Source organism: Pelecanus crispus, chromosome 3 (genome assembly GCF_030463565.1).
Source record: "Pelecanus crispus isolate bPelCri1 chromosome 3, bPelCri1.pri, whole genome shotgun sequence".
Lineage (NCBI taxonomy): Eukaryota > Metazoa > Chordata > Aves > Pelecaniformes > Pelecanidae > Pelecanus > Pelecanus crispus.
In genome coordinates, this window is record NC_134645.1 from 117,383,074 (window position 1) to 117,455,162 (window position 72,089).

A 72,089-nucleotide genomic window follows, 5' to 3' on the forward strand; every position below is an offset into this window, starting at 1 on the left:
GTTCCTATGATTCTATGAAGTTCAAACTCTTTGCTACCTGTCCTCCCTTCCTACTTCCAGTAAAGCTGTCACTTGCATTACACAGGACCATCACTTTGCTGCTAATAAAACATTTACTGTGGACTGCATCTTAACCTTAGCCTGCATATTTATCATGTTAATTCCTACACTTGGAATCTGAAATTAAGGTATTATCCTGACCAAAATAAATAGCAGTTAGAAAGCCATTGACATTTTTTCTTCCTTCTGCAGGCATATTCCTCATCTAATTTGGGGCATGTACAGTAGAAATTATTAACCATTCAAGTTAGTATCAACTACTCCCATAAATAATATAGATGTTTTCCATCCTTACACTCTACTGTATAGTGAAAAACATTTGTCTGTGGTGCACTAGGACACGGTATGTGAATATGAATGTGAAATCTACAGCCACTTCAGTAAAATGCATAATGAAGATAGAAAAAAATAATCCAGGCTCTGCATACACTTAAACTTAGCCTCAAGTAATTGGCAGCTAATATCTTCAAAGATTTCATCTCTACTGAAGATGCTTCTGGCCCTCACAGATTATTAAAAAAGAAAAGAAATAATTATGTCTCAATCTTTGTCTCCTTAGTTCTTTATCTATAAAATGGGAATAACACTGTCACCTAATCTTAAGTTGATACTTTAAAAATAAGAGTAGAAACGTATCTATGAAGACCCACACTTAAGGACAAGGTCATATCCAGGATATAATTAATAAATTTGTCTATATTGCAGACTTTGGATTAGCTATGCTAAAAAAAACCTAAGCAAAGAATAACTAAGTACCAAGAATTAGTGGATATCTCATCATGCAGTGCATAGGGCAAAAATAGGATTTTGCAGTGTGATAGTATTATGATACATTTCACCATAAAGATTAACACTGATTGCCAAGCTAGGCTCACAGTTTATATTTCATGAGTTCTTGCTTTGTATTCTTAAAATCCTTTTAACTTCATGTGGGGTTGCCCAATTAGTAGATCGAAGAGAGGCCCTCAGGAGATGTCACCTTGCCTGTTCCTTGGCGCCCTGCTCCTGCAGGTTCCTGGGGGAGGGTGGGAGCTGGCCATGCCTGGGACACACCATCCTGGCAGCGGACACCCTCACTCCCCAGGGCTCTGCAGGCAAACACGTGCCCATGGTGGTTGCCAGGTCTTTTCCTGTGCATGCATTCAATGGCTTTCTTGCATCAGGGCATAAAACCAGAAACTTTGGGCATTACAGATTGAAAATAATGCCAATATTTACTGGATTTCTTTTTTAAATGAATATACCTTAGTCCATTCTCCTAAAAGATAATATAAACTTGTAAATTCATATATTAGCATTGAAATGAAATAAGGAAGATACAGGTGTTAAAAACTATATATGGGATGTATGCGTATGTCTAAAGTATTATAGTACCCTTAACTGTGAATTTCAGTGATATCTGTGCAGTGCCAAAGTATAAAACTTCAGTATATAAAATACTAAAACTGTAAGAAGATGGGCCTCCATCTTTCTCCATATAAGTTATCTTTATCACCATAAATTCATATTAGCATGTTTTGTTAGCCTTTTTCATGAGAATAAGATTTGTGTTGTCTAATTTATTATGTTGATTACACAATGATGAACTGCTTTGGCCTTTTCAATATGCTGTTATGGGATTGGTTATCCATTCCAGTTCATTACTGAAAACTACTTTGGTTTAAACACGAAAGAAGTGGAAAAGCCAGCCAATAAAATGACATAGCTGTAGAAAGGTTAAAGAAGTATGCAGCATTCAACTAAAGCTGACAAGCATTGAAGTTTGGATATCTCATTCTTATGACAAAGATGGTAATGGAAAGAGAAAACTGCAGTATCTAATCCATTTTCATGACAGTGATTGTAATTAAATTGGAAAGGCTATAAAAGCAACCTGTTCTTATTATAATTTATATATATCCTTATCTCATGGCACTTCCTTGATTCTTCTAATTTAGAGTTAGTATACCAGTGTAACCTTTGGACAGTGATTCTTTGGGAAACATGCAAGAGGATATGTACAGAGCACTGTGTTATAAAGTGGCTTATATATTTCTAAAGAGATTCATATCTACTGATATTAATATTCTAGACTAGAAAAGGAGTGGTTTAAAGTATAGATAACAATTTTACTGCTTGATGTTCCCCAAAGTGAACACATATGTCATATGAATCTTTTGTGAATCATTATTCACAGCATTTAATAGGATTGATCTTTACTTTGGAGTGGCCAGTGATTCTAGATTCAGAGGTTTCTGTATTCCATTAACTCAGACGTTAACTTTTCTTAAGAAAATGGATGATAAAAATGAAATTAAATGATAGGAATCAATCATTTTTATCAGTATGGTAATATATAAAGGAACCCACTTCCTACAGAACTGAATGAGAATGTAGGACTGACTAAATATTTCACTATGAAAAATTAAATTTTGATTTTTTTTTTAAAAAAAAGGCTGTCTTACATAGAAAACGTAAGGTTTTAATTAAATTTATCATTATGGTCTATACATTGGCATAAAGTTTCTTTTTCAGAGACTAAATAAAGGTCATGTTTGGCAAAGTAATTTCTTGTAGCCCCTACACAGAGACTTCTAAAAAATTCCTGAGAATTAATTACTGACTGGTTACCATTTAAAGCCCCAGTCATACAAAAATATTTACCATATGTTAACTTGTAAATGTAGGTACAGAAGATTATCCATGCTGACTTAGCTCAGCATCTTGCAGCAACCAGAAGTGGAAGCTTATGGCAGAGCACAGGGAATAAGATGTCTATACAAGTATAAGAAATGTCTGTGGCATGAAATGCCAAACACAGATGACATTTGAGAATGGCCTTAGATATTGATACAGCTGAATTTATGGAGTTCCTACTGTTCCTAGACATATAGTATAGCACTATAGCTTTTCCCCTCTCACAGATGTGTGGATCATGCCGTCCAGGCCTCAGCCTAATGTTGCTGCTGTTGCCTTTGCCCTCAGAGTTTATAACAGCTCAGTACCTTACTGTATGAGGACCTACCAGGTTAACTGGAAACATTCTAGGAGAAAAGCAGTTTCATTTTTGTCTGGTGTTTAACGTACTTATCTTGTATTTAGTCTTGCAGATCACAGTGTTTAGGTTGCAAGCAGAGATATACAATAATTTCTCTGTTTTTTCATTTAAAAAAGGATAGTTCCCTTTAAAAGTTTCCTATTAGTAAATATTTGTCATGATAAAAAGCATGCACGTCTGTGTATTATTAAAAAAGTAAACAGATTTCTGATTAATTTTCAAGTTCTGGTCAAAGCTTTTTTCATCCCAGCTGGGGTCATCGCTTTGTTTCTGATACTGTGACAACACTGTATGCATTTGAAAGGTTAGCACAAACAGTTTTAGTTTGTGGGGTGTGATGGACAATAACCATTTTATCAACAGTTTGTCTATTTTTTTTCCTTTATAAAGGTGGGGGGGCCTCTGAGAAGATGACTGTTGTTTGCTTTGTCTGGTACAAATGGAGCCTTTTGAGGCAAGATGTGCTCCTTGAAAGCCATTGCACACATGAAGGATGCGGGACAGAAAGAAGGGGATACATGAAAATACAATGAGCAGGGAGATGGAGCACACCAGAGTCTGAGGCTTTGGAGAGGATCATGAAGCATGTCTGCACGTGGCCAGGCTTCTGACAGGATGGAAAGAGGGTTTCTAGGGCCTTTAAAGAGACTGTATAGAGTTTGTTGCAACACAAAAAGCTGTTGAGGTGCTGATCTCAGGTCTAGCCTAGTGGAAGAGCTCAAGAAAGCGGTGGGTGGGGAAGGTCCATCTAAGAGCCCTTGTGGTTGTTTTGGGGTAACACAATATTGAAAAATCCCCCTCAAAACTCTGGCCTGACCTGGGGCTTTATCAAGCTTTTTCAGCTGAACTAGTGTAAGCTTGTGCTTTGGCATCCTGAGATCTAAATGTCTGCAGGTACTGGCTCATCAAAAGAATTAATGATGCAAGTGTGATCCCCAGGGGCATGTGGTTCAAACAACACTGTGAACTTGGTATGGGCTTTTGCAGGGGGAAATGGAAGACTACAATTCCTGTGCATGCATTTTGGTGCTGTGGAGTCTGAGGCAGTTTTGGATACAAGACCTGACTTTCAGCTGTGGTAACAGAAGGCCAGTTTAACTTGAATTTCCAGGTTCAGTTCCTGCAGGTGATGACTTACTCAACTAATAATGAGGCCAGAGATATAGTGCTGTTGGGATATACTTGCTAAATGCACCATTACTATGATGATTTGTAATTAGACACTAATCACCATATAAAATGCTAATGGAATAAATGTTCTTGATATTTTTTCATGCTCCTGGCAAAAGTCCTCTAGGCATGCCATTTTCTCAAGGACATGCTGAGGAAAACCAGACTGAATAAAAGAGCTGGGGCATGGCACTCACTGTCTGCTATTGTTTCTCTTTTGAAAGAGAATTATTGGTGATTTGAGGATCATTTTAAACTGATGAAAGCATTAGGTGTTATTCTATTCCCAGTCTCTGCCCTTGTGTCCTACTGTCTTCCTTGGGTCTGCAGTAGCAATTAGCTATGGGGCTACTGCTCTGCTTGTCAAGAAAAAGATCCAGGTGGAAATTAATATTATTTTGTTATTGTCAGATTACATTTTAGTCTGTTTGGTCTTCCCTTGTGGCAGGAACAAGCATTTAGCATGAGGATTTGGGGAAAGAGGCAGGGAAAAGGGCAAAATACTTCTTTTGGCAATAGTCTTTCCTTATGTCATCTTAAGTTAATTTTCAATAGTAACGTGATTTAGAAGGCAATAGCAGAGCAACTGAAAACCTTCTGCTTCTCCTCGTGCACATGCACCAGACTTGGTCACTGTTGTTTTGTGTAGGATACAGGGCTCCTTCCACCTGTTCCTGTAATCTGGGGAAAAAGTGGATGTATAGGTCCCTATGGCCTTTCTCCACGCTGCCTGTATGCATGCACCCATATGCTGCTACGTGCACCTGTGTATGCTCTCTTCCCTTGCTTCACTTCTGAATACTTGCAAGCTCAATATACTCAGGGCTGGGTTCCCACACAAACTCTCTCTCTCTAAATAAGCCATATTCAGTTTCTTATCCCACATTTTGATTTTTTCCTTTTGTAAATATGCAGGTCAGCAATCTCTGGGTGTAGAGAAGGTTTCCATAGCTTTGGCTGGTTTCCATGTCAGTTAGCAGCAGTGTCATGTGTCTGCCTGGTGAGAAGAAGGAGGACTCTGCACCTGATCTAGACACCTTTTACCATCTGTGGTTGATGTGATGACTAACTGGCTTATTCAGTTCTTACTCTAACAGCAGAGAAGCTAAAAGCAACAATATTTATAGGGAAAAGTAATGTCCTTTATTTAATCAGCTGTGCTATTTAGATTGACTTATCTTTTCTTCATGTTATGTAGTCTTCATTTCAAATAGAAAATTTAGTTACTTCTAGTTAGAAATGGTGTCATAACTGGCACATTTTTTATGGATATGGGAAGAAAGGTAGGAAAAGATAAGCCACATGTTAGCATTTTTCCTTTCTATTCCATGGCTAAACTACCACAGCTGGTGTTACACCTGGGATGTATGGAGGGGTGAAAAATCAGTGTCAAATCTGCTACTCTTGTGATAGCGGATATTATAATCTTTCTGAATTTTTGTCATTAGATTATTAATTCATTCTTCCATAGCTCTGGAAATATGCAAGGAGGAAAGCTTTGCTGTATGTCCTCTGCACTGCTTTGCTGAATCTCAAGACACTTAAATCTCTATAAATGATTCAAAAGGGATAAAACTGCATACTGGTCTGAATATTATGAATGGTTTGGTTATATTCAGTGTAAGATCGAATATTTTTTAGTACTCCCAGATCTGTAGCAACTCAGGAAAAGATTTTCTCAGACACACTAGCAATAACATGCCACTAGCATAACTTGTTATGTAGAGACATCACTTTTTTGCTTATGTGAATGCTAAGGTTACCATAAATCATGTATACAAAAAAATGTGAAAATTAGATTAAGTAGTAGAGATAAGAGAAGGTCAGTGTTTGTTAATACTTTTGCTTCTCTGTATTACTAATAGCTAGTGATTTGCATGATGCGTATGTCACTAATATCTATTATTGGCTTGTGGGAGTTCCGCTTATTGGTTTTAGGGGTAACAGCAGATGCTATGGTGCATTACAGGTGGAATGAGGTTTTAAATAGGTAGCATTCACAGGCATATAGAGACTTCTCAGCTCTAATTATTTTCCCTTGTATAACTTGGGATAGATGCAGACTCAGATTTTCAAGTGTTTGTGCCTGCAACTCTTAACATCCATGCAGCTGGCCCTCATTTGAAATCCATATTTCTACACTGTGCCCCTGCACAAGAAAGCTGGGCTCCTAAAATGGATGTCCAAATACCAGCAAGATGAGTAAGACTTAAATTTGACAGGTGATTTTTTTACTTCTGTCAGGGAGTGGAAAGGTCTGAAACATGCTCTCCTGCTTCCTGCATGAGTGCTCAAGCTGTTGGTGAACTACTCTGTTAAAGGGGGACTGTAGCTTTTGCCAATACCAACATCATTTCAAATAAAGTGTTTGCTAATGTGTTTTGCACGCAGCCTGATTCAACTAGATCAAGGTGAGACATTGCAATGACATCAGTGCTTGGGAGGCTCTGAACAAGTGTAGAAAAACCCCTTTATCTTCCTTAGGTGTATGTGGACTTTGGACATCTTCAGATTTAGGCACAAGAGATAATGAAGTTCAGTTCTGGATGGGTTTGCATCTATCCTTTCTTATTCCTTCTTTTTTAATTTTTTTTTTTTAAATCTGGTCCTACATCTCAGTTTTCAGTTGGAATCATAGCAGTAATAATAACTGTTTGAAAAATATATTGTTCTGTGACCATTTTTTTTTTTTTTGTGGAAACAACAAACAACAAAAATAAAGCTGCTACCCCTGCCTGGTTTAAAAAAAAAAAAAAAAAAAAAATTTGAATCATTTTGACAAATCCACAAAGTAGCAGTGTATCCCACAGAGTTATTCTGATGGTTAATTGCTATATTTGAAATATCTGCAATTATGAGGTTTTCAGATACATGATGGGCAATACACAAATTGCTACAGGTTCAAACTACAGCAAGCTATATAAGAGCCAAATATTTGTTGCAAGATTCAATCTGCTAAAGAGATTGATGAGCTTGAACTACTATAGTAAAAATAGATACAGTTAAACACAAGTTATAGCTGATATTGCCCTCTAATGTGGAGTTAACAAATATTCAGGTAAATAAAAAGAATCTAAATACTAAATATTCTTTCTGTTACCTTTTTACTTCAGCTGCATGAATTTGCAGAGAGTTTTTGGAGTTATATTTAACGCCCACAGAAGACAAAGTCAGACTTTCCATTCACTTTAAAGGTAGGTAGACTTGTTTATTAGTCATTTTAGCAAACCCCAGTGATTTTCCTGTCAGCTTTGGGGTGCTAGTGATCCTATACTGTTCTAAGAGACATTCTGAAAAATGTAAAATGTTAGAAGGTGTTTGAAAGATGTAAAATATATTTTGCAAAATCTTTAAATGCTTTTTATGAAATGATGACTTTTTATAAATAGGCAAGAACCTACAGGGTTACTTTTACAGAGAAAATTATATAATCATAGAATTCATAGAATCATAGAATGCTTTGGGTTGGAAGGGACCTTTAGAGGTCATCCAGCCCAACCCCCCTGCAGTGAGCAGGGACAGCTTTAACCACATCAGGTTGCTCAGAGCCCCATCCAACCTGACCTTGAATGTTGCCAGGGATGGGGCATCTACCACCTCTCTGGGCAACCTGTTCCAGTGCTTCACCACCCTCAGTGTAAAAAATGTCTTCCTTATATCCAGTCTAAATCTATTCTTCTTTAGTTTAAATCCATTATTCCTTGTCCTGTCACAACAGGCCTTGCTAAAAAGATTCTCCCCATCTTTCCTGTAGGTCCCCTTTAAGTACTGGAAGGCTGCAATAAGGTCTCCTCGCAGCCTTCTCTTCTCCAGGCTGAACAACCCCAACTCTCTCAGCCTGGCCTCACAGGAGAGGTGCTCCAGCCCTCGGATCATCTTTGTGGCCCTCCTCTGGACCCGTTCCAACAGGTCCATGTCCTTCTTGTGCTGAGGGCCCCAGAGCTGGACGCAGTATTCCAGGTGAGGTCTTACCAGAGCAGAGCAGAGCAGAGGGGCAGAATCCCCTCCCTCAACCTGCTGGCCACGCTTCTTTTGATGCAGCCCAGGATACGGTTGGCTTTCTGGGCTGCAAGCGCACATTGCCAGCTCATGTCCAGCTTTTCATCTACCAGTACCTCCAAGTCCTTCTCCGCAGGGCTGCTCTCAATCCCTTCATCCCCCAGCCTGTATTGATACCAGGGGTTGCCCCATCCCAGGTGCAGGACCTTGCCCTTGGCCTTGTTGAACCTCATGAGGTTTGGAAATTATATAATTTCCAAACCACTGTTTTCATTGCCAATGAAGCAGACCAGTAAGATAATAGATTTAGAAGTGACAGTAACATCTAGCAGTAAAACAGATTTCAGAAATCTGTAGCCTTCAGATGATTCACATGTGTTATAAACTTCTTGGAGGAGAGACCACTGTTCTGATGTGTTTCTGGAGTGCCTCAGCACAAGGCACTCACTGAAGCTTTATACAGTTTTGCAGTATAAATACTAACAGTAATGCCTACTAATTATTCTTCTAAAATAAAAATCATGAGCAGAACAAAAATTCTCCATTCAATCTGAAATGGATTAATGCAGCATGGAGACTTCTATACCTGCATGGTTATATACCCAATAAAAAAGAAAAGGAGAAACTGCTACTGGTGTTTTGCTTGTTGTGACATCAGATGATCTGTCAGCATGTTTTTCCTTTAAATATGTTTTCTAACATATGTAAATATGTGATGGGTTGTGCCCACTGAGGTTAGATTCTTCTTGAAGCTTTGGAATGAATCAAATGTGGTTTGCAAAGTTATAATTTTACAGACTGAGATATGACATCCAGCTGTCTATAGGGCTTCACTTTGTTCAGCCAAGTCAGGAAACATGGATTAACACAATGTAAAAAAAAAAAAAAAAAAAAAAAAAATCCGGATGATTTAAATGTACTGATGTAATGTTTTTTCTAATGTGCGGTTAAAGGAGGGGTTATGTCATGATGTACTAGCCACTGACATTATCACATGGAAAATTAACTTCTGATCAAATGCTTCCAGATCAGATATTGTAGGATTACATTAACTTGTGGATTGTCTCAGTGGCGTCTCTTTCAGATGTAGATCTTTGGATGTCTTAATTTCAGTCAGTATTTTTACTGGGTACAACAGTTCAACAGAGTTACAGTCAGGATTAATTTGTTTGGTTGCTTTAAATGGCTTTCTTACTCCATCAGAAAGCATCTGATCATTCTAGTTCTTGTTATTAGGGGTAAACCAATATGGCATGGCCATGTTTGCTAAAATTAGATCTAAAGGAGGGCTAATTAACTTATCTTGAGCTTGGTTATACTGCTACTGATCCTCAACTGAGCTTGAATATCAAGCATTAAGAAGTATCTTGAGAGAAGTTTATTAACCCAAACTTTGATTTGGTACTGCAAATCTTTGTATGATACACCATTGTCCAAATTTTTCATTTTATCATCTAGCAGGTATGTTGTAGTAGCCAGGAAGATGTGACAATATAGGCTGAGCCAATCTGTAGTGAGGAAGTAATATCTTTTATTAGACAGAGGCAGAAGAAAGAGAAAATATCATCAACACAATAAGAATAGCAGTCAGGGTTTTGTTTTCTGAGTCCTGACTATAAAATAATCAGTGTAAACAGGGACAGAACAAGCTTTCTTAAACCTTGCTTATATTGAGATTTTTGGCACCACACTTGCACCTAATTCTCAGCCAGCAGCCAGACCATCTTTTTGCTAGCCCTACCTTATTTTGTACATGCAACACTGGTTGGACTGGATACCTTGAGCTAGGTACCCGCACCATAGTTCAGACTATCTTGCTCTGAGGAAGGATGTGAGGGAAGCTTTATTTTTTTTTTTTTTTTTAATAATAGCCGAAAGGGTAAACTCTTACTCAGGAAAGGGAAGGGATTCCCCTGCCCCCTGCATTTTGGCAAGGATGATCTTGCACCCCCAGAGTGTTATAATCATTAATATTGGGCATTCTGCTCTGTCTGCCTGCGATATTTGGTCCAGTGTGCAGACAGCAATGCAGGAGTCACAGGTCTGATTGTAGCCTAGGCTAAGTCCAGATTCTAGCAGTCAGGGTACACATTCAATGAACAGTGCTCTCACATTTAGATTCATATTCCCAGGACTGTACAAAAAAGGAACCATTTATGGTCTAACACTCAATGTCGATATATATTGCAAGGAGTGGGATCTGAAACACTACCTGTAGCAGACTTTTCCCTGGTCTGCCTCAGGACCCCCTCTTATATCCTGAATATATGGTATCCCCTCTTCAACAGCAAGGGTAGCCACAGATGAGAACTGGGGTTAGGGCACTCTTCTGCAATTCTTCTTAGGCTGGGTAGAGAAGATCAACGAGCCCAAATCCTCTGTTTCTTGGTCAAAATGCACAAAACTAAGGCAATTATACAAGATAGTGACTAACATGAGGGGACAGAAATCCCCACCACACACACCTTTCTCCTCCTAAAGGGCCATCTGTGCTCTCTGAGTTACCTGTGTGTGGGGGCCTGGGTTCTGGCAGGGTGGAGATGCTCCGCGTTGCCTGTTGGTTCCTTAGACATTCACCAGAGAAAGACAGAGCGTCATTTTGGTGTCCTTACAGTGCCCTCCGGAGGTCTTCAGGGCCACCTACAAGTTGCCTTTGCAGGGAACTTGTGCCTACATAGTTGTCCTCGAGTTAGTGGAGCTGGATTTGATCTCTCATGCTCACTACAAAACATAGCAACTGAGGACTTTTGTTAAAGACATACAGAGTCAGGAACATTCAGAGCAAAAAGGAGAAGGATTGCCCAAAAAAAGCAAAGAGAAAGCTCTTCTCTGAAGTCTAAGCTTTGGGAGAAGAGGGGTCAGAGTGATGGGGAGTGTGGAGATAAGTGAAACTTGGAGTGGAGGGAGATGAAAGATGAGGAATGAATGATACAGAGGTGCATGTTAGAAGGTGAAGAATGAGCAGTGGGAAGCAGGGATAGGAAGAGAGAGTCCTCATCATTCATATTTAACTGGGTCATTAATGTGCTACTGTCCTACAGGTATAATAATAGGACACTTGCTGATGAATGCTTTCTGTATAGATCAGTAGCTTGATTTACTCTACAGATGTATTTTCCAATCTGCTAGTGTTTGGCTATATTAAATAGTTCACTGTCCTCTTTTGTAAGGTAAAACTAACTCTTAATGAGAGCAACAGGTCTAATTAAATGGTCTGTCTTAGGATTTACCATTGTTGTGATTATTTTCTCCAAAGTGATCAATCTTAGTAGCCAACTCAAAAAAACAAGAAAAAATAGTAAGTCTTAGGTTGAAATTACTTGGAATTTAATCTATGCCTAATGGTTCCCAGATGAGACTTGTATACTTTCTCATACAAGTCTGCAGTTTGTTTGTTAACCACAGCACAGTTCACCCATCTTTCTCTAAGTGAAAGGATAGCATTTTTCATGCGGGAAAAAGCATTTCACAAAAGCAACTGAAAAGCCACTCAGCCTACCCAGACCAGGACAGAGATCTGATTGTTTCCTCACTCTAATCGGGTTTGTATCAGACTTGTTGCAGGGGAAATGAATAACTAAGAAATAATTTAGTGTGAAAAGAAAGTCTAAGTGGATTGGTGATTCCCAAGAACATAAATGGAAGCTATGGACACAATGCGCACAGAAGATGGTAAGATTTAGACGCCTACATCTTTTTTGTGTTTTTGAAAGTCTTTTGTCCAAACCCTTGTTCTTCTGTTGGCTTTCCAACAGAAGCTTTATCAAACAATCTGACAAAGCAGTTGCATTGTAAAGTAGTCAAGTTGGTGCAGCTCTGTAGATGACAAAAGAGCTATGACAATTTTTGCATCTGTAACGATCTTGAGCTTTTCCAGTTGCACTTCTGCTAGCAGTAGTGGGATGTATGTGTGGGTGTGGGGTTTTTTTTGTTGTTTGGTGGTTGTGACTTTTTTTTTTTTTGCATTAGGAAGCCTGTTGTATGCTTCATATATTTAACAGCTGCCTTAAAAACAATGGACTGATTTTGTTCTTAGCTCCACTAGTCTAAATCTAGAGTAATAGCTAAAATGATTGATTCACTTAAATTGTAAATTCAGAACATTTGGTAATCTACTTAGCTGAGAGAAGCACTAACATTGTCATTTTTCCTGATGCATATAAACCTTCTACAAGTTCCTCCACCACAGCGCACAGTTGCCTGTGATTTCCCTTATTTTGGCATCACTTCATACTTCTTAAGCGAAATGAGTTTCAGCTTACACCAGAAGGAAGAAAAAGAAGGCCCCTTCCAGTATCCTTAGGGAAGGCAAAGTATATTTGCACAGAAAATACATGGAGTAACAGGAAAAATAATGTGTTTACTTTGCTGTCTTCATACAAACACTTTCATAGATATAATTGAAGAGGAAGACATTGCTGTTGGCAAACAAACTTCTACCAAGTTCAAGTGTCTGGAAAAGTTTATGTTTTTTCCTTGATCTATCTGGTTTTTAAGCTTTCATGGTACAGACCAGAGCAAACATGAGTTTCAAGGTGTTAAGAAGAGAGACACATAAGAGCGCAGACTTTCATAGAGAAATTAATTGGAAACGCCTGCCCCTAGCTACCTTTCAGAGAGAAGGGAAATGTTGCTTAGACTTACACTTGTGCTCCTAGGGGAAAGAAGTCATTGCAGGAAACCAGAGTTCAATGACAGATGAACTCATCCAAAATGAAGGAAATCACAGTCTTCTGCCTCCCTGCCTATTCCTGCTAAGGGAAAACATAAATTTCTCAAATGAGAGCTCTTGAGCTTTTTCTACATCTTGATAAAGAAGTTGCCCATCTTCTTCCAATTAGCAGTTTCTTGGACCTTTCTCTTTGTCAGACCATCCTGAGACTGAGAAAACTATCTCTGTGGCAGCTGCTGGCATTGTTTGGATTGAAAAGTAATATCCTGAATAATAGTCATGTATTTTTAGCTGCCTTTTAATATGATGTAGCAGGTGGAACCAGGAAAGTTATATCACCATGTGAACCACACATGCTGTGGAGGTGTCGTGGTTTAGCCCCAGCCAGCAACTCAGTACCACGCAGCCGCTCGCTCACTCCCCCTACCCTGATGGGATGGGGGAGAGAATCGGAGGAGTAAGAGTGAGAAACACTCCTGGGTTGAGATAAGAACAGTTTAATAATTGAAATAAAGTAAAATAGTAATGATAATAGTAACAGTATAATAATGGTAATAATAATAATGATACACGAAGCAAGTGATGCACAATGCAATTGCTCACCACCCGCCGACCGATACCCAGACAGTTCCCGAGCAGCGATCGCTGCTCCCCGGCCAACCCCCCCCCCCAGTTTATATACTGAGCATGACGTCATATGGTATGGAATAGCCCTTTGGTCAGTTTGGATCAACTATTCTGGCTGTGCCCCCTCCCAGTTTCTTGTGCGCCTGGCAGAGCATGGGAAGCTGAAAAAGTCCTTGACTAGCATAAGCAGTACTCAGCAACAACTAAAAACATCAGCATGTTATCAACCTTCTTCTCCTACTAAATCCAAACCACAGCACTATGCCTGCTGCTAGGAAGAAAATTAACTCTATCCCAGCCGAAACCAGGACAGGAGGCCAGGGACATCCTTTAGATCACAGCATGTGACCTTTTTACCTGAAAGGCTTTCACTGGGGTTTCACAAAAACAGTGAGCAAAGGGCGATAGGGCCATTTTGGCACAGCCTGTAACATGGCTTGCAGACAGGTGTATACCTCAAGGAGAAGCACAGAAGCACTCTTTCTCTATGAGTTGCTAGGAATGCAGTAGCTATGTCTTCTAAAGGCAATTTTTGGAAGATGTAGCCCAGCTGGTGATGTAGAAGTGAGGGTGGAGAAAGCTGAGTCATGGCCGCCTCTCTTCCCTGCTTTCACAGGGGGACAGAGCTGTAATTTTGCCTGATCCCTATGCAGGCCCCACTGAAAGAGGGAAAAGTATTTTCTACCTTTGTCACCACTTCTGTATAACAGCATGCTGAAAAAGGCACAAATGTAAACCAGAGAGAAAAGGCCATGATTTACTTTCTAACTTGCTCTGTATATTGAATTAAGCAATGGTCCTCTGGAAACACGCCCCCCTCAATCAAATAATATACATCACAGAACTAGGGAAAGAACAGGAATTTTTTTTTCACCACAATGTCAAAGCTTATTTTCATTTCAGTTTCAAACAAAATCCAAAATATTATTCCTGAAATAGACATCTAATAAATTTGTTGCAGATGTACATGGCATTTCAATTCTGCAAGACTGAAATGTTCCTACTTTTAGTTCGAGAAAAAAGCTATATATTGGAGTTAGAATTTGGTTTTAAATTGAATAATTAGATGCTTTGACATTGATGAGCTCTTTTTCCTTGGGCATGAAGTGTAGACCAAAATGATTGAATTTTGAAGTGTTTTGATTTCAGAATTGTATTTTGTGTTAGAGAACTGCTTAGCTGAAGTTATTCTGACAGCCTGGAATCATGTCACTTCAGTAAATAGAGTTCATAAATAAACTACTTGAGTAAACAGACTAACTATTTGCATTAGTAGGTAGTTCTTCCCTCTAGAGGAGAAAATCCTTATGCTTTCAGTGTTCCAGCTATTTTATGATAGCAGAAGGATAAGAATGTTCAGAGGACCAAGATTCAGAGAAAAATGTGTCTTGTAGAGATTTGTAGACAGTTTTGTTCTTATTCATCCAGTTTCCTGTTCTTCTGCTCTGCTCCAACCCAGTCAGGCTTATCATCCTTATTTGCGTCTATCCATCCCTGTTCCCTCCTGCAACCTTCCTGCTCAGACATAATGTCACCTATACTCACTCTTCAGAGCTCTGCATTTCTAATTAAGCAATGATTTACTGGAAAACAGTGGTATCCATAGCTGCAGTTCCCTTGACGAGTTGCACAGTAGAAAGAAGAACAAGCAGCTCATCTGGCCACCAAAGTGAAATGTGTCTTTTACAGAGAAAAAAAAAAAAATCATTCCCATTTGCTGTTAAATGAACATTCTATGTTTCTTCCAGTATCTGCAAACTGAAACTTTCAAGGAATTGTGGTCCTACCATGTTTTGATGACTTTTCCCAAAGGATAACAAAAGATATGTTGTTGCCCACTTACTTTTCTCTGTCAGCTGGAAAGCATATTGATAAAACAGGGTTTGCTTCTTTTCTAAAAGCACGGCCAACAGCTCAGTTTTTCCTGTCCTCCTTCTGAGGGGAGGAGAAAGCTCTCAGTATGAGACAAATAACCATTTTGGAAAAGTCTAAATTTAAGGACAGAAACTAAAAAGCAACCAGAAACTGAGGCATTAAATAAAAAGTATGAGCATACATTTGCTACCTACATCACTACTCAGTAACACAAAGCTTTTATAGTCTCAGTTTACGAAGACCACTTGTAGAAAATCTGCAGCTTCCCCCACATTCTGCACCACTGTTGGGCAATTTACTCCCTTGGATGACATCATTCAGGTCACAATTAGCCCCTAACAAAATAAGGCTGGACAAATTATCCTTTACATTCAGCAAAATGCAGATGGGGGAAATAATTAGTCATGTATTTCCCCTTTTGTGAACAGCTTCCTTGTGCTCCAGGAAGGGATGTCACCCTGTAAATTAGTCACTTGCAATCTGTCATTTCTGATCCATAATGGTAAAATGACCGTCCAGCTAAACAATTTGCAGAATGCTTGAAAACCCTTGTGCTACTATTAACTGCACATGAGTCAGATTTGCAACTGATTGCTTAATCAATCTGCACTTTGGATCCTGTATGCCGCTCCTACTCCGCTTGGATGAAGCACCTAGGTAGCTAAGCCTGACACGCATGGCCTTCTGCACTAAATGGATTCTTGAGGTTTCTAACCTCTAATCACCCTCTCCGATACAGGAAAGCCAAATGACCTAGCTGCCTGTTTTGTGATCTTCTCCTGTACTTGTACTGGAATCTTGTTCCACTTAAATGCAACTAAGTCCTTTCCTGGATAATGTGTCTCACCAGAAAAGGGCTTAGTTCACCAAAAGAAGATATTCATAAAGGATAATTGTGGAAGTTCAAACTGTGATATCACTTGGAGAGATATTAAATAATGTTAAATTATTCTGCCTTCGTAACTAACTGTGCCTGTCCTTTGTTTGTACAACACCTAAACTTGATTCTTCTCTAGAAATAATTCAGCAAAAATCAAATTCTATATATGATCTATAAATAAATAATAAAAAAAGGATGTCTCTTGCACTGAGAGCAGATCACTGGGTGTGCATTGGTGACAGACCACAATAGGTCAGATAAAAGAAATCAACAATCTTGGAATGATGATCTTCTGCAGTGAAAATTTGCAGCAGGAAATTCCCTTTTGGGCAATGCTGTAAATGAAGGAATTCTGTCATTCAGAGGGGACTCCCACTGAGCCCTTCCCAAGGGGGAGAGTTGGGAAGCTGACCATAGACAGCTTTAGACAGTCCATCTGTTCCCCATGACAAGGTTATTTTGCCATCCTAGTCTTACATTGCAGCAATGTTGTGTGATCAAAGAATATTTACTACCAAGGTTATCACATTGTAACAAAGCATATGGGTATTTTAAAACCCTGAGAAAACAGCTGTGTCTGCTCTGTTGGAGGAAAGCATGCAGGTGTAGAGTATTAGTTGATGTTTTAAATAGATTCAGCCCAGTAGGAGTAGAGATGGACTCTGCTGGAAGAAATTGAAGTGTAGGAAACAGGATTATTTTTCTGGAAACTAGTACCTTCTAACCTGCGGTCTGTTAATTTTGGTGATGAGAGACATGTACATTACTTTAAGGTGAACTTACGAAATGTCAATTAAAAACTAGGCTTTGTTCTACTAGTCCTGTAGCTCTCTGACCCACATGTCCCCTGCAAATCTTGTATTAAATTTCTTCACGACTTGGAAAAAATACGAGCACCCGCTAGCCTGATAATGAAAGAGAAACAAGGGGGAGACTCTGTGCGCCCCGGAGCTGAAGACCAGATAGGTGCTTTAAGTGCTTGGCTGCTTTTTTCCGCCTCCCGTCGCTAATGAAGCTGCTTGCAGAGGCGGCCAAGCCGGGCAGCCGGGGCCGGGGCCGGCTGCGCTCCCCGCCCGGCGCCGCAGCCCCGAGAGTGGTTTTGCCCTGCCACCTCGTGGTGCGCAGCGAACCGGGCAGGGACTGCTGCTGCCTGCGGCTTTGCTGCAGAGACAGCCGGGTGGGGGAGGCAGCGGTGGGTGGGTCATAGAATCATAGAATCATAGAATCGTTTAGGTTGGAAAAGACCTTTAAGATCATCCAGTCCAACCATTAACCTACACTACCAAGTCTACTCTAAACCAGTCAAGGGTAGACTAGACTAAACCATGTCCCCAAGTGCCACATCTACCCGTTTTTTGAACACTTCCAGGGATGGTGACTCCACCACCTCTCTGGGAAGCCTGTTCCAATGTTTGACAACCCTTTCCATAAAGAATTTTTCCCAATTTCCAGCCTAAACCTCCTCTGACGCAGCTTGAGCCCATTTCCTCTCGTCCTATCGCTAGCTACTTGGGAGAAGAGACCAACACCCACCTCACTAAAACCTCCTTTCAGGGAGTTGTAGAGAGTGATAAGGTCTCCCCTCAGCCTCCTCTTCTCCAGACTAAACCCCAGTTCCCTCAGCTGCTCCTCATAAGGCCTGTTCTCTAGACCCTTCACCAGCTTCATTGCCCTTCTCTGAACATGCTCCATCACCTCAATGTCTTTCTTGTAGTGACGGGCCCAAAACTGGACACAGTAATCCAGGTGCAGCCTCACCAGTGCCGAGTACAGCGGGACAATCACCTCGCTGCTCCCCAGTTTAAGTAAGGGCTCTCTGCTAGGGTTTGGGTCAAGCTGTTTGTCTTCTTAAGTCTTTAGCTTTAGTGCAGCCACTGGGATTGCTAAGTTGCCAGTCAGGATAAATCTCTAGTCCAGTCTGCTAGAGTACACCTATTTCTCCACAGGAAAGCAGGAACTGAAGTAGGTAACTGATAGTTTGATAAGAAAGGGAAGTGCAAAGACCAAAACAACTGAAACTCTGTCTATAAATCTCTGTCTATAAATATATCTCTGTTTATAAAACTCTGTCAGAGGTGGTAGAGGCCCCATCCCTGGCAACATTCAAGGTCAGGTTGGACGGGGCTCTGAGCAACCTGATCTGGTTAAAGCTGTCCTTGCTCACTTCAGGGGGGTTGGGCTAGATGACTTCTAAAGGTCCCTTCCAACCCAAAGCATTCTATGATTCTATGATAAATCAAACAGGTTTTGGGCAGGACAAGAAGGGAGGGATGCTGCAATGTTCAGCAGTGCCTATGCTGAATCCCTGGCAGAGGCCAGTGGCAGACGCAGGAAACAATGAGGAGGAAGGCAGGGGTTGTAATTTTCATCGGTCCTTTGGTTTACGTCAGACAAGTTCATTGGCTGCTGTTTGCTGCCACTTTGCAAACCTGTGATACAAAAACTACTACCATCTGGGTTCATGAGACTGAATTAAGAAATGGGATAAATGAGGTAAACAAGATCCAATTAAAAAAAAAAAAAGAGATCTATTAGCAGGAGAAGAAATTACTTCTTTGGCAGAGTGGTACTGGCTTTGTTCTTCTGTGTTTCTTGGACTGAACCTAATTGGAAAGAGGCTAGGAATGCCTGTTAGAAATATCTTGGCAGGTTCTAAATACCTTCTTAGTCCTTACCGCATTAATAAGACAGGGGATACCACAAAATTTAGAAATATATTACAATGGATAAATGCATGAATGCACATTGTAAGAGGAGGCACCTCTGCAAAATTATAAGGATATAACATTGCTTGGTTATTATCTTCAGGTCACACACATTCAACTCCAATTGTTTTATGGCATTTTGAAGTTATGGTTGCTGTTATATATAACCTCTGTACGAACTGGGGATAGTTTCATGTAGGACAGAAATGGATGCATAGTCACTTGACATTGGTGCCTAGAACTCCTAGTTCTGATTGGAGAAGGTAGAGAAGACAATCCTCTTTGTTTCCCCTTTCATTTTCTGAATGTGGTATGTGGAAAGGGAAAGTAGTGATGTTGATTTTGCCACTCCTAAAAAACGGGAAAAGAGGGATAAGGGAGCGTGCTAAGAGGATCCATGACAAATATAACAAGGGAACAGTGGGAAAGCCGCTATTGCTCAGCCTAGTCTTCCCTTATTACTGGGCAGAGTTTTCTGTTGCCTTGAATCTATCATTCGGGAATTATCTGAGCTGGGAATGTTGCAATCACTTTCATAAGTTTTTTGAGAAGTGGGATGAACATTGATATTTCATTGGGAAAATTGTTCCAGCAAAACAATCTTTCTGCCTTCTGTCAGTTGTACCTGCCAGGGCTAATCTGGAAGACATTGGCTGAGACTTTCAAGAGGTGTAAGAAAATTAGAAGCAACATTTTTAGACTCCATTCATAACGATGGCCAACAGTAGTTACAGTAACATATGCTGTTGTCAGAGGTAATCACTGATACAAAACTGAGGCAACTCCATTCCAGTTTGCACTAAGAAAGGGTAGCACAATTTCAGTGAAGTTGGGGTGCATCCTGGAAAGACAGAAGGACACAAAGTTGTGTATCAATCAAACAAACAAAACCAACACCCAAGTCCTAGCACTTTTCAGGTTTATGTATTGTCCTTATTAATGTCCTAAATAACAGACACTAGTGATTATATGACTATGGAAGGAATGGACTTGCTTCCAAATATATCTTCACTGGTGCTCAACTTGCCCTCTTCTGAGAATTGCCTGTGTCTCAGTCTCCTCTCCTTATGGGACACATGCATTTCGATCATGCTTGTCCTTGTTACTGATCTTTACAATAAACCTGCTTTCTTTCCTTTTCTATTTTCCTGCTTTACCCTTCCTGAGAAAATTGTTATCCATACACAGACAAACAGGGCAGTGCTCTAAGTGTCATCAAGACAAAAATAATTAGTCCTGTAAGAGGCAGAAAATGGTTGGGGAACATGAAGAAAGAGATCTAGTTTGCTGAAACTCAGAGTAAAGGTCAAAAGGAATAAGAAAATAGGAATACTCAGGTGTATAATTTGGAAATTATTGTGTAAGAAAGGATAGGAGATACAGGAATGACAGGAATGTCAGAGGAGTGACTAAGCATTTGTGGAAGACAAATTGTAGGTAAGATGAGTATCCTATGGAGTTGTGAGGAAGTCAGTTGATAATTAAAGTTAATGTGAAAGCAGCCTTTAGCTGATAAAACCAAAATACATACCACTCCTTCTAGTTGTTGCTAATCACTATTCTAAGCTTACATCAGGAACTCCAAAAATCAAGATTTGACATAATAAAGACTTCATGCAATCACAGCTCTGACCTTTTTGATGTGATTTATTGCAATATTCTGGAAACAAATATATTCTATCTCCTAACATGCATTCCCACGTGAACATAAACCTTTCAGAGACAAGGGATGTCCTAGCTTGGCTTCCAATGCTCTGGCAACGATATTGATCCAACTCCTACGAATCAGAGAAAAGAAAATGAGCATAACCGCTGCTTGAACAACACACCTCCAACGTCTTGTATCCTGTCTCATTTTTTTCATAGGTGGTAGCATAATTGTAAGACATTGTGACAAAACAGGTACCAGACTTGTGACTCTCTATGTTATCTGTTTAAGTACGTTATTTTCATTATCAAAGTATCTTGAACTTAAGTGATTGTATAGTAAACATCTGTTGCCATAGTATACATTTTGTTCCATGTGAATGTAATAGTCACTAACAGCTGATGATGGCTCTTGTGTCTACTCTTTACTGCAAAGGATTTTAAGAGGATATATTAAATAAACCTATGGTCTCTCTTTCCACAAAACAGAGAGTATATTTCTCTAGTACCAAGAGTTGTCCAAACACCTTTTCCTTTGAGTTCAATAGCTTTTCCATTAACTTCAGTGGGAACAACTAGATTAATATGAAATATTACCTAATTGTAGTAATAGAATTCATAAATATATACAGAATCTGCAATAATATGCATTATAAGTATATGAATAATATTATCAAATTTCTATTAAGGTGCTGGTTTGGGCCTGTAAAATAAGGGGAACACATAAAGATATCTACAACACAGTAACATCTGGAGGAATTTTTTTGGTTAAACTGCCATTGAATCATAGAGGAATTAGCTCTGATAAAGGATTTTAATCATGATTCCAAGGACTTACCATTTGTCTACACTTCAAGATCACATTTGACTTTTGGTGGCCTACTGGGTTAGAAAAAGAAATGGCAGAGGTTGTTGGAACGATATGCAGTCTGTTCTGCCAACTCTTGATTCCCAGAGCAATCCATGCTCAGGTAAAGAGGGTCATTACGTCAATAATTAGCTTGAATTTTCCAGGAAGAAAAAGTAATGTACATGTTATCAGGTCTAAATATGCAATGGGAACAAAATTCTGCAGTTATGCCAAGACTAACAAGTGATGGGAGTGGAGATCTATTTTTAAAACAAATAAGATTGTTTAGTACCCTTATTCAACATATGATCCCACTTATCTTTTGATAATTTGTTTTTTCATTGAACTTGCTCATGGTTTTAATTTTCTCTCATATTAATCATAAGCTTTACTTCTGTCTTTTTATTTTCAACACTTTTTCCAATGTATGACACATACTTTTTTAATACATTTTTCTACCCTTGCTTTCTCCCTGTTAAACTGGATGCAGCTTTATTGTATTTTATACAGATAGATTATAGATACAATAATTTGAGAAAGAAATATTTTGACAGAAGAAAGTGAGGTTTAGTATTTCTCTCCCTTTGCATTTTTTTTCAACAAGATAGCAGCACTTAAAATGAAAACTACACCTGAATTTCTTTTGTTACTCCCAGTTGCTTTATTCCCGGCACACACTGAATTTACTACAGCAAAATCTAAGATTGCTGAAGATGGTGCTCATCAGAAAAGTTGAAAGCAAAGGCTCCTGACACCGCAGAGCAATTCTTTTTTGTATCCCTAGTCACCTTTGCAAACCTTAATTCAATTCCTCAGTCAGCCATCCTGTGTAATGAGTCCTGGGCTGGAACTTTCCATATTGATTTGTGTGAACTCTCTTCCTTTTGGGACTTATTTATTCTCTTTCCCCCTACTTCACTCTCTATTTCTATTGTTTCCCTGATCTTTATGTCTCCCTTTTTTTTTTGTACTGCTCTATTTTTCCCTGCTACTCATTGTGATAAGAACTGAGGTATATTTTTTTTTTTTCCTAACTGTCTATGTGAAAAGACCTCCCTTCTATTCATATGTGATCTTCATACATAAATAACTTTACATCAGGGTAAATTCAAAAGGAAAGAGTAGCTGACAGTTATGTATAATGAGGGAGGCAATGAACATTTCAAACTTTTTTATGTTATATTAGAGAATTCTAGAACAAATGTTGAAATATGTCTGTGTTTGCTCAGCCTGTCCCTAACAGTGTGAGATTACTCAGTTCCTACATGCCTACTTCATGTGAAAACTGGTGCATTATTTCCAGTTCTTTTTCTTTTTTTCTCTATATGGCATCATTAAATGTAGGGGTTTTCCCCAAATGTATCTGATATCTTACATTTATCAAAGTCCATTTAAAACAAAATTGACTTTTTCATAAATTAATTTATTATTTTGAGAATGAAAACTCACCATGAGGTCTTTTTTAGACATTACAATCTCATTACAACATTTGTGAATGTTTTCAAACCTGACAACCTCACTAGGAACCAGGATCATCAAGTAGATCTAGTTTCTATTCGACTTCATCTTCTGTTCCTTTGTTCCTCCCCAAGCTCTGTGATGCCTATTAAAATTTTAGATACTCTGTATGTGTACATAGTATCTCAGATCTGTGCATTCCAGAAATAGGTCTTTGCCACTGAATTTTCTTGACAGTTGCAGCTACTTGTTGTTACTATGGTGGTGCAGAAGCTCTGGTAGTGGATTAAAACCCCATTGTGATAGGAACACTTTAAATACACCAGAAACTCATATTTTTTGTTCTAAAATTTTATAGTGTCTCCATTACCCTGACAGCACTATACACTCTCATTTCATATCCTATTTCTAGTGGATTATAAAATGTGGGTCTCAAAGTCTTGGGCCACCTTCTGACTGATGACAGCACAGGGATGATGTCCCTTCTTTTCTGTTGGGTACTAATTTGCTGGTGTATCCATGGGCCAGCAAGGAACGAGAGCAAAGCAATGCCTAAAACTGTGAAGAAAGAGGAGCAGGAGAACAAGTTATTAAGGAGCAGTCAAGAGGAATTACATTTGCTGAGGTTTAAAGAACAGACCTGTGAACAGATCTAGGAGTTAATCATGGATTAACACTGCTGGGATTGAGGGAGTCAGCTAAGGCTCAGTGAAGCTTGTGCTGGGTAGTGTTTAAAAGCATTATCTCACAAAAGATGGGCATTGCCATGGAAAATGTAAGCAAGGACTGCAATTATTTACATTAAAGCAGCATGACTAATCTGCAGGTTTTGCTGATCTGGGGTAGGACTGAGGTTCCCAGCCTGATGCTTAAAAGGGTTTGTGTGCACTTCCAGCTCATGTGGATTGTTTTTGACTGTCTCTAACACTTGTGTTACATGACTCCCCTCATTCTTATAGAGTTAAGCAAAGGGACTGGCTGTACACACTGGAGAGGATTTTTATATATTGTAAAGGATTATATAAATGGGAAGGAAGCTGAGACTCCAGTCAGTTCACTTGCATATGTGACTGTATTTGACCCTTTCTAAAAGATGTAGAACCGTCAATCTGTAATGAAGTTTTAAGTGGATTCTTCTAAAATGTGATTTTTACTGATTATTAAACCATGTTTTATTTATGAATCTAACTACTGAGTAAATGTTTTTCCATTGGATATAGTTTCTAAATACTAGTAAAACTAAACAAGAAGCAGTGCAGTAGCTTAGCTGAATGTATTTGTGTATGAGTGCTTCAATTCTGAGTTTTGGGTTAACCCTGGACAGAGCTAAAAGCATAAGCACTGTAATTTTCAGATGCTCTGCCTTGGAGTGAGACCCTGTTGTCCACCTTCCCAGTCTGTATCTTCAGGCCCTGCCTAATGCTGCTGGCAACAACCCTCAATAGACATTAGAATTCTGTGAGAGACTTAAAAAATGATAATACAATCATTTATAGAAAGTATGCATTAAATATGGCTTCTTCTACTGACATTTCAGGGATATAATACAGCACAGTACAAAGGTAATAGTTTTTTTTGCTGGGAGTGTTGAATTGCTATATGTGCGTGATATTACTTAAGCAAACATAGAGATATTATAAAAGGGTGGAAAGTATCCAGCCAAGGAAGGTGGGATTCTTTCACCATAAATAAGCAAATGCTTTATCTGAACAGTCAGTTCTCTGATGGATTTAAGACTCTCCCATCATCTGCATCTTTTATACACCTATAGAATGGTGACTTCCAGAGTGCCTGGCTAATGCAAGAATATGAGGAGCTGGTGCTACATTTAAAGTAACTATAGGAGACAGTAGAGATAAAAGGGAGGAAATTCTTCTGTTTCAGCATAGGCATCTATAAGTTAGTTATCTATCATGAGGCTAGCTGGGCTACACTCCCTTCAGAAGCACTTCCTGAGAATGATTCATCTCAATATAAGATAGATAAATTAAACAGTTCCAAAATTAGATGAGTCCCACGCTGAATAAATATATTTGTTGTTTGTTATTCAGGTCCCAAGATTTACTGTACCAGGGATGGCTAAAATAACTTCCTTCCCTTTCCTCTCCACCCCTCTCTGTTCCCATTATGTATTTGCTGAGAAAAGGCACAAGGACTCGTTTTGAATGTCAGTCTTGTTCCACTTTTGACCCTGACAATTGTCAGTGTCCGAATAGCCGTAGACCATTTTGAATACTGCTGGTTGTGATGTTGGGTGTTTTGTGGTCTGCATGGCAGAAGTGGGCCTACGCAGAGTTTGAAGAGCTGCTTCTCTGGAAGTCCATGTTTCTTTCTGTGCAGCACTGTTATACCTTTGCTGGGTGAAAAGGCTATTTCACCACACAGAAGTAGTCACATTACATCTTCTTGTCCAGGATCCATATTTCCATTGTACTCTCTCTGTGTGGGCTTTCAGCTCTTGCATAACGTAACTACTTTATGGTCCTTGATGGACCACCTTTAATGTATTTATGCTCTGATGTTACAATGTCTTAAAAATTAGATACTAATGCATTTCCTGAAATAAAAATACATACAGTGACTAACAGGGCATATTTCAAGATATGTGTTCTCCCTTCTACAGCAGGGCTGGCAGCCCTCAAGAGTGATTTGCCATGGAGTTAGGGAAAGAAAAGCTTAAAGTTAATGGTTCCAGTAGCAAGTCGGTCATAGTTTGGAGATGCCACCTTTCAGAGAAGGGAGATGTAGCTGATCAGATAGGTGTCTCATGCAAAGCAAGGTCTCCTGGTTGCCAGTGGGAGCCAGGACACCACTGATGCTTCTGTGTAAGAACAAGATGCTGGTCACCTCTGGAGCAGTCTCCCACTGCTGTCTGCAGCTGTAGCTCCCACATAAAGCCAAATTTGGAAGAGGCAGTGTCACCTCCAACCCCCAGGCATGCAGCACACCAGTGGAAATTCTTTGTGTGCTGCTCCTGTCACCTCTGCTACAGGCTCACAAGTGTGGTAATGCCTGTTGGTGGAGTTTTTCTATCTAAAATACATTTGGACAAGTTTGCCAAACTGCCTAATGGCTTTGCTATTGTAATTTGCAAATTAGTAAGAAAAGTCCAGACTTATTTTGTTCATGGTTTATGAATTTTTACAGTACTGTCCGGTTATCTAAGAACTGAGGGACAAAAGAATCGGGGTAGAAATCAAAGGGAATATAACAGAACAGAAAAAAAATCAGTATTTCCTTCAGATATCACACTGTAAACATATTTATTGCACTGTCCTCATCACCGCAGGTATATAAGACCCCACAGAGCAAACTGAAGTTTATGACCTTTATAATAAATTGGAAAAAGCAAGAGGGGGGATTGTAAAATAAAGCACATGAATTCTTCAACGTTCCCCCAGAAGGAATTTCTCTTAATGTGTTTCATTCTTCATTTCCTTTCCTCCCCGTCTGCTTCAATTCCCCAGTGCACGAATCCTTTCTCATTACAGCAGCCACTCTGATTAAAAACTCATTGGATGAGGAGGATATCTCACTTCTCAACAAAGGGGAACACATGCAGAGCTGCACTGCCTCTGATCAGCATTGCAGTAGCCTCCAGCTGTCGATCATTCTCATTTGTTTAGTCACTGAGCTCAGCAGGATTACTGGGGTGCTTAAAGTTAAACAAAAATGCAAATGTTTGCAAGGTCAAGGCCCAGGAGGCTTTTAAAAGCACAGACTGTTACTTGTTGCTGCCAGGACACAATAATGTGGGGCCGTTATTACTCAACATGAGAAGCACAGTCATCGTTGTCCCCAATAGTATAACTAGTAATAATAATTGGAAGAATCTGTTAGTTCAAGGAAACTAACAGAACTATAGCCTGAAAGGCCCATTCGTTGTTCTTCATTTTGTAGTTTAGTACTTTATCAAGATGTTAGAGTCACATTTATTTGCATTGTTTGGTCTAGAAGGTCATTAAAGAGATTCCAGTCTTCAGAGCACTGTGAACTGTTAATCTTCAGATACTTACCAGTGTTTCAAGTCTTGGAGAGACCTGTGTCTCTGTAAATTGAGGGGTTTTGAAGTCCTTGGGGTTTTTTTAAGTCCTTGTTGGACTTGTTCTGTTTCTTTTTGTGATGAAGGAACTGTTACTTGTACTGTTTAATGCTGATCTCGAACTATCTTATTTTAAATTACACAGCTGAATTGGTTTGTGGAGAATAATTTTCTTACAGATTTTGTAACTAGATGCTAATAAATTCACTCTGTGCTCTGTATATAAATCTTTCTCTTTCCTAAAATTAATTGGGAATGCTAGAGTACACTAAAAAAATAACTAAAAGAGAGCTATTAATATAGGAGTGTTTATCTTTGTACAAAATTTATGACTTATGTGAATATTTTCACAATATACCTCAGAATAATGTACTGATGCAGTATTCAGTGAGAAGAAGATAAAGAGCAAAGTGGAATTCAATGTTTTGTGTTCTCAAATTATGAAAAATGACCTTTGCTCAGAGTTAAAGCAGAATTAGCAGATATTGAAAAAAAAAAACCCAGGAAGATCTAAAAAACTTTGCAGTATGTTGTATGTTACTGCCACAAAAACAAGAGGTCAGATTAAAGAAACATATGAAGAATTCTGAAAAAAAAAAAAAAAAATCTCTTCCCTACAGCTATAAACGGAAAAATTAACCAGCTACTTAGATCAGCTAAGACTCCTACTCTTTTTACCCAGTTAGTTCAGTAGATGTAGGAATTCTAAAGGCTTGTTGGTTTGGATCCCTTCCACACTTATTCTGGTTTAAGGATATTCTTGAGGTATCTGAACTAAGCCCACGAAAGTCCATCAGTGACGGGTAGTGGTGGATCAGGTCAGTCAGAAATTCCTGAACCTATTAAAAGGTGCTGCATGTCAGAACAGTTTTTCTAGTTACATCTTACGAAGTTTTTCCTTTCAAAACTCACAGATAAGAATTAGCCTTTCGCTGCCCACTGCAGAGGCCTTTCACAGTTTTTAGAAAAGTCTGGATCTGGCCAGTGTAAGAGATTGGTCTCTGCATTAAATCAAAGTAGTGGTTTCTCCATTCCTGTGAGGCTTATAGAAGTTACTGTTTCCCAGTTGGGACAGAAATACAGTGAGGAGAGTCTTGTCTTATTTTTCTGCATGTCTGATGAAGTAAAGGTGAGCTCTTTAGGGAACAGCATAGGGACATTTTGAACATGCTAACTTACTAACTGATAAATGAGCTCACATCTTTGCTCAGCAACAGCATTGCCTTTACTTGCAAATTAATGCTAAATTCTACAACAGAACAGAATCCTGTTTCCAGCATTAAAGTATCATGATATAGTGGTACAATAACTGTAAAATGGCTTTTTTAACCTGCAGTGTTTATTTTAAAAAGTCAATAAAACTGAAAAATTAAGAATATACATAGACTGAATCTATTTTTCCCCTCTGCTGCTTTTAGTTTATATACTTTATATAGGGTATAGGAGGTAGGAACTCCAGTTGGATCAGTGCTAGCATGCACTGTATGCATAAAGGTGATACCTACCCGAGGTTTATACATCCCAGATGTAGAATAATAAGCTAGCAATACAAAAAGTGCAGGCGAGGACATGAAATAATAGGACAACACTGGTCTCCAGCACCACAAGGGGAATTGAAATTGTCTGCCTCTCTCCAGAGAGAAGAGCTGGTTGCTGTGTCATGATGCTCTCCCTTCCAGCAGCTCCTGGCATGGTCAGGCCAGGAACACATTGATATTTCCAAGAGTAGGAAGTTGACCTGGCAGGGTGCAGAGGATCCCTAGGTTGCCCTGAACTCTGTCAAGGTCAGGATTACTGCAGAACCAGCCTTGGATTTGTATAGTTTTAACTCCCTTTTAGCACTAATGTGAAGAAACAACGTGTTCTTGGAAGTAATTAAAATTCAGATCTTATTTCTGACACTGTTGGTTCTAGTTTCCTGGCTAAATTATAGCACAAGAAAATACAGCCCTGGCTTACCTGCATTCACCTGTGGGTACAAGAGGATGAAGTAGCCTTCATTTCGATCTTAATATATCTCATAGTGTTCCTCGCAGTGGTAGATGTGTACTGCTTTCCAACCCAGAGGGGTCTATATTTCAGCATGAGTGCAGTGATCCATATACTGTTATGTTACACCATACAATGCAATCTCTAAAGCACCTTGGGGTCCATCTCTCTGAGATGAAAGGCATTATAAAAATGAAAAGTGTGTTCATAACGGTTTGCAGTAGAGTACTGCATTAGCCTCATTGGGCTACAGTGATGGATTAAGGGGAACCATTGCCCTCAAGAAGAAAAGGCTTGAGTAAGTTATATACTTCCTTCTCAATGCATTCAGAGAGTGCATATATTAAGAATAGTTTTGGCAGACTCTGGCAGAAGGCTGAAAAAGTCATAAGGAGGTGACCAGCTTTTAATAATAGCTAATTAACATTATTTGTCATTCTCATAACTCTCTTTAAAGTACACGCAGGGATGGCGATTCACTGCTGGGCAGAGGGGAAAACAGAGCAGCAATGTAAGAAAGGAAATGCAATTTTAAATGTACTTGACTGAAAGAAAGCTTGAAGAGAATTAGCCTCCTGAATTATTCATGTGCTTTTGAGACATCTCCTTTAAGCGTCTTGATGGGAGGTCACTGTTTGAGCAGGGGTACAGAACTAAAAGTACGACACTATCATTAGCCTCACAGCCTATAACTTTATTCCCAGCTGACAGCAGTGAATGTTTTTATAGAAAAAAGCTTCCTGTGGGACTGTACTAGACACAGTAAAACTTTCACGGGGAGAGTTTCCCTAAGCAAGATGCACACAGGGAGGTCTGTTGGTGGGCAGATCGCAGACCTGGGAGGTGGGAGAGCTTGGTTTGTTAGTTGTGCTCTGATTCAGAAAGAGTCAGAACATCCCAGATGAGTTTCAGAAATGCTTTCCTCTCTTTATCTCATTGAAAGAAGTCAGAAGTCTTGGGTTTGTTCCAGCCTGGAGCAGAGGATGTTTTTGTGACCTCAGCAAGTTCTCCAGAGCAGGAAAACAAGTTTCCTGTTCCGCTTTAATTTTCCCAGGGCTGATCATTCTGGGGTGGGGACACAGTCATATCGGCATTACATATATAAAAAAGTATATAACTAGTTCATAACAGGGATTGGGTTTAATTAATATTACATTTTCTTTTCTAAGTTGCCTGTTGGAAACGGATTTTTTTTTTTTTTATTTTTTTTTTTTTTTAATAAGAACAACTGAAATGTGGCTTTGCTGAGCACAGGGAAGTGTTTCAGGAGACATTGAGCAAGCAGCTGGATTGCACTGGAGTCGATCTGTGTCCCAGATTCTCGCATCTGAAGAGGAAGTGTCCTTCAGAAAGCTCAGGCACATCGCTGGCACAGCTGTCTGCTGAGGTTATAAGTGGAAGAAAGTCGGGTTGTGACCTTTCCTTGTTCTTTCCGTTCCTCATGGAGGAAGGAAAAATGTCCTTCCCCTGCTGTCCTCTGTGTGGCACTGGCAAGCAACAAAGTGGGAGTGAGAAATATCAGATCAGAAGCTGACCTGCCCCAAGGGAAAAAAAAAGCTCAGTGGCTCAGTGAATTAAGTATTGAGCAGTGTAATTTGTTCCCCTGCTGCATGTCTTTGCAGGTTTAGGTTCAATAATTATCTGCCAGTTGATTTTCTTTCATTTTCAACATATTCTAGAACTTTCATTTTTTTAATCTTAACCTTCAGCCTATCCATCATCCTCCAGATCCACATGGTACATCTGTTGTTTAATTTTCATTTGTTCCTTCTCTTCCTCTCCCTTCGACTCTTATTGATTTTTGTAACATTCAGTTAATATTTCAGTATATTATTAGTTTGTGTGACATTTTAAAGTCCATGCAGTTAAATTACAACAGGCCTCTTGAAATTACTGGGCATGTAAGTCAAATAATTAAGTTAACTTTCAAGGGGGAAACTGGCAAAAAAACAACACAGAAGCTTTCGACCCTGTGGAAGTAATCACTTTTGTGTCTCCAAAATACCTGAAGGAACAGGGGTTTTTTGTTTTGTTTTGTTTTAATTTTCTTTAAGTTACTAAGGTGCATAACTATTCTTAAAAACACCTACTACATGTTATCTGCATATTTAGCTGTCTACCTGACTGAAAATTCATCCTTAGTGTATTTATGTCCTGGCAAGGGAGCCAGACACTGTGGTGGTTCACTGATGTAGGGACTCCTTATGTTGGATCAATGCATTTCCCTCTGGGCTTTCACCAGCTGGCCCTCCACTGACAAAGTGGCATTTAGAATCATTCATAGAATCGTTTAGGTTGGAAAACACCTTTAAGATCATCCAGTCCAACGATTTGATCACTTGTACCTCCATGGGGAGGAAGGGGCAACTAGCAGCTAGGGAAGGTTTTAAATACAAGTTTGGTGCAGCAGAGATAATCCCATGGGACAACTAAGGTCATCTGTTTCAGGGTTTTGTGTTGTGAGTTAGCACTTAATTAATTAATGTTTTTAGATCTGTGCCTTCTACAGCACACTTTCAGGCTTCAATATATATGAGTATGGGGCATAAACATGGTATATATCTGTTCTTTCAGCTGAGGAAGCATTTAAGGTCAACCCTTCTATGCATTATGTTGAATATTATCTTTCTCACTTATGAAGAACTGGACTCTTCTTATGACATGGATCTTACACAAGCAACATATAAAACTTTATTATATTATATAGTAGCTCTGTACACACATAAAATTAGTTATGTATAAATGCCTGAAGGAGAGGGTTTTCTATTTCCAGTGCTAACTTTCAGCTCAGAAAAGTTGATGTTTTCTCCTTTTTGCCAATAGATGGCAATATGTTATAGACATGTGGAATTACATAGCCCAACTTTAAAACTGTTTTTTTTCCAAGAGGCTTTTTGAAATAGTAATCGAGCTGTATAGATACTAAATGCAGGAAAACCAAGCCAAGTTATTTAAAATCACCTTTTTTTGCTTCTTTTTGTATGTGTCTCTGATTCAATGGGAATGTATTGCAGGGAAAGCTGAACAAAAGAACTCTCTCCAGGATGCAACACTATGCATAAATATTAAGCAGAACAGAAGAATTATGACATAATTTTTTCTTATGTGAGATTATAAATACCTGCCTATAATATAATCACTGAAAATATTATGGAACTTGTAAAGGCACTGCAGTAAAGTCAGTATTTAAAAACGAGAGGGAAGAGTGATGTGATGAATAAAACTATGGCTGGGGGAGGGAAGGAGATGAATAGAGGCAGAGGTTTGTTTCAAGATCTTCTCTGATAAAATGGGCCTTTATCCAGGTTTTTAAAATACTAGGATGGGTACTAAATTAGCAGTTGTCGAATGGTTGAATGTGCTGAATAATATGAAGGGAGCAGGGGTAGGAAAGTATTTCTGTTTCCCTTATTTTCAGGTGTGACCTTTGCCAGTCCTTTCCCCAGCGTCACTACTTGATTACATTTTGCTTATGGGCTTCAGGGGAAAATGGGGCAAGAGCTTTACACCTACTATGATTCTTTCATGGCATTGGAAATCTGCTAGAGGATGCACAGCTGCTTTTCTGCACCCATTGAGGAACTGCAGCTGCACATGCTTATTGGAACAGACACTGAGCTGCACCAGGGAACTGAGCCTTTTGTGTATTAAAACGCTGGTTTCTGTCACACTTTGTGTTGTTAGAAGAGATATAAATAACAGCTTTGTAAACTAAAGGACAAAAACGTTTAAAGAGCAAAACTAACAAGTCCAGTAGAATATGTAAGTTAATTATAAACTCTCTGCATTATACCAGCATTCATTTTTATTTTAAATGGAAAAAAAAACCCAAACAAACCCAATGAGGTGAATGAAGATCATTGTGATATTTAGCTAAATAATCAGGTGAAATCTTGTTTTCTGAAGGAAACAAGTCATGAGATGAAAGTAATGTAGATTCCCCTTACTTTAGGAATTAACCCCTATGCACATGCTAATTTTTATTTTTTCAGTAAGATAGCTTATTTTAGCTGCAGCTGTTTGGATTTCACAGGATCTGTATTTGCTGCTGTTTGAGATATTTTTGTAGATGGAAGGGTTTTAAAAAATCATTATTTGTATGTTTATTTGGAAGTACATGATCAGGAAAGTATAAATTGAACTTAAAAAGCCCACAGTCAGTTAAAAAATCAATTTTCAACACTTGTTAATTGTTTTCCTGTATCAAAGTTGCCCAGTTTAAAAGCCAAAAAAGGTTTTTTTTTCTAAACTCTATGCACTGAAAAGGAGATAAAATCTATTGTCTGAAGAGCAAGACTCTGCTCTTTTTACTTTGCAAGCTGTCACCAGAACCAGAGATTACAGAATTGGAATTCAGCTGACAGGTTTGCTAATGGTGCATAACATGAAATAAAGGAAAAGGAGGCTCTCTGTAGTAGTAACACATTGAATTTACAGAGCAGTCAGCTAGACGTATTCTGGCAATTGTGACAGGTCTGGGGTTTTGGAGCAATTCATTAAAAAAATCAGTCGTCTTATTCAAAGCTGGTTTAAAATTATTGCAACCATTTGGAGTTGGAAAACTGAAATGGAATCTAGAGTTTGCTCATACTTCAGGTATATTAGTATCATACGTGCTGATGATTTAAAAAAAAATAATTTCAGAAAACACCAAATAAGAAAAACAATTAGGAATCACACATTTTTTGAACTCCAAAGATGTCCACATTTTTCATTTTTTACGTGTTTAGTTAAAAATGTATTATAATTTGAGAGATTCTGCAGTATATAGTATTTTAATCTTTAAATCATAGGGGGAAACAAGAAAAAATACATTGAGCTCATTAATTGAAAACAAAACCATGGTTTTTATTTATTAATTTTTTGAGGAAGCATAGCTAGTAATTCAACTGTAAATACATGCATCAAGAATCTGTTCCTCATCTTACAGTAGCACAAAAAGAAATCCTGAGCTGGTTGCCTTCTACTTAATTTTGAGATATAACACATAATTCCTAGTTCCCCTTAAATCCACTCATCTAGGATTTTGCTCCCTCAAACAATAGAGCTTGCACATCACCATAACCTCAAACAATAGAGCTTGCACATCACCATAACCTCAAACAATAGAGAGATTAGTTTGTTATATGCAGAGCGCCCATACTTCTGCCTGTGTTTTTACGAAATTTGTGCAGATGCTGTGCTGGGTGCATGCAATGACTCTAAAACATCTGAGATGCACTGAACTGTGTTGTTAAACTGTGCTTTTTCCAGGGCTCCACAATAGAATCATAGAATCGTTTAGGTTGGAAAAGACCTTTAAGATCATCCAGTCCAACCATTAACCTACACTACCAAGTCTACACTAAACCAATCAAGGGTAGACTAGAGTAAACCATGTCCTGAAGTGCCACATCTACCATAGAATCATAGAATTGTTTAGGTTGGAAAAGACCTTTAAGATCAATAAGTGCTGTCCAGAAGGGCTTTGGTATATCTGTTGCTGTTCATCTTAGGTCCATAAAGCCCAGACACACTGAATCCTGGGGAAGGTGATTTCCACTCTTCAGCTTGCTGGGTTTTGTCAGGTTGGCAGAAAGTGACACAAGATTGTGGAGCACAATACTTTTCATCCTGCATCTCAACTTCTTCCTCAGCTGCATGAACTCTAGGCCTGTTGGGGAAGGTGGAGGGGAGAAAAAAAAGAAAAAAGAAACAGATGTTGAGGCTGCAGATAGTAATAAATTGTGCACTATGCTCTCCTGGCAAGTTGAGGAACAAACCATATAGAAGAGATGGGAATCCTTCCAACCGGGAACTTCATCTATTCTTCAAGTCAGAGTCTTGCAAGGTGCCCTGACTCCAATGAGCAAATCACTTAAACTCATTTCCCCATGGGAATACTTGCATGCTTAAAGTTAAGCAGTATTAAATACTGTGCTGCATTGGATAATGTAGAAGTGAACGAAATTGCTTTCAAAGCCTAAATCAATCATGACACATGGTATTTCTGTGATCCTTGTAGCATAAATGCTCTGCACCAGTGGATGTCACTGTGTGCACCCAGGCAGACTAGCTTAATGATGCTGCAGATGAATCCTTGCAGAGGCTGCATGGGGAAAAAAAGATCCATTTGTGATTCAAATTGGTGCTCTCTTGCCATGCACTAAAAGATAAGGATATAGTGCTTCTGAGACTCTAAACCCCCTCCATACAACACCCCAAAACCAAACAAACCCCTCCTGTAATTTAGCTTGTTTTTTTCAATGTGTTTTATCATCCAAAGTCATGTATCCCCAGTTCTTTTCTATCTAGAACAAGCAAGATAAAAATAACAAATGTACAGCTAAAGGCAGTGATAAATATTGCTGTGTTCATAAAGTTTCTGGTTGTGTTGTTACAAGTAAGAGAGTTGATAAATTGGGAAATCCCTGAAGCACCATTTAGTACCCAGCACAGAAATTTTATTTATGTAGGTAAATAGCACTCCTTTAATGCAGTAAATCTGTTAAAGTGAAATCTGTGTGGTTTCAGTATTTGTAATGTGAGCATTTCAGAAGCATAAGTACCAGTTTATGCAAATAAGTCCCAAACTCATCAGTTTTACCTACCTTATTATTGATATCTATCTTCATTGAAGCTATGTACTGAGTGCACTTCATTAAGGCTGACAAGCCAAAGGCTGCTCCTTCTCCCTGGGAATTGCCATCTTCTTTACAATGCAAAAGCCATTAAATGAGCCTTTTACAGTAAGTCAACTCTCTCTGCTTCTCTCCCCCAATGGGGGGTATTTATTTTTATTTTACTCCACAAATCCTGCTTAAAGAGACACGTTAAGATTCTTTACAATGAAAAACATTGTACCTTTGTCCTTACTCTGAAGAATGTATTTATTCCCAAGGGTCCTAACTACATGATAAGATACTAACCATGACCTTGTAGTTAAATCCTGTGTGGGAAGTTGTACATACACTTTTTTTTAATGTCCATTGCAAAGAAATGTTCTTTTCTCTCTATTGCTTCCGAAAAGGTTTTAATTTTTCCTACAACACCTTAAAATGCATCAGTTATATAGCGATATTTAAAGGTAAACCAAAGCAAAGTTCCCTATATACAATGCTCTGGCTACAGCTGCTGGATGAGGGAGATTTTACTCACAGGTTTGGTGTTCGTACAAGCTTTGCTAGAGCCTTTTGATATAGGTTTCTTGCTATATCACTAAATGTATGGTCACATGTGAGAGAAGGACTTCTTTTAAAGGACAGTTCAGTATCTTGGTTGCACAAAAGAGGATTTCCTTTGAGTTGATACTAAAAAATAAATCCTGATGTAAATGGGTAATACAAACTCATTTTTGCATTGTACAAGCCAGGCCCCTCCCTGCCTTAAAAAGCCACTCCTCTTCTTGCTTTGTCATGTGTCACTGCTCTAAATATATGGCCATTTCTGTGGCTGTATAATGACACATCAGCAGCTAGAGTTGGAATAAAGTTTTTGAGTTTGATTTTTTAGCAACAGTTCTTAAAAATATATGCCAAAATATTCAACAACTGCTTTCTTCCTGACTCTGCTCAAACCCTAGATGTAAGCTCTTGCTGTTACTTCTTAGTCTGACCACATTACAGATACTGTAAAGCACTGCAAAGACTGAATCTGTGGTTTTGATGTATATCTGAAACTGTCTTAATCTTTGAGGTGCTTTTAAAAGAATACCACACCATTATTCAGTCCGGCTTTTTTCTAATGAGTTTTTTCACCTGCAGTCAGATCCGATATCCTGGTGTGCCAGGTGAGCACAGAGGCTGCAGTCCATGCACTAACAGCTGAGGAGACACTGATCCACTCTGCATGTCCTTCCTTTGGGCAGGAATAACCACTCCTGAGGACTTAAATGGCTTCTCAGATTGTAGTGAAGCAAAGGGAATTTAGGATTAGGTCCCTGTGGTAGCAGGGAGGAGAGCAGAGCATGAGACTCAGGGTTTCAGAAAAAAGCTTCTCTTGGATAAGGTTTTATAGATGTAGACCGTGTGCATGTTTAAGGTAGGGTTTATTTTACCTATTTTCAGAATTTCAAAGCATGGTTCAGCTAATTCCCTCACTCATGATATGTGTAGGTGTTGTTTTTATCTACTGTAATGTCTCAATTTTCTCTTCTGCTGCTGTTTCCCCTCCACCTCTCAGCAGCAGTTCTGCTACAGGCTGCACCGCTCAAAGATCTCTACGCAATGGTCCAAGGGATGGTTACAGGGCCTTGCATTAAGTGGGGCACTTAGCAGAGCTCCTCGTCTCTGTGGAACACTGTCTCGAGCGAGAGAAGACAGCTGCTCTTCACTAGGCTTTTTAATCATAGATGAGCAGTTGGATGTCTTCAGTGCTGACTTCTGTAGCTGTTCTTCATCCTTAGCAGGAAGCTGTCTGCAGGCTTAGGCACTGTTATTTTCCAAAACCCTAGGATTATGGGCTGTTTTATCTAAAATAAAATAAAAATAGACCTGTGTCTGCTGTGCTTACACATTATGGGCCAGTGGTCTGAGATTTGGGAAAACTGATGCTCAAGGATTTCACTGGTTTGTCTTGGAGACTGTGGGATGAGGGAAGGTATCTACAGAAGAGGTGAGGTTTTTCCCCATTTATCTGCAGTTACCTTTAGTTATCTTTTCCTGCCCCTAGCACATGGATGTGTGCAACTCCCAGGATGGAGCTAACTCAGAACATTGGATTTTGATTTTTTTTTTTCCCCAGTGACTTTTTATTGTTCCTTTCTACACAGTGACATAGGGTGGATGACCATGAAGTTCTGAAAATCCATGAACTGTCTGCAGAAAGTTTTGCATCAGATTTTGACTGTCTTTACTAATAATCATAAGACAGAGTTGCCTGAATGAAGAAAACCTTTCTCTTTCACACTCATGAGTGAATGTGAGCCCAAATATTAAAAAAGCTTGCAGATTCATTGGCAATAGCTTTCTTTGGGCTCCTGTATTGTATTATGTTGCTGTTCTGAGCAGCTGAGTCACAAGAAAACATGCAGAAGGGTAATGTTATGGCCTCTGTGGAACTAGTTCTTATAAATCAAGTCTAACACATATGGTCTAGAAATTCAGATAACCTAAAAGTGACTGCCTGTTTGCTATTAAGGTAACAGAATTACAGAGGGATTGACTAAGTGAATATTTAATTTTCATAGAATCGTAGCATCACAGAATGGTGATGGAAGGGACCTTTAAAGGTCATCTAGTCCAACCCCACCGCAGTGAGCAGGGACATCTTCAAGTAGATCATGTTGCTCAGAGCCCCGTCCAACCTGACCTTGAGTGTTTCCAGGGATGGGGTTGTTCAGCCTGGAGAAGAGAAGGCTGCAAGGAGACCTTATTGCGACCTTCCAGTACTTAAAGGGGGCCTACAGGAAAGATGGGGAGAATCTTTTTAACAAGGCCTGTTGTGACAGGACAAGGAATAATGGATTTAAACTAAAAGATGGCAGATTCAGTCTACATATGAGGAAGAAATTTTTTTGCAGTGAGGGTGGGGAGGCACTGGAACAGGTTGCCCAGAGCGGTAGTGGATGCTCCATCCCTAGAAACATTCAAGGTCAGGTTGGCTGGGGCTCTGAGCAACCTGATGTGGTTAAAGCTGTCCCTGCTCACTGCAGGGGGGTTGGGCTAGGTGACCTCTAAAGGTCCCTTCCAACCCAAAGCATTCTGTGATTCTGTGATTCTATGAAGAGGTTGGGAGGGGACACAACTGGGACAGCTGATGCCAACCAGTCAAATGGATATTCCATATCATATGATGTTGTGCTCAGCAATAAAAGCTCAGGGAAAGGAGGAGGATGGGGAGACATTCATGGTTATGGCATTCAGCTTCCCAAGTATCCAGTATGAATACTGAGGCCCTGTTTCCCAGGAAGTGGCTGGGCATCGCCTGCTGATGGGAAGTAGTGAATGAATTCCTCTTTTTGCTTGCTTCTGTACACAGTTTTTGTTTTTCTTATTTTACTGCCTTCATCCCAGCCCATGAGCTTGTTCATCTCATTTTCTCCCCCTGTCCTGTTGAGGAGGGGGAGTGAGAGAGAGACTGGGTGGTGGTCTGGCAGGTGAGATGCAATTATTTCATTAATGAGTCAATTACTACAATATCACTGTAAAGCAGGAAGTTTATTATTTTGGTATTGTTGTGAAAAAGCACAGTGATGGAAGAACATTGGTGTTTGACATGGTGTGAGTTGTGAGCCATCACGGTTTCAGTTTGTTAAGTTCTAGGTGAATGGTTTATTTGTCCTCTCAGCTCATGCTGTGTTGGCAAATATGGGATATAGCTTTTGTTCTTTCCTGCAGTGTCAAAGAGCTTTTTAGGCAGGTTTCCTGTGCAAGGGAAATAGAAGACAGCAGCTTAAATTTCTTCCAAGTCATCAGGGAAATCAGATTTTAGACATGCATCAATGACTAAATTAGGTGTGGAATTATCCTGATGTGATAAATCACTGTATCTAAAGGTCTTTCATTTTTTTGTAATGAGCTGGTGAGTGTTTAATTAGGGTATGGTTTGTTCATTGCATAGATTAAAATTTTCTAATTGCTACTTTGTGCACTTATATGTTTAATTTCTATAGAGTAATCCTTGAGTTTATGAAGAAGCTGTCCAATTTCCCATAGGTTTTCTGTTGAGGTAGCAATCTTTCTTTGCAGATAATATAAATTTATACTAATTTTATAGACTATTTGAATCAGGAAAATAAAGTCCTTGATGGAGCAAAGCATTATTTATACCTTTAAAGTGATGTGACATTCCAGAAATCTTGCTTTCCTTATGTTGTACCATTATGATCAACACACTTAGGGCAGTATGATACACTGGATTATCTCTATCTGGATCTGAGATGAAATTTTTACCTGGAAAGATCAGCATCACTGTTACCTAGGAAATACATTCTTTGGCTCAACTTGTGCTTGCATTAAAACAATGTGAAAACACTATTTTGTTGTTTTGGAAATAATGCTACATATGGGATAGATATTGCAGTCCTTAATCAAACACTACTTCTGGAGAATCGGTGACACTAGTCATATGTTTAAGTGTTATCCAGCACTTCAGTATGACTAGTGAGATCCATTAGTGAATAGGTAAATCATATGTGGTTAAAAGTCTTTTCAATTGTTTAATAATTTTACAAAATTTTGGAGTTGTCTAGGAATAACAACTCCAAATGAGCAATACAATACAATGTATCTTTATTCTGACTCTTTTCTATTAACTGTATTTACAATATTTTTAGTATTACAACATTAGAGTCACAATTTGGAAGTGAGAATGAAAGAAAAACAGAGACCTATAAGTTAGGAAACTAATATGAGTGGAAAAGAAGATTATTTTTAATTCTTTGGAATCTGAACTGGGTTCGACGGGGATAGAATTAACTGTCCTCATAGCAGCCCATACAGTACTGTGTGAGTTTCAGAACTTTGGAATCTGATCTGGTTTTCTGATGATATGAACGGGCACCTGTTAGGAACCCTATTCAGGAAAGATCTTAAATATGAGCATGAAAATATTAATGCATTTTAACACTCTCCTGAATTGGAACATAGATGAGTACTTCTTTAGGTCATGTTTAGATGACCATGTGCAAAAATGTTTAAAAAAACCCTTTCTTGGTGGTTAGTAGAATTCAGTTAAATTGCTGACTGAAAGACTGTTATCTGTCTTTGAAATCAGAATATAAGACATAAACCCTGTCATTGCCATAAAGCAAAAAATAAAAGCCAGCCTAGTCTCTAGATCCATATTTGACCCTGCATCTTGGGAAAGGAACTGCACTAACTTTACTATTGCTCCTATACGAACTAAACAATTTCCTCAAATTGTATTATCACCTAATATCTGGCACAAGAGAATGTGATTATCCCCTCCTGAAAAAGCTTTAGACCTTATCAAGGAGTATTTCTAATCCACTGGCTTTGGAAGTAAATATTACAAGCTGTACTTGCTGGATGTAATCTAATCCAAAGAATTTGAATGTAAAGAGGCTGGAAGCCTGAAAGAACAGTTAAATATAACTAGGTTGCACTGCAGATTTCTGTTCCAGTACCTGTTCAGAGCTTGTCCATCATGCCCTGTCAAAGACTAGCCAATATTTAATGAGTTCGTTCAGTCCTTCACTTTCTTTTCCATGATGTCTGAAGCAGCTTCCATTTATCTCAGTAAATTGAAGTCCTATACAAAAGCTCATTCACTTAAATATTACAGAAAGAAATCGCTCACCTCATTGATCGACTGTCCCTGCACTGTCTGTAAGTCTACTTCTACTTAAAGAAATAAGGATTAAGGTATTGCACTTCTGAGGAACAAGCATCTATTTTAGTGAGAAAATTCCCTAAAGTGATGATGACTGTAGGACACATTCAGAATTTCATTCCATTGTCACTATCAGGAATCATAGATATTTTCTTTTTAAGCAAGCTTGGAAAAACTAAAACTGGAAACTTTACTACAATTTTAGGGTGTTTGCTAAACAAATGACAGAAACCCCTTCTTTAAAGTACTTTTTTTTTCTCTTTTTTTTTCCTTGCATTTGATGTTACAGTTGTCACAGAGTTGAAACACTGTGCACATTCAGATCAAAGACACAAGAGCTCTGAGATAAGGTTAGTTTTGCTGAAGTCTTTTCTGAAACCTCTGGGCCGTACTGGGCAGTCTCAGTAACTAACGTCAGTGTTTGTATAATCATTCTGGAGCTACCACTATATTATCAGGTACATCACATTGATACTTCTGTTAATGAATCCCTATAAAAGCAGGAAAAAAACAGGAAGGCATAACAACTTGCAGGAACAAGATAAGAAAAAAAAAAAAAAGTAACTTATTGCTAAACCCAAAAAATTACCATAAGTTTATGGTTTTATTTCTCCTCTTCAGTTGATTCATCCTTTTCCCAAGAAGTAATTTCTTTCTTTGCCCTTTTCTAGTGTGTTTCTATCCCTTCTTTTTCACAGGACTTCTCAGTGCTTTCATTCCTGTATATCTCCCATAAAACTTGAATGTGGCTGGGCTAAGAATCATATAAGGAAAGCAACATCCAGCAGCCTTATCTTTCAACAGCAAAACTTAATGCAGCTGAAGGCTTTCACTTGCTGAGAGAGAAACTGAATATAAGGCAAAGAGCTCAACATTCAGCATAAGGAAATCTAACTTTCTTAGGTAAGAAGAAAGATGCATCTGAATTAAATTCCAAATAATGTATTTAAAAATATTTGGAAGAAATAAAAAAATTAATCAGGGTAACAAGATATTTTTGTGTAGGAATTTAAAAATGGTCTTCTGAATTATTTTGATAACATCTTTATTAATTAAAAAAAAAGTCTTTTCAAATAAACATTGTTCTTTGATATTCTGTATTGTATCTTTCTCAAATTTCTTTGACTGCTAGCATTACATGATGCTGGTCAGTCCCGACTACAGAGAAATCAATTATCCATATCATCCCTTCGTCACAAGAATTTCTAATTCTTCATTTTCACTTCGCTATTGCTTTTTTCCCTGCATATTTCACAAGGAATGTTTAAAGGTAGAGCTCTTTGGGAACAGATAGAAATCCAACTACTACACAAGAAAGACAGGATCTGATGATGTGTACTTGGCTAATACAGAGCACATGTTGGAAATTAAAAAGAATTGTTAGTGGGAGCAGCATCAGGTTGGGATAAGCAGCAAGAGGGTTAGTGTGGGGGGCTGACTCTGGCTGGATGCCAAGTGCCCACCAAAGCTGCTCTATCGCTCCTCTTCTCAACTGCACAGGGGAGAGAAAATACAATGAAAAGCTCGTCGGTCAAGTTAAGGACAGGGAGATCACTCACCAATTACTGTCACAGGCAAAACAGACTCAACCTGGGGAAAATCAGTTTAATTTATTGCCAATCAAAACTGAGTAGGGTAATGAGAAATAAAACCTAATCTTAAAACACCTCCCCCACACACCTCCCTTCTTCCCAAGATCAACTTCACTCCCAATTTTTCTCTACCTCCTCCCCGCTGAGCAGCGCAAGGGGACAGGGAATGGGGGTTGCAGTCAGTTCAACCCTCGTTGACTCTGCTGCTCCTTCCTCCTCAGGGGGAGGACTCCTCACACTCTTCCCCTGCTCCAGCGTGGGGTCCCTCCCACAGGAGACAGTCTTCCACAAACTTCTCCAACATGGGTCCTTGCCACAGGCTACAGTTCTCCACAAAACTGCTCCAGCATGTGTCCCTTCCACAGGATGCAGTCCTTCAGGAGCAGAGTGCTCCAGCATGGGTCCTCCACAGGGTCAGAAGTCCTGCCAGCAAACCTGCTCCAGCATGGGCTCCTCTCTCCATGGGTCCACAGGTCCTGCCAGGAGCCTGCTCCAGCATGGGCTTCCCATGCAGTCACAGCCTCATAGAATCATAGAATCATTTAGGTTGGAAAAGACCTTTAAGATCATCCAGTCCAACAATTAACCTACATTAACCTACACTACCAAGTCTACTTTAAGCCAATCAAGGGTAGACTAGACTAAGCCATGTCCCGAAGTGCCACATCTACCCATTTTTTGAACACTTCCAGGGATGGTGACCCCACCACCTCTCTGGGCAACCTGTTCCAATTCTTGGCCTCCTTTGGGCACACCCACCCGCTCCGGTGTGAGGTCCTCCCCGGGCTGCAGGTGGAGATCTGCTCCACCATGGACCTCCATGGGTGCAGGGGCACAGCTGCCTCACCATGGGCTGCACCAGGGGCTGCAGGGGAATCTCTGCTCCGGTGCCTGGAGCACCTCCTCCCCCTCCTTCTTCACTGGCCTTGGTGTCTGCAGTTGTTCCTCTCACATATTCTCTCTCCTTACCTCAGCTGCAGCTGGTGTCCCAGGTGGTTTTATCCCCTGCCCCTCCCCCCTTCTTAAATATGTTATCAGAGAGACACTACCCTTCTCACTGATGGGTTTGGCCTTGGCCAGCAGTGGGTCCATCTTGGAGCCTGCTGGCTTTGGCTCTATTGGACACAGGAGAAGCTTCTGGCAACTTCTCACTGAAGCCACCCCTGTAGCCCCCGTTACCAAAACCTTGCCACGCAAACACAATACAGTTAGAAAGGAAAAGTATATGAAGACTGGCAGTATCAGAGGGGAATTGATATGAAAAGAATTTATGATTTTGGCAGAGAAGAATCATAAGACCTGTGAGGAATATATTTAAGAATATATCTGTGTTATAGAAATGCTTGATGTGACGTGCAGGGTGGGTAGATATGCACTATGGATATGGAACTAAAGGGAGCCTCTCAGCGCAGTGATGTTTCCATGGCTAGACCTCATCATGTGGGTAGATGAAGCTTCTAACTCGCTAGCTCATGGAAACTATTTTAGGTGACAAACCTTAGATTCCACTAAAGGATTTTTTTTTAAAGGGAAAAAGCCTGAATTACATATACTATTGCAAAACTGCTGGCCTATCTCATTCTTTGCTTCTCTCAAGAACAATGTCCCAGTCATCTGACACATATGAAAATAAATTAATTAACATATTGTTCTATGTTCCCTCGTTAAAGAAGTGCTGTGCATCTGTGCTTAAAATTAACCAACCCATGAACAATCACTTTATTAGATACAAAATAAGTGTGATAAGATTTATGGTAATCTGATCCGAGGGCTGGAGCACCTCTCCTATGAGGCCAGGCTGAGGGAGTTGGGGTTGTTCAGCCTGGAGAAGAGAAGGCTGCGAGGAGACCTTATTGCGACCTTCCAGTACTTAAAGGGGGCCTATGGGAAGGACAGGGACAATCTTTTTAGCGAGGCCTGTTGTGACAGGACAAGGAATAATGGATTTAAACTAAAGAAGAATAGATTTAGACTGGCTATAAGGAAGACATTTTTTACAATGAGGGTGGTGAGGCACTGGAACAGGTTGCCCAGAGAGGTGGTAGAGGCCCCATCCCTGGCAACACTCAAGGTCAGGTTGGATGGGGCTCTGAGCAACCTGATCTGGTTAAAGCTGTCCCTGCTCCCTGTGGGGGGGTTGGGCTGGATGACCTCTAAAGGTCCCTTCCAACCCAAAGAATTCTATGTTTCTATGATTCTATGATGATTCTATGAGGTACAAAGTGTACGTCACTTATCCTGGTCCCTCAAGTACTATATAAATAAATATAAGGTCTTAGGTTTCAATGATCAAACATCCAACTACTGGCTTTGATGAGAATTCAATGAATTATATATTATTTAGTTGTAGAGAAGTCATTGATAGGAACACAGAAATTTAAGGAATATGGTGTTTAAAATCTCTGCAAATAATTGCAAAAATTTATATGTAAATTAGACTTCTATTGCACTAGGGTAGTTTGTCATTGAAAATGTGTGGTTTTTCCTTTTAACAGCAGCTTCTTCATCTGTGTTCTGTCTTTCAGTGCTATGAATGTGTACAAAAAGGTAGACTACCTAAAAATGCTAAGAATTTCATCCATTTTCTGTGAAGGAATTTCTGAAGGTGTGGGTCTAAGCAAGGAATGTGGTACTTCCCACCTCCCCAAAAATCTCCTTTATCTAACTGAGCCAAACTTTATCATGTATAAAGAAAGAATAGGTAGCTTTGCACTCATTAGCAAAGATAAAACTACTACTACCTCCTAAAGGCTCTAACGATTCTAGAATATTCAGGACTCTTGTACAATTTGTTATTGTGCTGCTTCTAATTGGCAAAGAAGACAGGAAATGCTCTCTGCTGTTGTACAGGCATAGTAAGCGCAAAGATGCTTTCTGGATGGTGCAGAACAACAGCCTAGCTAGACAATGTGATGCTGGAAGGTTAAAGGCAGGGAGGTGAGGAATGATAAGCTCGGTTGTAAAAAGGGAAAAGACATGGAAGAATACATGCAGCTGAACACTAACTCATGCTCGGAAGTGGGCTGAAGTCCACAAAGGTAGGCAGGAGTAAATGAGGGTTTAGAAAGAATGGGATAGAAAATTTGATATTTACATAAAACTATAAGTGGACAAGAAAAGAGCAAGAAGGATCACAAAACAGGTGATTATTTTTCCAGAAGCACAGTCAGGCATGCAAAGGGATTTAAACTCCTGTCTCCCTCTAGAGTTATGTAAATCCATTCTTTGTTTTCACAGGTATCCTTAAAAGAGTTCTTTAGGTGAGACACCATGTCTTTCATTTAGCAGTCACAAAGCTTTCCAAATACTGTTCAAAGGCCTTGAAAAGCTATTAGAAAACTATTATCCTCCCTATTTAACCCAAGAAAGCTTATCTTAGAGGTGTTCTCTAAGCTATGCACAGGCAATGATTAGAGGTAGCCAAGCTAGGCTTAAAAGGAAAACTTTAGAATAGTAGTTGCATTCTTGCAGTGGCAATACAGAACTCAGCACAGGCTAGTTCAGCCAGGCTTTTCCTGGGATGGGGTTTGGTGGAGGCTGCCAAGCACAGAAATTACCAGCAATTCTGCAGGTAAGGGTCTATCATCCCACAGATGGTGACAAAACCTGTTCAGGTAGGTTGGGCTGTAGGTCTCCTCACAAAATAACCCAGGTGGTGCTTTTTACAGGGCATATCTAAATTACACTGTGCAGCATAACCATTCACTGTAGTAAAGTTGGTTGCTACCAAACAAAGGGATAATGGCGAAGTTTTTATCATCTTTCTCTCAGCAGTGGCACTGCTGATGCCTCCCTTCTGCAGAGCTATTGTTTTTTTGATATCTAGTAATCTGTTTAATTTTATTGATACTTTTCATCAGTATAAACCTTGCTGCAGTCTTTTTCTCCTGATAAATAAATTGTGGACTTTTACCAGAGCCGTGTCAGGCTCATGCAATAAAATTTCCTTTAAACTGCTTCTCCAGGCTTCTTTCTATGGGGAAGATACGGGGAAGACTCTGGATGAAACCGTGAGCTAGGGTGTCCCATAGCATAGCTACAGCCAGAGGACCTGGAAATGGGTATGCCAAGTCTGTGCTTTACATAGAAGAGGAAAAGACCTATTGTAGGAGTGTGTTGCAAGTGTCTCACAGATAAACAAGGGCAGAGGAACTGGTTTTAAAACTTAGCGAGACACTCAGTGAAAAAATATTTAACATGTTAATGTGGTGTTAAAAAAATCTCACTGCATTTACTATTGGTATTCCTGAGTCTAAACATATTTATTGAATAAAAAAAAGAAAAAGCCTGCATTTCTGGGTTATAGCCATATAATTATTATATTTTTTTGTGTAAATTGTGCATGGTTTGATTTTCACATTCTCTAACCATGAATCACTATCCCTAGCCTTATCCCTAGAAGTTAAAGACAAATGCTCTGTTATCTCTGTATAGCCATTCCAGTACTAATCCATCTCCTTGTTTAGCTGTTTTTCATTATTCTTTTTAATTATTTCTTTTTTTTTTTTTCCCTACAAGGTTCAGTGGGCCATTATCATAAAACATTAAGCCATTTTTAGTAAAGTACTTTTCCTATGTTCTGTACAACAGTGCTCCAAATATACTTGTTTACAATCCTATTAAATTATGTCTTGATGTGTTGAAAGGCCAGCGCATGTGTCTATGTATATATGCTAACTTAATATATATAGCACTCACAAAACACTATTCCTTAGAGAGGTTCTTTAACTGCTTCCCAAATGCCAAAGAACCAAACCTCTCAACACCTTTCTCACATAGGTGCTAATTATCAATCTTTTTGAATTGGGGGGACCAATATAGAAAAGAAGGATTTAGATGAATTGATAAATTCTATGGCAAAATTGAGAAAGAAGTGACTGATTCATTGACCTACCTCCTTCCCTGAACACTGTTTTGGGTTTTTTTCTTCCCTTATGTTGCAGTTTGATGAAGGTATTATGTATTATTTTTCCTTAGGAAACTAGGTGACAGCTACACATTTTAGGAAGAGGAACAAGTAAATAAACAAACAAAAAGATGGGAACAATAATGTAATAGAAGTTGTTTTGTGAACAATGGAACTAATGGAGTTTATTACCCTAAGGTTTTCTGTCATGTCATCACTTCAATACCTCTAGTTTCCACCCATCCCCACAATTATCTAGCTTGCTTTGAACTTTCAGTGGGACAAGGGTAGCTTGGGCTGTAGCCAAGGCACGTGGAAACCACCTGCCACCATGCTGGAATGATAACAGCTGAACTTTATCACCTTTTCATCAGATGGAGCACTCTTGAGATCCAAGGGCTGCTGATTTTCATGAAGCTTATAACCATTCACTACCTTTTTTGCATTTAGCACTCTGCTGAATTTCATTGATACTGACCATAAAAATTTTGTATAGAAAGATGGGAATGAATGGGTGATGAGGAAGTATAGCTGTAAAGCCTGTTATCAATAAGAAGCCAAGCTAAAAAAAGAAAAATATTTTTACATACATAAAGTAGATGAAATTTCCTCCACTTTTGTAACTGACATGAATAGAACTATAACAGTAGTTTTAACATGCTCCCTCCTAGCCACATGCTCAGAGAATCACAATCAATGTATTTCCAAATCAATATGATCTTTTTCGCTATTATTATTATTTTTTCTGCAGGAATATCTGAAGACTCTCAATCACGCTTACAAAAGAACATCAATATCTAGAAAATCACAGTAAGTAGATAAACAGAAAGTAATGGATTCAGAGTATTGAATATCTACTTCTCACCTACTGCTCAGCTGGTGCTGGGTGGAAAAGCCTCTGATTTTATCTCTTGTTTGACTATACATGTTCTCTCCCGGCCTCCTTTCCACTGCATTCCCAATTGCATGTTCCCTCCTTTCAACCAAAAAAAAAAATTGTAACAGAAATGATGCAGTACATCCTCCAGAGCCTATGTAATGCAGACATTGAGAACTAAAAACTTTTTGTATGTCCTTTCAGGGGCAAAACAGTGTGAACAATCAATTTATGAACAATTAATTTTCTGTAATTTTCAACATCTAGATGTGTCTGGCTCAGGAATATGTTGCTATTTAAGGGACAAAATCATTATTTAACTAACCCAGTTAGAGTCTGTTATATCACTTTGAACAAATGCTTCTTCAGTTTGGCATTTGAAACATCCATAAGGATAATGTAAATTAATTTGATTTTTCACTGGAAGAAATTGAGGTGCAGTAGAGCCTGGTTTCTGGTTTTGATGCATTGTTGATGCCACAGGAAGAGCTCCGATTTTAGCTTAATCTTTTTTCCACACTTTTTTTTTTCCCCCCACTGGACAAACTACTTCTTTTGCCTTAAATGAAAAAAAAAAAAAAGATAACTCTAAAAAACAGCCCTGCACCTGCCCCAATTCTTTCCTCTTCTCCCACTGCCACCTCTACAACAGATCTGCTATGATGTTTCATAGCAAGTGCAACTGAATGGTGAATCATGTGCTTGAAGCTGTACACAGAGAACAGAAAAATAGGTCACTGCTTATCTAAGAAAGTATACTTCAATCACAGTTCAATCTTGTTTTTACACGTATAGTCAAGATTCAAACTTTGACATAAAAATTAATGTAGCCCTACTGGTTTGGATTATTGATGGAAAGAATTTCAAAACAGTAATGCAAATTTGCACTCATGAGTTGACTACCTAAGTCCAGTTATGCATTGGAAAACATATATGCATTTAAGTAAGTATTTTTTCTGTGCTGGTGCAAATTATAAGGATAATATAGTACCTTCTCTAAGAAGCTTAAATAAACCTGCCAGGATCACCATCTCTCTGTCTAACTATAAAACTGATGATTTGAGCCCCAGGAGTTTCTAGCAGCAATGATAAAACCACAGAAGGGGAAGGTGACAGCTCAGTTTCACATTGTTCCCTTTGTTAAGAGCTGTCCCACTGCTGTGAATAATATACCTACCAACAGTGTGAGAGTTGTGTTGAGACACAAGATTTTGCTCCTGAGGTAAGGGTTTGTTGTAGGTTAACCCAGGCCAGCAGCTCAACCCCACACAGCCACTCACTCCCCCCTCAGTGGGATGAGGGAGAGAATTGGAAGGGTAAAAGGGACAAAGCTCATGGGTTAAGATAAAGACAGTTTAATAGGTGAAGGAAAAGCCACACACACAAGCAAAGCAAAACAAAGAATTCATTCACTACTTCCCATCGGCAGGCAGATGTTCAGCCACCTCCAGGAAAGCAGGGCTCCACTATGCATAACGGTTACTTGGGAAAACAAACACCATCACTCCAAACATGGCCCACTTCCTTCTTCTTCCCCCAGTTTTATATGCTGAGCATGACATCATATGATGTGGAATATCCCTTTGGTCAGTTGGGGTCAGCTGTCCCAGCTGTCCCCCTCCCAACATCTTGTGCCCCCCCAGCCTACTTGCTGGTGGGGTGGTGTGAGAAGCAGAAAAATCTTTGACTCTGTGTAAGCACTGCTCAGCAATAACTAAAACAACTGTGTGTTATCAACATTGTTCTAGTCACAAATCCAAAACATAATACCATATAAGCTACTATGAAGAAAATTAATGCTATCCCAGCCAATACTGATACAGATTTGTGGACCAAACACAGAGCTAATGACAAAGGTTACTGAAATAATTTGGCTGAGGTGACTGGAATAAATTAAAAAATGTCTTAATTTTTCACTTTAGTAAATGTTGTTTAACATTTAACCAAACATAGACTTCAAGGCTGAAGTTATGGCGCTCCAAGTAAAGTGTATGTTAGAAGAAATCTTCTACTGACATAAAAGGAATCACCCCACTGAAGCACAATAGATTGATCCAGTGCCGTCTGGTCCTGTCAAGTTAAAGAGGAGAAGCTATGACTAAAAAGAACTATCCACTAGGAGGAAAATCTCACAGGATGCAGGATACTGGGAATTTTCTTTATTACTGCCTGGTGGCATGAAAAGTTTAAAGGGACAGTAGAGTAATATTAATAGTTTTGCAGGTGTGACACTAGATTATAAAGCAGAAGTATTATCCCATATTTTTTGCTTGCAAATATTATCATTTAGCTGAACTAATAACAAGCTCCATGTTTTGAGAAATGCATGTGGGAAGATCTGTCAGAATGTTCTGTTCTCTGGCAGCAAACAGGAGAAAATGAATGTAATCTGCATTACAATACTTTTATCTTGCTGGAATGACCTTCTATCTTACTGTTATAGCAAGGATGGCAGAAACTGTTTGCACAATATTTATTTTTTCTGTTCATCAAAGTGCTTATGGATGGTTACTCTCACATGACAAACAGTGTCCATGTAAACAGACACTTTTAAAAGGATACTGTAAGATTGTTACGTACATAATAAAAAATAAAAAGAAAAACAGCCTGTAAACTTGCCAAGGCAAAAAATGTTAAAGTCTGATAATTTTAAATACCTTTAAATGCCTTAATATGAAATGTACTGAGAAGAGAGAATGCATGGATCTTTCTCACCTTCATATAATGGTATGTTTTCACTTCAATTTTCCTGGGCCACCTTGAGAAAATAAGACTTAGAAGAGTTTAATACTCTTTTTCATAAATACAAGATATATTGAGACATGCTTTCTGCCATCCTCAGCTCTCATAGCATAGTCATATGCTTGACTCTCAACTGGACCACTCTTTCTTCTCATCAAGGACTTTTGAAATAACACAAAGCAACCAAAAGAGTTAAGTACTCTTCATTAAGACTGTAATAATGAACAAATATCACCCCTAGGGTATGAATGGAATAGAAGAGGAAAATGCTAGAAAAAAATAATTTGTTACCTATCATTAGTAAAATACTGTGGTATTTATGAAAACAGAGGAAGCTGCCAAGAGACTATATTTGTCTTTTTTTCTCTACCATGCAAAAGACTAATCAAATAAACCATTAAGAATGTAATATGCACTGATCTATCTTAAATAAACAAGATGGGTTCTGAAAACCTAAAAGAAAAAGTCTTTATTGTAAGTAAAATCAAATTAAGTTCAAGGATTATAATTGATGTGGTTTGTACTTCAGTAAAAGATTAAGCTATAAAATAACTAAATTTAAATGAAAGTAAAGTGTGTGAAGGGCAGATAAGGTCACCACAAAGAAGGGCAACCAAACTCAGAAAGATGGAAATAGACTAACAGCATGAGCAAATAACTAGTTTATTTGATATAGTGTTAAAAAAAAACAAAACCCAATGCAATCAAGGAAGGAACCAAACACCTGAAAAAAAAGGATCTGTCCAGAAAAGGTAGTATACCATCGAAAATAGACTGGAATAGAGGATTTAGGTATTATTACAAAAAGACAGTATAATCTTCAACAGAGAACTCAAACAAACTTCCCAGATATGTGACAAAAACTAGATGCCATGGAGACAAATACCTAAGATGTAAGAAGATAAAAATACTCAGAGGAACATCACGATGAATTGGATATTTAAGAGCAATTTTTTTATATATTCTTTTTATCAGAACATAAGAAATTAATTCCTATGTGCTGTACAATTTCAGTGTTATGTTGCAGTATGGTGGGGTACTACAAGATATCTTTTAAGCATAACATTATGTCTATATTAACCTTATAATGGGGGGGATAAGCAAAAAATCCATGTTTTTTAAAAATAGTTAGATGATCAAAAAGGTACATTAGGACCAGATTAGGACAAAATACATCTAGAACAACTTAAAAAATGTGTTTAATCAAATTCTTAGTGTTTTCAAAGCAAGATCTTTAAAAATCTGATCCTAAACTGGTCCTAAGACCTTCATAAAAAGAAAACATTATTTTTGTCCTGAAGTAGTAATGATAGGCCTTAAATTTGCCATTGACAGTTGTTTAAATGGTTCCTTAACGGTGTTGTTGAAAGACATTTCATCATGAATCATGGTCTGAAGCAGCTACACGGACATTATTTGCAGAGTCAAAGCAGATGACAGCAAAGTGCTATCTAGCATTGCTGGTTATTGCTATCTTTGCATGTTGATTTAATGGTAGGCAGAAATGAAGCAATTTAATGATGTCCACTCTGTTTCTTCTTTTGTGTGACATCTCCACATGCTTCCATGATCTCTAGCCATGAGGTGTATGCAGCGGTAAAGGAGATAGGGGATCTGAAAGACCCCAGGCTGTCAAGACTCATGAAGATTTCTAGCCAGAAAAATGCTAACAGCTAGAGCCATCTTTGAAAACATTTATAGTAGACATCTGTATCTTATTGAAAGTCATAAAGACCAACATGCTATTCACCAATTCAATTCAATTTCTATAACAGGAGCAAATAAAATTTTCCATATTTATCTTAACAAGACTCTTATAAGTAAAGAGCTCTGTTAAATTAATTGTTTAACCTTGCTACTAAATTATAATCTTCAATCTGAGGAGAAAATTAAACCCAGGTCAGAAACACTTAGCTGTTGTGCAAAAGAAGGTTGTCGACCATAAGTGAGTGTGGTGGGTCTAATTTTCCTGAATTCACCACCGTTGTTGTGTATTAGACATAGCTCTCAATATAGCTCCAAGATCAACACTCTGGATCCTTCATAAAGCAACTTGGTCAGGAGTTAGCCACTGTCCCTGAAGCCTTTTTGGTCATGACAGAACTCTAAATGCCTACAAGGATCCTATGAAAAACTCAGGAGTAAAATTTAGGTGCTATGCAAACTTAGGCACTGTATGAGTTCAGAGGCTGGTGGAATAAGGAATATATTGTCTGCATTTTTTGGAATATGCATCCCTGCATATGCTTAAAAACTGTTTTAAAAGCCAAAGAAAAATCTCTGAGACTTGCCCATAATTAGCTGGCTCCTGCACTGTTTAGGTAATATTAGGTTTTGAACAGTGTAGGAATTCCTTCTATTCTGTAGGGTCCTGCCTGCTGCACAGACTGTTTAGTCCATTCTAGGGGACCGTGCTTATTCACAATTAGGCATTTTTCTCTCCTGCAGTCTACTTTCTCATTTCACATCATCTGGGAGTTTTCATTCACCTATGCTGCACAATCCATAAATATCACAGAGGCAGAAAATTCAAAGTGAAGAAAAAAAGTTCTTTCATCTCAAGTGTATCAAATCTTACAGTCCAAAATGTTCTACTTGGCTATATTACATTTTGCTAAGGCAGGCAATACTGAATCTATTCAGAAAATATCCACCAATGACATTTTAGCGTTCAGAGACATTTCTGCTTTATGCCTTCTCTGTGAACCATGGTGGATATAAGACGTTTGGATGACTCTTGCGGAACTATAGCCTGAGGATAGAAAATTGCTATTTTCTGGAATAATTACACCATTTCAGAAACAATAATTGCTGACATTGTAATATTAACTGAGAGCTTACCAAAGCAATCTTGCCTCTCTACTGAATCTCTGTAGCATACCTCCATGAACCCTTGTTCTTTTATTAGTATCCCTATAATACACGTTAGCAAGATGGATGCTCTTAACTTGACAGGAAAATCTTCTGTGGTTGTAAACTAGGAAAATTTGTTTGAAGTCAATGACCCTGTATTCATACAGACCAGATGGGATGCAATTCTATTATTTGAAGAAGGTGAATCCTTTGAGGCAGATAATAGAAGCTACATATGTGTAACTCTGTAGATGAACTCTAGTTGGAAAATATTTTTTCTGATCAATTCCTACTTTTGGTTATCACATTCAATGAGGAAAGTCTGGTATCCCCTGAATATGTGCAATAAACAGATTGTTTTTCACAAACTGATACAGTTAATAAAAGCTCATCATATCTTTTTTTTTTGTCAGGAGACAGGTAGGTCAGATCACAGAATGACAGAATGGTTCAGGTTGGAAGGGACTTCTGGGACCTCTTGTCCAAACCTCTGCTCAAGCAGGGCCACCTAGAGCTCGTTGCCTGGGACCATGTCCAGACAGCTTTTGAACATCTTTAAGGAGGGAGACTCCACAACACCTCTGGGCAACCTATTCCAGTGTTCAGTCACTCTCACAGCAAAAAAATGTTTCCTGATGTCCAGATGGAGCTTCCTGTGTTTCAGTTTGTGCCCATTGCCTATTGTCCTGTCACTAGGCACCACTGAAGAGAACCTGGCTCTGTTGTCTTTACTCGCCCTGCAGCAGGTACTTATGTACATGGATAAGATCCCCCTGAGCTATCTCCTCAAGGCTCAACAGTCCCAGCTCTCTCAGCCTTTTCTCATGAAAGGTGTTCCAGTCCTCTTATCACCTTGGTTTTTGAACTCCTTCCAGCATGTCCTTATCTGTCTTGTACTGAGGAGCCCAGAACTAGTCTTTCTCAGAAAGAATGAGCCAAACATGGCATTCACTACCTCAGCTCCATGTCCTGTGAAACCAGGTCCCCTGCCCTATTCAGCAGTTGGCTCACATTTGCACTAGTCTTCCTTTAGTCACCTGTGTACTTGCAGAAGCCCTTCTTGTTGCCCCTGATGTCCCTTGCCAGATTCAACACCAGGTGTGGGCCTTGGCTTTCCTAACCATACATGCTCAGACAGTGTGTCTACATTCCTTCAGGGTTACCTGTCCCTGCTTCCACCCCCTCTATACTTCCTTTTTGTGTTTGAGTTTTGCCAGGAACTCCTTGTTCATCCATGCAGACCTCCTGGCATTTTTGCTTGATTTCTTGCTCATTGGGATAGACTGTTCTTGAGCTGGGAGGAGGTGATCCTTGAATATCAACCATCTTTCTCAGGCTCCTCTTCCTTCCCAGGGCCTTATCCCACAGGACTCTTTCAAGCAGCTGCCTGAAGAGGCCAAAGTCTGCTCTCCTGAAGTTGAGCGCTGTGATCTCATTTTTTTGCCCTGCTCTCTCCTCTCAGGATCCTGATGCCAATAGCTAGTTAATATCTACGGTACTGAGCAAACCAGGTAAGATTGTTCTTTGTGGACTAAATTTATGTCATAACATTAATAGTTTTGCAAAATGGGACTGTCGTGGTTTAGCCCCAGCCAGCAACTAAGCACCACGCAGCCGCTCGCTCACTCCCCCTAACCCCGATGGGATGGGGGAGAGAATCGGAGGAGTAAGAGTGAGAAACACTCCTGGGTTGAGATAAGAACAGTTTAAAAATTGAAATAAAATAAAGTAAAATAATAATAATAACAATATAATAATAATAGCAATAAGAATATACAAAGCAAGTGATGCACAATGCAATTGCTCACCACCCGCCGACTGATACCCAGCCAGTTCCCAAGCAGCGATCGCTGCTCCATGGTCAACCCCCCCCAGTTTCTATACTGAGCATGACATCATATGGTATGGAATAGCCTTTTGGTCAGTTTGGATCAGCTATTCTGGCTGTGCCCCCTCCCAGTTTCTTGTGTACCTGGCAGAGCATGGGAAGCTGAAAAGTCCTTGACTAGCATAAGCAGTACTCAGCAACAACTAAACCTTCAGTGTGTTACCAACATTATTCTCCTACTAAATCCAAAACACAGGCACTATGCCTGCTACTAGGAAGAAAATTAACTCTATCCCAGCCGAAACCAGGACAGGGACACAAGTCCTAAGATTGAATGTTGCCTTTTACAAACACAGTAAAACTCTTTTTACCACTCCCCTGCAAAAAACCAGACCAAACCAAGCTCCATGAAGATATATGTACAGTTATAATAGGAGTATTAGGCATCCAATGACTTACAAAGTCACCCTTCCTTTGACACTTTTCTATCAGAAGGTGTGTTAGTAACGGAGGGGTACCTAGAAGGGTGCTTATAACATCAAGTAGAAATCATCATATGATTCTGATACAACTTCAATTTTTTATGGATCAGTCTATATATATTTCACAGATTTCCTCAGGATTGATCTGGAAAAAAATGGTTTAGAGCTTGCGTTTTTCTTGAGACATTTCTGAGTAAACTATTCCTTTTCAAATGATTTCCAAAACTTGTTCTTATCTAGAATCCACTTTTACTTTTGTCCCATGATCTCATGATTACATCAACAGCTGTTTATGGCCAGTTTCCCCTCTAAAAGAGATGATGCCTGGTCTTCCAATTTAAATTGATTTTATTCTGCTTACCCCTCAATATATTTGTATCCATGTTAATATACTCTTCCATACCAATGCAGAGATAAATATAAATACATACCTATTTGTCTATATGGATACATGTACATTTGCAGAGTGAAGAGTAATTAAGTCAGATCTAAGTCAGATACTTTCACATTCTGTGAAAAGTCAAGATCGAACACTGGATGTAAAGGAAACAAAATATTCACCTAACTTGTTCCAATTAACTAAATGTCGAAGGTCTACAATAAGATTTTCAGTCCTGCATAATTGAATTATGAAGTACTTTGTTTCCCTTAATCTTAGTCCAAGAGGTCAACCAAAACTTCATTCCAATTACATAGAGTTTGTGGATATTGACAGATTGCAAATATTTTTGTTTTGAATAATTCATAGAGAAAGATATCTCTGACTTTGTTTTCATATTGGTAGTATATCTTCATGCAAGAGATTCCTGTGTAGGCATTGGAAGGAGAGGAAGATGATTAGACAACTTTTTGAATGATGCAGAGGGACATGCCAGTGATGAATAGGTGTATTTTGGTAAATCGAAGAATCTCATATTTCCTAAAGCTACTGCATATTTGTCTACATAGTTTCACTTTACAACAAATTCTTATTTTGGAATCAGGTAGAGAAAGTTGTTATTTACCTATAATAAAAGGTCCAAGACTCCATGAATAAGCTATGTTTACATTAACACAAGATAGGAAGATAAAACAATAATGAAACATGGATTTCAGGAATGTCAAACATCATGCTTCTATTTTATGAGATTTTTTTCATTTACCATTTCTATGACTAATAGATGTGGGGTTTTTTGATTGTGTTTTTCAACACTGTTATCCATCAGTGCTGTTATATCAGTTCTATTTTACAGTTACTACTTTGTAAAAGGAGAGAAACAGCAAATATCAGAAAGATGCTTTCAGCAGTGCGAGGCACAGTCCAGCCAAAGTGTAAGTGGACCTTGTGATTTAAGTACAAAGAACGAGAGAAGATTCTTATTCTTGTATTTGGTATTTTGTCAGAGTTTGGGTTAGGAGGTTGGAATGGAGATCAGAACCATGATGTCCTAAATCAGGAAAGTTGAAATAAGGATATTGACTGTGGCTGTGTCAACAAATATTAGAATATAGTACATATTATCTATGTATTTATGCTTAGCTGTGTTACAAAATGCAATTAATAGTATTATAGTGTAATAAAATGATTATACACTATTGTTATAGTGTATACAACAATATATATAAATAGTTATATAAAAATGATATTATATATTAATGATTCTATGCTAGTGTTACAAAATGCAATTAATATTATAATGCGGTACAATGTTTATACACTATTGCTGGTTATGCTGTTTGAGTGTGGTTATATTTGGATTTAAGGCAAGCAAATATTGATTATAGCTTGCTTAATTTGCTTCACCTTTGTGGGTGTAACAGGTCTCTACTTTGGCTATACAAAATTAGACCACTGAAAAAGGATGCAGAAGGGGAACAAATGTGTGTTCCATGAGTGTGTGTAAAAGATAGAACTACGATGCTCCATCATGGACTGTGCTAGGAATTAGAGGAGTGGGTTTGTGTTCAGGGCTTCTGTATGGTTATAAAGAAGGGGCATTATCACCGTGCAGGGAAGAACTAACTTCTCCATTTTGTCTGTCCTCCAGTGTTAGCCTAATTTCTTCACAGCTTTAGCTTCTAAAGAATGATTCACAGCACAGCTTAGCATTTGCATTAAATTACATTTTAATCTTTTATTTATTATACTCAATAACTAGGAGACAAAAGGTATTTATCTATTTCACCTTTGATTTCCTGCTTTTGTATAGGGTCAGCAGTAGCTGAGCACTTAATATTTGCACCGAGTAATTCTATCAAATAATAGATGTGGCAGCACTTACTTTCTAATTCCAGTGAGTGTGCTCCTATTAATATTATTTTTTCACTTTTGTGCTGACAACAGCATTAATTACACAGGTTCTGCAAAAGTGGAAGAATGTTATTACCATAATTCCAAGGTCCTTTTGAACAGTTGTATCTCTATAATTGTTTGTTATTAGGATAATAAATGCATTGACCACAAAGAAGAGAATTCTTGCTCAATCCAAGGATTGGGCTTGGACTGTAAATGGATGGAAGAATAGCAAAGACAGTAGGAATCTCTTGTTAAGAGTATTTTACTTAGACTTTGGTGTAATATCCATCCTGCTATGCAGAATGGAAAGACTAACCACTACTTTCTTTTTGAATGTAACAGAGATGGATCAGAATGGCCTTGATGGTAAGCCAACTTATTGCTGATTAAAATCAATAGAAGATAACCTTTCTTCTCTTCTCTAAGCCAAAAGAAATGGAAGAGTAACTGTGGCTTAAAGCCTCTGGGGTTACTCTGAGGCTTGTGCAATTTAAGAATGTGCAAAAGGCTTCAGAATCTCTCTGGTTCATCTGTTCAACTTAGACAACATTTTGAGGACTGTTTTTGCACATAAAAATTTCACAACATTTTTCATTGTAACAATTTGTTCTTTTAAACTGTAATTCACAGCCCAAGTTTTGCTCTCATTTCCCTTTTGTAATAACATATAAAGACACCAAAGAAGATATTAAAGATTTTGTACATAATGCAGTAGTGAAGAGCTTTTTATAAGAAATCATTAGAGCTTTAAAAGTACAGGACAGTTTTTGAAATAGTATGGCAGAAGAACAACTTTTCTGTTTTGTGCTTGCATTTTCCTACCAATTTCCAGAAAAGGTGAGTTATTCTTTTGGTGAATATTATCCAGCATCACATTGTTTTAAGGTCCTGTATCTTGTTCCTGTCCTTTCCATATTCCTTTGGACCAAAGGCCAAAGAAAACCTTTCTCTGATCTTGTTGGGCAAAACATTTACAGATTCACTGTATGTTTTAACAGTGTGACGATTTTGAGATTTGGTTCTAACATGAATAAATTTGGCAAGTGAAAAAGAAAGATTCAAGACTATGTTAGTTTTTCTAGCTGCCCTTACTTTGTTATCTGACTCAATCTCTATCTTCAATAATTTATTTTAAATATGGCATAGGAGATTTTTCTAACCATAATTAAACATTTGCACACATTTTAAAATATAACAGATGGCTAAACAGAATTTATATTAACCTACCCACATTTCAATAACTTCTTTTTTTAATGATTTTAAAATGTTCTGCTTTTAGAAAAGGTGCAGTTAATCTTTATCTTTATGCTAATTTATTTTTCTCTCTCAAATTGCAAGTTAGAAATCAGAATATAGTCTATAAAAGTGTTCTTTCTATCTAACATCTCACTTCTATCCTATATTAGGTATAAGCTAGAAGAAATGTGTATGTGAGCAAAGCTGATGAGCCTCAAGTAAAATGTATAATCTCTATCTACCCGATGGACTAAGATACATAAAATGAGGAAAAAACATCAGTTATAGCATTGTTTCCCACCAAAACTTAATAACACTTGTCACTTTTAAGTGTCTTTTGGAAGATTTAGACTTTCTATTGAGCACTTCATCTAAGATCAAATTAAAGTCTCAGGCAATTATGATACACTCATTTACTCTGAAACTAACACTATCTGTTTTGTTCAGCAGAGTGGCCTGAAAGTGCACAGAGTGGGAAGCATCTCTCACAGTTACTACCTTGCAATATCAGATTCTCAAACTTTTTTTTTTTTTTTAAATAGTTTGGATTTTTCCATAATAAAGAAAATGGTGAAAGGAAGAAAGGAAGACAAGTTTTTTTTTTTTTGGTACTCTCCCTTCCCTGCTGTCACTCTTGAATTTATTTATAGCTAATGACTATTTGTACATTTTTTGAGCAACTGTACAACACTATTAGTCATCAGCATAGTAATTATAGCTACTTTTATAACATAAAAGTAAATCTAGGTTTAAGCAGTTACCACAGTTTCTAGAGATCCAAAGTTACTTACATTCCACACTATTAGTATGTAAGGGACTAATATACCCTCAATACACCTCATAGAGATGCTAAGATTTCTACAATATAAGCCTCTAGATAAATTTCCTCCTTGAACTTCCCTGTACTTGGACATTCCTTCAGAGGTATCTTTCCCTTAACAGTCAGTCAGAAAACTGGCCTGTTTTTTCTATATATTCTGAGTACAGTTTTTAGTTTTGCCTGCCAGAGTGATTCAGCACTACATTGCTCACTTTTTTTCAGGTTTCACAGAGGACTGTGGTACCATTTAACATACAATACTACTACTCTCCAGGCTCCAAACTAATTTTACAAAGACAGTAGGAGAATAAATGTATGAGAATTAGCTTATTTTACCTTTACAAGAAATAAGAGAAGTTTCAAAGCTGGACTGACTCTGTTTTGAAAAATAGTTGGGTCTACAAATGGAGAGATATACTTATCATTTATCTCAGGTCCCCAAAATTTGATCTTTCTTGTACTCAGCAGATGTGAGATGTGGCAATGCACTCTTGGCCATGTGGGACGTTTGGGAATGAGATAGGCACTGTGTTGCCTTGTGTGGTGGGTTGACCTTGACTAACTGTCAGGTGCCCACCAAGCTGCTCTGTCACTCCCCCTTCCATCAACAAGATGGGGAGAAAATACTATGGAAAAGGTCATGGCTTGAGATAAAGACAAGGAGATCACTTACCAATTACCATCACAGGAAAAAAAGACTTGAACTTGGGGAAATTAATTTTTTTTTTATTACCAATTAATTGTAGAAGGGTAAGATAATGAGAAATTAAAACTAAAAACACCTTCCCACCCATCCTTCCCTTCTTCCCAGGCTCAGCTTCACTCCTAACTCTTCTACCTCCTCCCCTCAAGCAGCACAGGGGCATGAGAAATAGGGGTTGCAGTCAGTTCATAACGTGTTTTCTCTGCTCCTCCTTACTCCTCAGGAGAGCTCTTCCTTTGCTCCCATGTGGAGTCTCTCCTGCAGGATAGTCCTTCACAAGCCACTCCAATGTTAGTCCTTCCCATGGGCTGCAGTTCTTCAAGAACTACTCCAGCATGGGTCCTTTGCACAGGGTGCAGTCCTTCAGGAACAAACTGCTCAAGCATGGATTCCCCATGGGTCACATGTCCTGCCAGAAAACCTGCTCCTGCGTGGGCTCCTCTCCATGGGCCACAGGTCCTGCCAGGAACCTGCTTCTGCATGGACTCTCCAGGGGCTGCATCTTCCTTCAAGGTATATTCAACTGCTCTAGCATAGGGTCCTCCATGGGCTGCAGAGTGTATATCTGATCCACTATGGTCCTTTGTGGGCGGCAGGGGGACAGCCTGCACCACTATGGTCTTCACAACAGGCTGCAGAGGAATCTCTGCTCCAGCACCTGGAGCACCTCCTCCCCTTCCTTGTTCTCTGACCTTGGTGTCCTCAGGGTTGTTTCTCTCATTTTCTCACTCCTCTCTCTCACGGCTGCTGTGCAGGCTTTTTTAACCTTTCTTAAATATGTTATCACTTTGCTGGTAGGCTCAGCTTTGGCCAGCAGCAGGTCCATTTCGGAGCCATCTTGAACTGGCTCTGTCCAACATGGGGGCAGCTTCTGGTGCCTACTCATAGAAGCCACCCCTGCAACCCCCCCCACTACCCAAACCTTGCCACATAAGCCATGTGTTGTCAAGATTCAGATGCTGTAAAATAGACATAAAGCAGTTGTCTAAGGAAATTATTAGCAAATATTTTGCATTAGGCAACAAAGGGGAAGGATTTTTCAGGATCTCAGGCTGAATTTATGTACCTGAAGTTCATCTAATTCACATTGTAGACACAAAGACCCACTTTAACACTCTGAAGATGTTACCATCTAGGTCTAAGAGGAAATAGTTACTTGATCTTAACTTTATTTCTAAACACCTATAAGTTATATACAGATAATTTTCCTTCGGTTTTGCGATTCATAAAAAGTACTCATCTAAAAGAGTACATAATTTCCACTATTTAAAAAGTCTTTATACTTCTAGCCTTTCTTGAAATATCTCTTTACAACTATTAAGTCCAGCTATATACTTCAGAAATATGCTGACCTCTTTGTCTGAAAAAAGGCTCTTAGGACTTTTTCATAATCAACAGTTTAATCTATCTGAGAATCTCTGACTCCTTATTTGTCTTCTGTCAATCATGACAAAAGAATTCTACAAAGGAACGTCTTCACCCTAACAGTAATACTAGAGTAATAATAGAGAAAATATCAGTAGATGAGGTAAGCAACCTAGAATACTACAACAGTGTTAAAGCTGCTTACTACAGATCACACAGGCAATACATCATTGAGATGACAGCAAGAGAATTACATTGATGAAAGAACAAATTCTGATAGGTAGGAGAGAAGCCAGTCAGAAGACATCAGAAGCAGTAGAATTTGAAGAGTTTTCCTTAACACTTCTCAATCTTATTATACAAAAAGTGTATTACAAGAGTAAAAACACCTTGTGCAAATGTAAACAGGTTCAGGCAAAATAGGGAACATTCTTTACGAAAGAACTTCTTGGTATGGCATGGCAATCAAACCTCTTATAGTTCAGAGATTGGAGTAGGGAGGAAAGAAAACAACCCAAAATACTTTCAAAGGTACAATGGAGACTCTATAAAATGTTAAAACAATAGCAACATTTTGTAAGTGGAGTTGTACAGTAACAAAGGAATAAACAAAGATGCTGTAAAAGTGGGAAGTTCAGAATTAACATGAAAAATCAGCCCATTCTTATGCAGTTGTCAGTCTTAAAATTTAGGGGAAATTGGGTCCAAATCCACATCAAAAATGCATCAGTTAGACTCATCTCTCATGGAAATTAATACAGATTAAAAGTTTGCAGAGGAAAATCTATTTAAATTTACAGCATAGGGGTACTGATTGCTATCTGATTTATGTATGCCCAAATTGTGCCATTCTTCATGTTCTTTATATTTGGCTGAATGGTGTGCTTTAAATCACAACTCAAGCAAAAATAAATCACAGCCTTATGAGAGTTTCAAGTTTTTCGAAATGTATTTTGCCACACTTAAACCACATTCATTCTCTTGCTTCAAGTTTATAACACTAAACAACCTAAAAAGAGTTTTATTGTAGTGCAGTTATGGGTTGGCATAGAACTCCATAGTTGTTTTCTTGCCTTTTTTCATCCTTGAGCTAAACATAATGAGTATAAATACCAAAATGAGTCTGTGGCTATGTCATTCACTACTTATGCATCCTACCTATTGTAATACATATGTCAGTGCAGTACAGTGGTTAAAGTCATGTCAGTATTGGAAACCAATAGCAAAACTCTCTTTCCTTTCATTAAGACTGAAATGTTGCCTGCTAAGTGTAATTTAAATTCAAAACTTTTGTTCAAATATTTGCATTATTTCAAAAGTCAATTTCTCTTCACTAGTGCAATAAGCTTCTTATATTAATAAACTTCTTGATTATCAGAAGAGTTTGAATTCTGATTAACATATTGCTCTATTTACCAATCTGTAAAGAGCATTGCAATAATATGGAAAGATATTATAAGGATACAAATTGAAGAAACATCAAAACAAATAAATTTATGGAAAAAAAATCACAGTATTTGGACTGCTGAGTAGAATTAAATAGTTTTCCCTTTTGGGGTTCTGTAATATTCTCCATAGATTCTTATACAATTTTAGTAATTTTAACATTAATATATGAGCTGATCATTCAAAAAAGATCATTTTTTCTCCCCCTTTCATCAGAGGGAGAAAACATATGCAGTGAAACATTTGTATATGTAGAGTTTAAAATAAATAACGCCCCCCACCCCAAACCTGTAGACATTGCTACCTATTTACATTGGAGGATTTAAAAAAAAAAATGTTCTGGGCATTTGCACTAGGAGGTCATAACGGTCTTCAATTTCTGGAAAAGATGATTTGTACTAACCCTTGCTCTAATGAAAATGTCTTCCTGGCAATACAAGCTCTTTCCTCTTTTTATTCAAGACGGAAGAATTTGGTTTCACAAAATGGTTATTAAGAATTAATCCACAAGATGTAAAAGTCAGAAAAGAAATGCACTGTTCACTGGGGTGGCAAAGTGCAATAATTGTGCAATCTGCCAGTCCACATCACCAACATGAACAGATAAGTAAAAGTAAAGCAATCAATAGAGTGTATATACGTGTTACACTGCATACATATAAATAGCATCACTGGCATAATTATGGTCTACTTTATGACTGACAGCCCAGTTTTTGTACCTCTGTTCTAAAACTCAGTTATCAGTACTCTCCAGCACTTCACCGAATATCATAGAATCATAAAATCATAGAATCATATAATTATTTAGTTTGGAAAAGACCTTTAAGATCATCAATTCCAACCATTAACCTAACACTGCCAAGTTCACCACTAAACCATGTCCTTAAATGCCATGTCTACACCTCTTTTAAATACCTCCAGGTATTTAAACATCAAAGATCATTAAAGATCAAACACTTCCCTGAGCAGTTTGTTCCAATGCTTGACAACCCTTTCTGTGAGGAAATGTTTCCTAATATGCAATCTGAACTTCCACTGGTGCAACTTGAGGCCATTTCCTTTTGTCCTGCTGCTTGTTACTTGGGAGAAGAGACCAACACCCACCTTACTACAGCCTCCTTTCAGGTAGTTGTAGAGAGCGATAAGGTCTCCCCTCAGCATCCTTTTCTCCAGGCTAAACAACTCCAATTCCCTCAGCTGCTCCTCATAAGACTTGTTCTCTAGATCCTTCACCAGCTTCATTGCCCTACTCTGAACATGCTCCAGCAACTCAAAGTTTTCATTGTAGTGAGGGGCCACAACTGAACACAGTATTTGAGGTGCAGACTCACCAGTGGTGAGTACAGGAGGACGATCACTTCCCTAGCGTCTTGGGTTTGTGTGGCAAGGTTTCAGGAGCAGGGGGGGCCACAGAGGTGGCTTCCGTGAGAAGCTGCTAGAAGCTTCCCCTGTGTCCAATAGAGCCAATGCCAGCCTGCTCCAAGATGAACCCACTGCTGGCCAAGGCTGAGCCAATCAGTGGCTGGAGTAGTGCCTCTTTGATAACATATTTAAGAAGGGAAAAAAACCTCCAAACCACCAGGGACACCAGCTGCAGCTGAAGTAAGGAGAGAGAATATGTGAGAGGAATGAATATGCAGACACCAAGGTCAGTGAAGAAGGAGGAGCAGGAGGTGCTCCAGGCACCAGAGCAGAGATTCCTCTGCAGCCCCTGGGGAAGACCATGGTGAGGCAGCTGTGCCCCTGCAGCCCATGGAGGTCCATGGTGGAGCAGATATCCACCTGCAGCCGGGGGAGGACCCCACACCAGAGCATGTCGATGTGCCTGAAGGAGGCTGTGACCCCATGGGAAGCCCACGCTGGAGCAGGCTCCTGGCAGGACCTGTGGACCCATGGAGAGAGGAGCCCATGCTGGAGCAGGTTTGTTGGCAGGGCTTGTGACCCTGTGGGGGACCCATGCTGGAGCACTCTGCTCCTGAAGGACTGCACCCTGTGGAAGGGACACATGCTGGAGCAGTTTTGTGGAGAACTGTAGCCTGTGGGAAGGACCCACATTGGAGAAGTTTGCGGAGGACTGTCTCCCATGGGCAGGACCCCACGCTGGAGCTGGGGAAGAGTGTGAGGAGTCCTCCCCTGAGGAGGAGGAGCAGCAGAGTCAACGAGGGTTAAACTGACCGCAACCCCCATTCCCTGTCCCCTTGCGCTGCTCGGGGGGGAGGAGGTAGAGAAAAATTGGGAGTGAAGTTGATCTCGGGAAGAAGGGAGGTGTGGGAGGGAGGTGTTTTAAGATTAGGTTTTATTTCTCATTACCCTACTCAGTTTTGATTGGCAATAAATTAAACTGATTTTCCCCAGGTTGAGTCTGTTTTGCCTGCGACAGTAATTGGTGAGTGATCTCCCTGTCCTTATCTGGACCCACAAGCTTCTTGTTATATTTTCTCTCCCCTGTGCAGTTGAGAAGGGGAGTGATAGATTGGCTTTGGTGGGCACCTGGCATCCAACCAGGGTCAAACCACCACACCTAGTTCTGCTGGCTGCACTATTTCTGATAGAAGACAGGATGCCATCGGTCGCCTGGCAACACTGTTGGCTCATGTTCAGCCAGCTGTCAACCAACACCCCCAGGTCCTTTTCTGCTGGGCAGCTTTCCAGCCACTCTTCCCCAAGCCTGTAGGTTTGCATAGGGTTGTTGTGACCCAAGTGCAGGACCTGACACTTAACCTTAATGAACCTCAGCACAAGAAGGACATGGACCTGCTGGAGCAGGTCCAGAAGAGGGCCACCAAAATGATCCGAGGGCTGGAGCACCTCTCCTATGAGGACAGGCTGAGAGAGTTGGGGTTGTTCAGCCTGGAGAAGAGAAGGCTGCAAGGAGACCTTATTGCAGCCTTCCAGTACTTAAAGGGGGCCTACAGGAAAGATGAGGAGAATCTTTTTAGCAAGGCCTGTTGTGACAGGACAAGGAATAATGGATTTAAACTAAAGAAGAATAGATTTAGACTGGCTATAAGGAAGAAATTTTTTACACTGAGGGAGGTGAAGCACTGGAACAGGTTTCCCAGAGAGGTGGTAGATGCCCCATCCCTGGCAACATTCAAGGTCAGGTTGGATGGGGCTCTGAGCAACCTGATCTAGTTAAAGCTCTTCCTGCTCACTGCAGGGGGGTTGGGCTAGATGACCTCTAAAGGTCCCTTCCAACCCAAAGCATTCTATGATTCTATGATTCTATGATTCTTCCACTTGTGGCAAGCTAGGTAACAATTTGCAAATATTAATACTTCTGTGTGGAAACATACAGTGATTACATACATGCTGACCTACCTCTCCACATCCTTGCCGGATATGTTGATTATTTCTCAGCTCACAAAATACTTGGTGTGGTTTCAGGTCTACCTTTATGTTTATGCCTTTGTGAGTGATACCTACACAGTGCAAAGCTGGACATCGAATTTTATTACATATAAAAAAAAATATTTTTTGGAAATCCTGCTGTCACAAACACTTGCACACATAATTTGACACTTTTGGTTGTGTATTGTTTTATGGTTGTCGCGGTTTAGCCCCAGCCAGCGACTAAGCACCACACAGCCGCTCACTCACTCCCCCTGCCCTGGTGGGATGGGGGAGAGAATCGGAGGAGTAAGAGTGAGAAACACTCCTGGGTTGAGATAAGAACAGTTTAATAATTGAAATAAAGTAAAATAGTAATGATAATAGTAACAATATAATAATAATAATAATAATAATAATAATAATAATATACAAAACAAGTGATGCACAATGCAATTGCTCACCACCCGCCGACCGATACCCAGACAGTTCCCAAGCAGCGATCGCTGCTCCCCAGCCAACCCCCCTCAGCTTCTATACTGAGCATGTCATCATGTGGTATGGAATAGCCCTTTGGCCAGTTTGGATCAACGATTCTGGCTGTGCCCCCTCCCAGTTTCTTGTGTACCTGGCAGAGCATGGGAAGCTGAAAAATCCTTGACTAGCATAAGCAGTACTGAGCAACTAAAACATCAGTGTGTTATCAACATTCTTCTCATTCTAAATCCAAAACACAGCACTGTGCCTGCTACTAGGAAGAAAATTAACTCTATCCCAGCTGAAACCAGGACAATGGTTTACCATGACTGCACATGGGCTTAAAGTTATGCAGGTGGGTAATTAGTGGAATTATGTTCTTCCATGAACTGTTTGAGAAGATAATGGGTCCGAATTGGAGTGCCACAATGTATAAGTCTTAGAAAAGTAAGAATAGCATGTGGAAATGCAAGTTTTCACTACTGAAGAATAAGTTTGTGTAGCTTTGTTTTGCTTTTTAGATAAAAGTATCTTGGGATGCCATTGATTTCTTATTACTGAAGTAATTTAATAAAGTAAACTGGTACTGATGCTCTAAATGTAAAATATACTTCCTTCTTCATTCATAACAAATCTTATTTAATGCATGCTGAAGCATGATGCATATACTTATCTAATGCTAATGGCTTAATATGTAGACTCAAAAAGACAGCCACTGAATTATTTGAGTAAAAAGCTGAAGAAAAAGAAAGTATGCATATGTAACATATTTTTGTATATATGATGCTAAAATGTTTTTAATAACTTGGCGTTTTTTGCACCTTTAGTTCTGAACTTCTCTATAGCCTTCAGAGGATGAATACACTTGACCACGAATTTCAAGAGAGTAAAGTATTATACAGCAGAAGAGGAGTAATAACCATAGTAAAGCTATAAATGTTCTGACATTGAAGCTGGACTGAAGTGGACTGCTTGAGATTTTAGACTAACATGGAGTATGCAGGAATGATAGTATCTCTGCGACTGTGTAACACATTTGCAGGTGAAGTAATGAAAGGTCTATGCTTGAGTCCTTCTGAGCAGATTGTATTTGAGAATCCACAGGCAGTGCATTTAGGCATTGATAGAAGAATAACCAGATGACAGAGATCAGATGATCTATAAGTTTCTTTCATATCTAGCTGTAGAAAATCAACATAAGCAGTCCTTAACACCTGTTTGGTGCCTGAAACTGATATATGTCATATGTCAGTGTAATAAGCAAATATAATTCAATAGAGAGATACAACAAATTCTTACTCTCTTTTCCAAACCATTACTTCAGAGGGAAAATTATATACTGAACTGTAACTCACCATGATATATACTTTTCAAATAAATAGAATTTTAAAATTCTTTGAGTCATGGACATATGAATTATTGCATAAACTACTATATAGACATGGTTGAGTTTTTTCTTGGAGCAGAAAAAGTGTAAACATTGCTGAAAATAATTCATGATTTTCTGGATTTATTCACAGTTAAGTCATGTAGTTTACCAATCCTCATCTAATTCAGAATTCAGTGTACTCAGCAAAAGGACATTAACTTTTAGCCACAAAGTGAGATTCAAACCAGAAACCAGAACAACATTCACATGAGATTTTAAGTTTTTTAGTGTAGTTCCTGACAAAAACGGGTGTAACATTCATTCTGTTCATCTGTCTTAGTTCACCCTTATGCTTTTTAATTTAGTAGGTACATCAATCATTAAGTAATCATTTGGGGACCTGGCTTTTAGAGAAGCTAAGGAAAAGCAAGAAAAGATGAAATTAAAATGGAAAAAATATGGCAGTTCTTCATGGAAAAAGATCAGCACTTTATTTTGGTATTTTCTAGAAGTGTGGGGTTTTTTTCCCTCTTTTTTTTTTCCTCCACATTCTTTATGTATTTTTCTTCCATTTATCCTCTCTAAAAAGGAAATGAAGGAGGACCCGGGGAACTACAGGCCTGTCAGCCTGACCTCGGTGCCGGGGAAGATTATGGAGAGGTTCATCTTGAGCGAACTCCACAGGCAAGTACAGGTCAACCAGGGGATCAGGCCCAGCCAGCATGGGTTCACAAAAGGCAGGTCCTGCTTGACCAACCTGATCTCCTTCTATGACCTGGTGACCCGCCTGGTAGATGATGGAAAGGCTGTGGATGTCATCTACCTCGAATTTAGCAAAGCTTTTGACACCGTCTCGCATAATATCCTCCTTGGGAAGCTGGCAGCTCACGGCTTAGACAGGCATACTCTTCGCTGGGTAAAGAACTGGTTGGGTGGCCGAGCCCAGAGAGTAGTGATAAATGGTGTTAAGTCCAGTTGGCGGCCGGTCACGAGCGGTGTTCCCCAGGGCTCTGTTTTAGGGCCAGTCTTGTTCAATATCTTTATCAATGATCTGGATGAGGGGATCGAGTGCACCCTCAGTAAGTTTGCAGATGACACCAAAGTGGGTGGGAGTGTCGATCTGCTCGAGGGTAGGATGGCCCTGCAGAGGGACCTGGACAGACTGGATCGATGGGCCGTGGCCAACTGTATGAGGTTCAACAAGGCCAAGTGCCGGGTCCTGCACTTGGGTCACAACAACCCCATGCAACGCTACAGGCTTGGGGAGGAGTGGCTGGAAAGCTGCCTGGCCGAAAAGGACCTGGGGGTGTTAGTAGATAGCCGGCTGAACATGAGCCAGCAGTGTGCCCAGGTGGCCAAGAAGGCCAACAGCATCCTGGCTTGTATCAGGAATGCTGTGGCCAGCAGGAGCAGGGAGGTGATTGTCCCCCTGTACTCGGCGCTGGTGAGGCCGCACCTGGAATACTGTGTCCAGTTTTGGGCCCCTCACTACAAGAAAGACATTGAGGTGCTGGAGCGTGTTCAGAGGCGGGCAACGAAGCTGGTGAAGGGTCTGGAGAACAAGTCTTATGAGGAGCGGCTGAGGGAACTGGGGTTGTTTAGCCTGGAGAAGAGGAGGCTGAGGGGAGACCTTATCGCTCTCTACAACTACCTGAAAGGAGGTTGTAGTGAGGTGGGTGTTGGTCTCTTCTCCCAAGTAGCTAGCGATAGGACAAGAGGAAATGGGCTTAAGCTGCGCCAGGGGAGGTTTAGACTGGAAATTAGGAAAAATTTCTTTACGGAAAGGGTGGTCAGGCATTGGAACAGGCTGCCCAGAGAGGTGGTGGAGTCACCATCCCTGGAGGCGTTTAAAAAACGGGTAGATGTGGCACTTCGGGATATGGTTTAGTCTGGTCTACCCTTGATTAGTCTAGAGTGGGCTTGGTAGTGTAGGTTAATGGTTGGACTGGATGATCTTAAAGGTCTTTTCCAACCTAGATGATTCTATGATTCTATGATTCTATGAAAAAAAAAAGTGGTAAAGGATGCAAGACAATATAAATTTGCTGTTTATTTTTCTTGAAAGGTACAGATTAGTACATTTGCTGACTTTTTAGAGTAACAGACAATTTGCTTATTATGTACTAAGAAAAAAGAACTCAATCCCAATTAGCTGTCTGGTGACTAGAAGAGTTTAGCATAACAAAGATGACCAAGTGGCTGTGTGGGGCTGAGCTGCTGGACAGGGTTAACCCACAAGGATTAATATTCTCTTGAATTCTGTGTGACACTGGGAGATAGGGAAAACATTCCTTTCCTCTCAAGAGACTTTGTGTGTGAGGTCCACTTCAACAAAAACAATGATCTACAGAGTAGTTGTCTGCCTTTAAGCTAGTCCCCCTAAATTCTTATTACAGTCAATGGAGAGAAATAGGCATTTTGAGAACAATCATGCACTAACCATACCTGTTCATTTTTCTTGACCAGAAAAAGAACTTCAAATGATTAGTTAAAGTGTAGAGGTC